Source organism: Bos indicus x Bos taurus, chromosome 3, assembly GCF_003369695.1.
Source record: "Bos indicus x Bos taurus breed Angus x Brahman F1 hybrid chromosome 3, Bos_hybrid_MaternalHap_v2.0, whole genome shotgun sequence".
Lineage (NCBI taxonomy): Eukaryota > Metazoa > Chordata > Mammalia > Artiodactyla > Bovidae > Bos > Bos indicus x Bos taurus.
The window spans coordinates 234,691-306,779 of record NC_040078.1 but is presented as its reverse complement, the minus strand read 5'-3'; the positions used below and the strand labels follow the sequence as shown (position 1 = coordinate 306,779).

Sequence of the window (72,089 nt, the reverse complement as noted above, 5' to 3'; positions counted from 1 at the left end):
GCTTCCATAAGCTGTGTGCAGACTGTTTCAGGAACACTGCACGGCTGCCTTCCAGTTGGGTGGGGATGGGTGATGGGTAGGTGCTACTGAGCTTAGAGCTGAAATTGACCACAATTTATTGTCCAAGCCTTCTCCTCAAAGTTGCAAGCCTTCAACAGACCCCAGAATTCCAAAATAGTTACATCAGACACATTCTGCCAAATGTAGTTGTCTAGGTGGGGAGGCAGATTCCTGGTGCTTTTTACTCTGCCAACCTTCTTAGAATTTTCATTGTCTGTTACTTTCATCGTGTTCATTAAGAAGTCAGTTTTATGATAATCAGTACGTCTTTGAAGGTAATCTATTTTTTCTACCCGCTCTCTGTACTCAGTATTTTACTATGACATTCTTAGATGTTCATTTCTTTTTATGTTTTTAGAATTTTTAGGGCTTCATGAACTGTTAGCTCAATGTCTTTCATTAGTTTTGGAAAAATATTAGCTTTTATCTCTTCCATTATTTTTCTCCTTTCCTTCTGGGACTGTAATCAATGTGATAGTTTCACTTTATGTCTCTTACCCTGTTTTCTGTGTGCTTTTAGTTCTTTTGTTTCTTCACATTTAATTCTAGATATTATCTTATGACTTCTTCCAGTTCATTTGCTCTTCAGCTCTCCTATGTTGAACTTATCTACACTGAATTCTTAATTTCAGTTGTATTTTTAGTTTTAAAGTTTCTATTTAGTACTTAAATAGTTTCCAGTTTTCTGCTGAAAAATCCCCATACTATCTTTTATCTCCCTGAAAATGATCAGCATGTATCTGTTGAATCCGTGCATCTATTATTTGAAGGTCCCGATAGTTCCCTTTCTAGTGTCTTGGGTTTTATGGGTTTTGTTCATGTCATCGCGTTTCCCTTATTTGCCTGACTATTGCATGCTAGGAAGAGCTTTACAGAAAGCTCTGTGGAAATAATTTGAAGCCTATATCTTCCAGAGGTAATTTATATTCGCTTCTGTCGAGTAGCTGGGAATACTAGCACTCAGGGTAATTTCAAGGTGATTGATAGATAAGTTACTCCTGGTTTACTCTGTTTCCCAGTGCACAGATCTTCAAGGCCAAACCCAAGAAAAGGAGGATCTCTTCCCTGTGTCCTAGTCTCCCTGCCCTGACCTAGATTCAGGAAGCCTTCAGAAGTGTTTGCTAGACCCCTTTGGAATCAGCAAAACCTTCCTAGAAAAAGCACCCCAAACAGTTATATCACTTTTCCAGTCTCTGTCTTCTTTCCTATCTTGACTTTATAAATCCTTACCATTTTGTTGGCTCTCTAATGCTTTCAAGTAGATAATTACATTTTGTTCAGATTTTCTATTTGTCCTCAGGATGAAGGCTAGTTCAGATTATTTGGTTTGCTATGAATGGAAGCAAAAAGGTCTTCCTATTAACTTTTGTGATTCTATCATAGTCACAAATGACCTTTTCATGCTTTTTATGGTGCTTAAGCTTTTGACTAATAAGAATAATGACCTTATTTAGCTTCCTTCCCTGTGTTTTTTTGTTGTTGTTGACTTTTTTGCTCACCCTCAATGTTTATTTTTTCATTTGGCATCTTTTCTCAAGTTATTTCAAAGCTGCATGCAACAACAACAAAAAACTTGTGTGTTGTGAATATATCCTTATATGCAAGGTAAAATTTGTTTTCATTCTTCCTCATAAAAAGAGTAGTTGTTGGGCCTTAGAATTCTTTTGCTTGGGAATTTAGTATTAGAAGATACCATAATATTTAGTAACTTAGATAAAATGCTTGAACTATACATTTTAAAAACATCTTTTAGTTATATATATATATATATATGTGTGTGTATATAAATTTAAAATTCTCATTAGACATATATATACACATAAATGGGTAATTAATAAAAACCTACTTTTAATTTATTTTCTTCTGAACTATTTCATGGAAGTCATACTTCTGTTTTCTGGAGTATACTTATCCTAAACCTAATTTAGGAAAAAGGGAGAGAATGTTGGCCTCTAGATAGAACATCAAAGAACTTGATTTAGGGGGTAGATAAGCTAACCAACTGATAGAGGATACTTCCAAAAACCACTCATAGGTTTCTATATAGAAATGTTTTATTTTCCAAACAAGCAAGTAAAACTCTTCTGTTATAAATTATCATTGTATTTTGGGAATTAAAGTAAGAAATAAGGGAATATGTCAAATAATGAGGTCCATTGAGGATCAAAGTTGAGGTTGCTTCTATTTTAGTATTCTCTTAAATATTCCTCAAGAGTGATTACATATAAAATTAAGAAATTTATAGATGAGGTAAAGTTCACCTAAAAAGTAAAGTTCTGAGCTGATATAAAGTGCAGGAAAATCCAACCAGATCTTAAGAATGGTCAGAAAAGTGGTAGAAGACTAAGCACAGAGTATAAAGCAACTCAAATTGTGTTTATGATCATGGGCTTCAACTTGCCTATTGCAACCTTGAGAGGAACTTTGGAGTCCTTATGGGTATTGGTGGGAAGGTATTATAAACAAAACAGAGAAAGTCTTCCCATGGATTTTTTTTGTACCAAAACACTGGATACAGTTCTATCAGCACACTTCACAAAAGCTGTGATACAGCTGGAAATGGTTCACAAAATCTTGGGTTTCCGAATAAGGTGAGAATAAAAACATGTGAGGTCCTTAGGGTAGAAAAATGAAGCTAGCTAACTGGCTATAAATGGAGATTCTATAATTATAGAAAGAATGGGAAAAAAAAAAAAAAAGAATGGTAGTCATTGAAGAAAACACAGGTTGGTGTCACAAATCCTTAAGTCCCAGAACTGGAGGTACTCCTTGAAAATTAAAGGAGACCATTTTAGATTCAAATCATTACTATATAGCAGGGGAGTGAGAGCTGGATGATAAAAAAGGCTGAGCACTGAAGAAGTGATGTCTTTGAACTGTAGTGCTGGAGAAGATGCTTCAGAGTCCCTTGGACAGCAAGCAGATAAAACCAGTCAATCCTAAAGGAAATCAACCCTGAATATTTATTGGAAAGACTGATGCTGAAGCTGAAGCTCCAATACTATGGCCACCTGATGCAAAGAGCTGACTCATTGGAAAAGACTGATTCTGGGAAAGTTTGAAGGCAGGAGGAGAAGGGGACGACAGAGGATGAGATGGTTGAATGGCATCACCAACTCAATGGACATGAGTTTGAGCAAAGTCTGGGAGATGGTGAAGGACAGGGAGGCCTGGCATGTTACAGTCCATGGGGTCACAAACAGAAATGACTGTGGCAGGGGAGTAAATGTGATGTTTGTGATTCTGAGAAATAATACACATAGTCCAAGTTAGTGGTGGTTTAGTCGCTAAGTTGTATCCAACTCTTGTGACTGACTCATGGACTGTAGCCTGCCAGGCTCCTTTGTCCATGGAATTCTCCAGGCAAGAATACCAGAGTGGGTTACTATGCCCTCCTCCAGGGGATCTTCCCAACCCAGGAATTGAACCCGGGTCTCCTGCATTGCAGGCAGATTCTTTACAGACTGAGCTGTGAAGGAAGCCCTCAGTTACTAATGGAGCTGTCTACTAATTCGTCTGTTCACATCTATTCTAGCATTCTTCTAATAGTCTCTTTATTGTAACCAGAGTGATTTTTAAAAAAAAAAATTTTTATTGGGATATAGTTGTTTTACAATGTTGTGTTAGTTTCTACTGTACAACAGAGTGAATCAGCTATACATATATTCCCTCTGATTTAGACTTCCTTCCCATTCAGGTCACCATGGTGCATGAAAGAGTTTCCTGTGCTATACAGTATGTTCTTATTAGTTATCTATTGTACACATAGTATCAATAGTGCAGAATGGTCTTTCAAAAGGGCATTTTCCCATTGTTTTTAGGATTACTGAATACTTCATATTTTGACCTATAAGACTGTATATTGTCCTGTATGGTCTGGCTTCTATCTACCATTTCATCTTCATTTTGCCTCCATTTGTTTCTCTTTTTGTCATGTTCTCTCTTGTCATGTGGTCTTTGCACATGCTGTTTCATCTGCCTGTGTTCCTCCTGTTAGCCAAGTTATTTCTTCCTTACCTTCTGTATTTCAGAGCAAGCTTTGCTTTCCAAGGGTGCTCTGCCCTGACCTCCTTGACTCAGTGCCATTGTCCTTAGCAGACCGTAACACTTCCACAAGAGCATGGGCTGTGTTTCTTTTAGCTGCCCTTTCTCTAGCACTTAGCATACCACCTAACAGAGAATAGACACTTAAGATATTTGCTGAAGGAATGAAAGTATAAATAAGCATATATGGTCACAAGTGGGTCACTTTGGCTTATAGATGTATTTTGTTTATTCCCACACTATGTTTAAAATGTCTTTTGATGCCTCTGGATTGACATGTGCATTTCCATTTCCCTAGTCTCTGATGTGCCTGTCCTTCATTCATGTTAAGAGTGTTTATGTTCCTTGGTTTGGCTGCATGAGGGCATGGCAGATGCACAGTGGGTATCTATGGGGAAGTCAAGGGTCTTTTTACTTTGTCCACATGGAGAACAGTCATATTCCTATCCCAGTGCTGTTCCTTCTCATTATTGTTAGAAACTCAACTGAGAATTTAGAATGACATTCTCATGGACACCTAAAAACTCAGGACCCAATTAATTTTTGAGTGAAGTTTTCAGTGAAAAATCAGATATGTAGGGGTCTGACAAATAGGTTGTTAGTGACTTTATAAAATCTAACCTTTCACACATGGAAAAGGATGAGCTGTTGTTATGGAAAGGTATCTTAAAAGGCTCTTATGATTGATTTGGAAATGACTTCAGACATTAATGAAAGAGTAATCTTCCTTAAATCACCCAAAAGCTAGTAATCCCTAGGGCTGCATGTTGGTGATTAAAAAAGAAAAGTAGGAGCAGCTGTCTTTTTGTTCAGTTTAATTATGACCCAATATCTGGGGGAGTGTTAATTTCCTGGTGGCACTGGAGGTGGGTGGAGAAAGGTGTTAGGTTTCTGTACACTGCAGGGACTGAATGTGCAGACATGGATTCTACCTGGTTTGTGCCCAAGGATGCTGACAATGTTCAGGGGAGCTCATGCTCATGTGCTCAGATTGCATGGCATTCAATTCCTGCCCTTTATGTCTGAGACATGAACCTCTGTGTGCCAGAGGACACAAGAGTGCTATCGGATGTCAGTTAGACTACACACCTTAATTAATAGCCCCTCACCTCCAGCAAGCCATCTGCTGCACCTGTGAGATAGAACTCCTTTATGTCATCAGGAAGAAGAGGAACATTTAGCCCTCTTAATTCCTTCGGCAGCATTTAAGGCTGGAAGTCACTGAACTGGGCATCTTCTTTCCCAAGTTCCGAGTTTTGAATATTCAAGTTGGTGTCTGAGTGTGTATTCACAAACAGTCTGTGAACTGCTGGCTGTTCTTGAAAATTAACACCCTGCTAGTGGTGAACATGAACACCATTCCTCCCAACTTTTCTCCTTTTGTATTTGATATATTGAGAATGGCCCTGTCATCTGCCCAGTCATCCAGCCAGATGCTTGGTATCATGTGCCTTCTAAATAGCTATCACATCTACTGTGTCCTCTCCTCCATGGCACCTACCCTGTTCTCCTTCACCACCCAACCTGAGATTTCTGCAGCATTCTCCCTGCCTGCCTGAAATCCCATCACTTTCCTGTCCAGCTTCCACATGACTACTAAAGCACTCTTCCAGAAGTGTCAATCTCAGGTTGTGTAACCTGCTTAAAGTTACAGAGTGGCTCCTAGTCACATGCAGCAGCTTTTGCTAATCGTCAATCTTCTTACCACCTTTGTAATGTTCAAGTTTTACCTTCACTATTTCTTTATTAGTATTTTAGTTTAAACCACACCACTCCTTTTAGTCTTACTTGTCCTAGGAATGGCCTGGGTTTCACATGCTAGTTAAAGTTCTTTGCTGTAACTAATATAATAATTGATGTTAGTCCATTTGCCATCTAAAATTGTTTCCTTGTGGGAAATACTTAACATCAAAAGCCCTTTGTCATTTCCTCTCTAGTCTAATGTTTCACAGGTTTGACTCCTTGATATTACTTGAGTATACAACCTGCCAAGACTGAGCCAAGAAGAAACCATTTGAACAGACTGATCACTATTAGTAGAATTGAATTTGTAATAAAAACTCTAAGGAAACAAAAGTCCAGGGCTGGACGGTTTCATTGCGGAATAATACCAAACATATAAAGAACTAATACCTATTCTTCTCAAACTATTCCAAAAATTTGAAGAGAAGGGAACACTCCCAAATTCATTCTGTGAGAACACCATTACTATAATATCAAAACCAGACAAACACCCTACAAAAAAAATTATAGGTCAATATCTTTGATAAATATAGATGTAAAAATACTCAAGAAGATATTAGTAGGGACTTCCCTGGTGGCTCAGTGGTAGGAATCCAGCTGCCAATGAAGGGGACGACGGGTTTGATCCCTGGTGTGGGAAGATTCCGCATGCTATGGAGTGACTAAGCCCCTGTACCACAGGGGCTGAGCCCGTGCTCTAGAGCCTGCAAGCCACAGCTACTGAAGCACCCATGCTACAACTACTGAAGCCTGTGCTCCGGAATAAGAAGCCACCACGGTGAGAAGCCCATGTACCACAATGAAGAGTAATCAGTGCTAGCCACAGCTGATGTAAGCCTGTGCAAAATCAACGAAGACCCAGCACAGCTCTCCCCTACCCACCCCCTGCCCCCCAAAAAAGATATTAACAAACCAAATTCAACAATATATAAAAAGAGTCATATACCATGATCAAATTGGATCTATTTCAGGGACACAAGGATGATTCAACATTCACAAATCAATCAATGTTACGCATCACATTGGGCTTCCCAGGTGGCTCAGTGATAAAGAATCTGCCTGCTGGTGCAGGAGACACAGGAGATGTGGGTTCGACCCCTGGGTTGGGAAGATCCCTTAGAGGAGGAAATGGCAACCCACTCCAGTATTCTCACCTAGAAATTTTCATGGACAGAGGACCCTGGTGGGCTATAGTCCATGGGGCTGCAGGGAGTTGAATACAACTGAACTACTAACTACACACACATGTACCACATTAACAAAAAGAAGAATAAAAATCACATGATCATTTCAATTGACACAGAGAAAGCATTTGACAAGATTCAACATCCACGATAAAAACTCTCCAGAAAGTGAATATAAAAGGAAAATTGTTGTTGTTGTTTAGTCACTGAGTTGTGTCTGACTTTTTGTATCTCCATGGACTGTAAACCTTCAGGCTCCTCTGTCCAGGCAGAAATATTTGGAGTGGGTTGCTGTATCTCAACATAATAAAGGCCATTTGTGACAAACCCACAGCTAACATCGTGTTCAGTGGTGAAAAGCTGAAAGCCTTTTCTCTAAATTCAGGAACAAGACAAGGATGCCTACTCTCACCAATTCTATTTAACATAGTATTGGAAGTCCTAGTTACAGTACTAAAGAAAAAGAAGGAAAAGACATCCAAATTGAAAAGGAAGAAGTAAAACTGTTGCTTTTGCAGTAGACTTGATACTTTATATAGAAAACCCCAAAATCCACACCCCAAAACTATTAGAACTAATAAACGAATTCAGCAAAATTTCAGGATACTGGATTTATATACAGATTTATATACTGCTTTTCTATTCACTGATAATGAGCCATCAGAGAATAGATTTTTAAATCTCATTTAAAATCACATCAGAAAGACTGAAATACCCAGGAATAAACTTAACCAGGGACTTCCTTAGCTCAGATGGTAAAGAATCTGACTGCAATGCAGGAGACCTGGGTTTGATCCCTGGGTTAGGAAGATTCCCTGGAGAAGGAAATGGCAATCCACTCCAGTATTCTTGCCTGGAGAATCCCATGGACAGAGGAGCCTGGTGGGCTATAGTCCATGGGGTCACAAAAAGTCAAACACGGCTAAGCAACTAACACACAAACTTAACCAAAGAAGTAAAAGACCTATATTCTAAAAACCATAAAAAATTGATGAAATAAATTGAAGATACAAATTAATGGAAAAATACCTCATGCTCTTGGACTGAAAGAATTAATATTGTTAAGATGGCCATACTTACCCAAAGCAATCTACAGACAATGCAATCCCTATCAAAATACCCCATGACATTTTTCATAGAAGTAGAACAAATAATCCTAAAATTCTGTGGAACCCCAAACTGAAAAAGACTAAATTGTCCAAGGAATCTTGAGAAAAAAAGAATAAAGCTGGAGGTATAAGCCTCCCAGACATCAGATTATATCACAAAGTTATGGGAATCAAAACACCATGGTACTGGAGCAAAAACAGACACATATATCAATGGAACAGAATAGAGAACCCAGGAACAAACCCATGTACCTATGGTCAATTAATCTATAACAAAGGGAGCAAGAATATACAATGGAAAAAAGACAGTCTCTTCAATAAGTGGTGCTGGGAAAATTAGAAAGCAACATCTAAAACAATGAGTTTATAGTATTTCCTTATGTGCTGTCACCCCATGGACTGTTTGTGACCCCATGGACTGTAGACCACCAGGCTCCTTTCTCCATGGGCATTCTCTGGGCAAGAATACTGGAGTGGGTTGCCATGCCCTCCTCTAGGGGATCTTCCCAACCCAGGGATTAAACTGGGGTCTCCTGCATTGCAGGTGGATTCTTTACCAGCTGAGGTACCAGGGAAGCCCAGTATTTCCTTATATAATATACAAAAATAAACTCAAAGTGGATTAAAGACCTAAATGTAAGACCTTAAACCATAAAACTCATAGAAAAGAACAAAGAACACTCTTCAACATAGCAATATTGTAGCAATATTTTGGGGGAACTGTCTTCAAGGCAAAGTAAACAAATGTGACTTAATTAAACATAAAAGCTTCTGCACAGCAAAGGAAGCCGTCAACAAAACAAAAAGACAACCTACAGAATGGGAGAAAATATTTGCAAAATATATAAACAGCTCATATAACTCCACATCAAAAAGATTACCACCCCCCCCCCCAAAATGGCAGAAGATCTGAGCAGACATTTTTCTAAAGAAGACATGGCCAATAGGCACATGAAAAGATCATCAACATTGTGAATAATCAGAGAACAGCAAATCAAAATAGGATACCGCCTCACACCTGTCAGAATGTCTGTTATAAAAAAGTCTATAAATAAATGTTGACAAGGATGTGGACCAAAGGGGACACTTGTATACTATTAGTGAGACTATAAACTGGTGCAGCATTATGGAAAAAAGTATGAGAGTTTCTAAAAAACTGAAAATTGAATTACCATATGATCCAGCAATTCCATACTGGTTATATATACAGAAAAAAAGGAAACACTAATTTGAAAGGAAATATGCACCTCAATATTCATAGCATCTCTGTTTACTATAGCCAAAATATAGAAGTAAACCAACTGTCCATCAACAGATGAATGAATAGAGATATTAATATATAAAGATAACACACACACACACATATACATACATATGTACACATAGTGGAATATTACTCATCCATAAAAAGAATGAAATCCTGCCATTTGCAGTACTGTGGATGGACCCAGAGAATATTATGTTGCTATTATTGTTTAGTCGCTAAGTTGTGTCTAACTCTTTGCAACCCCATGGGCTCTAGCCTGCCTGGCTCCTCTTCCCATGGGATTTCCCAGACAAGAGTACTGGAGTGGATTGTCATTCCTTTTCTAGGGGATTTTCCTGACTCAGGGATCAAAGCTGTGTCTATTGCATTGCAGGTGGATTCTTTACTGCTGAGCCACCAGAGAAGCCCAGAGAATATTATACTAGTGAAATAAATCAGAGAAAGACACATATTGCAGGATATCATTTATATATGGAATCTAAAAAATAATAGAAATGAATGTATAGAAAAACAAATAAAACAGATATAAAAAACAAGCTAGTGATGAACACAAGATCGTGGAGGTGTAGGTGGATGTGGAATACATCTCTCTCCATGGATAATCAGGAATACACCTTCAGAAACAAAAGAGTTTGCAGAATACCTGCTGAGAGCAGGCAGGAGTACCTGATCACCAGAAAAGAATATATAGAACCACACAAAACTTGGTAGAATGAAGGAAGTAGGGGGAAAAAGAGGAGAGTTAGTAGGACTGGACCTGCCCTTGGCAGATAGGGGAACTGAAGCAGAGTCTGATCCCCCCATTGGGGCAATTGTTTGGGACAGAGGAGAAACATTTGAGGCTGAGAGTGAAGCAGGTGAGCTGCAACAATCCTAATGGAATGAGAATCACACAGACAATCCTTGCCACCACCAGACATACCATGGACAGGGACACGGGTCCCCTAGAAGGCACAGTGGCTGGGAGCTGGAGTGTAGGGATTGTGGAAGAATCCCAGGATGAGGTCTGCTGCTGACTGTGAGGAGATGGCCCAAGGGACTATGAGAGAGGGGACTGTGGTGGGCAATGCCTGTGGAGGAAAACCAGGCAGCCACGGAAGCAAGGCGATACTGCTGAGGCATGTGTAGGGGATGGAGTCATCACTGCAACCTCTCTCTCCCCACATGCCAGCACTGATAGCTGAACAATAGAGAGGCTGGCCCTTTAAGCACCTGACCTCCAAGCAACAGAGTAGGACCCCAGCCAGGGGCCTCTTTAAGTGCCTGATGTACTGAGCAACAGAGAAGGACCAGCCAAAAAGGCCTTCTGATCTCCAGCTGCCAGAGGCTAGAAAGATTCTGTTAGGGCTATAGCTCCTGCAGCTGAGGTAGTTGGTGTCCCTGCACATGTGGCACTGCCAGAGTCTCCACGACCCAAGCAGCTGCACCACCTTCATGTTTAACCCTCACTGGGGCAGAGCTGCACAGGCTAGAAAAAGCCCTAATAGCACCATATATCCTGTGACAATAGTCACCGGCACTCCTGTGTAGCTGGTGTTGCCAGAGTCTGTGATCCAAGTAACCACACCACTTCTATGCATGATCCCCAGAGGGACAGAGCTGCCAGAGGCTAGAAAAAATCCTGCACTTGTGCGTGTAGTGTTGCTTCAGGCATTTCTGACCCTTTGTGACCCTGTGGACTGTGGCCTGCCAGGCTTCTCTGTGCATGGGATTCTCCAGGCAAGAATAGCGGAGTGGGTTGCTGTACCCTTCTAGAGCACCATATTTCCCGCTGCCCTTGCCACCAGCTCCCCTGAATACCTGGTGCTGCCAGGGCTTCTGCGACCCAGGCAGCTGTGGCACTTCCACACCTGGCCCTCACTGGGGTGCACACCCAAGGCCTCCAGGGCAGCCTCGGGAACAAATCCCTGTGGATGACTCACAGAAGAGGAGATAAAACCACAGTTGAAACCTAGGGGCAGTATGCTTAAGGAAGAGTACCCAAAACCTTCCCGACCAGCTGTACAAGCTACAGATTAAATCCACATAATCAATTAGGCAGACTCTGTGTCTATGGAATATATTAAAGGACAATGAGAGTTCCCACAAAAGAAAATGCACTAGTTCTGACAGTGTGGACCTTGGAGGCAAGAACACCCAAGAGTAGGACCAGATTGGAGTCTGAGCTGCCCCCACAGCAGGTCCAGAGACCAGCCCAGTGTTGGAGGGTATCCTAGGGAAGCGAGGTAAACTGTGACTCCCAGCGAGGGGAAGGATGCTGACAGCAGAGACTCAAGAAAGACGTTTATTATTATTATATTTTGACATGTTCTATAGTTGCCTCTGGATTTTTTTCTTTTTCTTTCCCTCCTCCCCCTTTTCCCTCTATGTTGTTGCAGTTGTTGATTTTATTAGTACTATTAAATATATTTAAGTTTTTGAGAATTTTTAAAAAAAATCACACCTTCTGTTTCTTTTATATACTTCTGTCTCTATGTTGGGCCTTTTGTGGTTCTGTGGGGTTTTCCTTCCTTTTTTTCTTCTTCTTTTTTTTTAAATTTTAATTTTTGCATTTTAAAAATCTATTACTTTTTCTACATTTATTTTTTGTTTGCTTTTCCTTCTGTTCTTTTTCCATTGTAATTAATCTTTAATGTATGTATATCTTCTTTATATACCTCTATTTAACTTTGTGTTTCTATTCTTTCTTTTTTCTCTTTTCCTCACCGTGTTTGTTAGTTTGTTTTGTTTTCATTGCTTTATCCCCCAGGTCGCATCTTGCTTTAGTTTTGTTTTCCAATTTGTGCTGTAGTTAGTTTTGTTTTTAACTGGTGGACATCATTTTTGGTTTCCTTTGTTCACCAGGTCAATCTATTGTATGTTATTATTATTTTTTTGTCTGTTTTGGTTTGGTTTATGGGTGTATATGTATATGTGTATAGTCCATTATTTTAGTTATTATTGGCCTGATTCTGTAATTGCCATTTGTCTGGGGTGCGTCATTTGTTTCTCATATTTGTGTATTTGTTTTAATACCATAAAAAAACCACCTGTGGAATCTCCATTCTCTGGCCAGAGAGCAATCCCTGAGGCTTTGGTGTGGGAGCCCTGACTCCAAGACCCTAGGCTACCAGAGAACTCCTAAACCCTAGGGAGAATCAATAGAAGACAAGTCCCATAAAGGCAACCACTTGTACACAAGACCTGGCATCATCCAACTGCCAGCAGCACCATGTGCAGGACGCCTCATCCAAACAACAAACAAGACAAAATAAACCCAATCATCAGAAGACAGGATTACCACCTCACAGAGCCCTGCCCATCAGAGGAAAAAAGAAAAACAAAAACCAAAAACAAACTCACCTTTTCCCATCAGATCTCAAGCACAAGTCACACCTATACAGCTTACACAATACACTGGACCAAATTTATGAGGGCAGAAGCCAAAAGGAAGAAATAATTCAACCTCAAAGCCTTAGAGTGAAGTGAAAAGTGAAGTGAAAGTTGCTCAGTTGTGTCCGACTCTTTGTGACCCAATGGACTATACAGTCCATGAAATTCTCTAGGCCAGAATACTGGAGTGGTTAGCTGTTCCCTTCTCCAGGGGATCTCCCTAACCAGACCAGGGATTGAACACAGGTCTCTCACGTTACAGATGGATTCTTTATCAACTGAGCTATCAGGGAAGCCCTGGAATAGAAGACCTCAAACACAATAAGTTAAAAAGAAAATGAAAAGTCATGGAAATACTGCACAAGTGAAGGAACAATCTAGAAACAGATAAATCCAAGTAAATGAAGATGACATAGGCAAACTACCTGAAAAAGAATTCAGAATAATGATAATAAAGATGATTCAAAACTTCAAAACTAGAATGGAGAAAATACAAGAGTCAATTAACAAAGTCCTAGAAGACATAAAGAACAAACAAACAGAGACAAGGCAATTACTGAAATTAAAAATATTCTAGAAGGAATCAATAGCAGAATCTGAGGCAGAAGAATGGATAAGCGAGCTGGAAGCTAGATGGTGGAAATAACTTCTGAAGAGCAGAATAAAAGAAAAAGAATGGAAAGAACTGAGGATAGTCTCAAGGATATCTGGGACAGTATTAAACACAACAACATCAAATTATAGGGGTCCCAGAAGAAGAAGAAAAAAAGAAAAGGTGTGAGAAATTTTTTGAAGAGATTATTGTTGAAAATTTCCCCTACATGGGAAAAGAAATAGTCAATCAACCCTAAAAGAACAGAGAGTCCCATAAAGGATCAACCCAAGGAGAAACGTGCCATGACGCATGCTAATCAAACAGTCTCTCAGTTGTGTCTGATCTTTGCAACCCCATGAATTGCAGCACACCAGGCCTCCCTGTCCATCACCAACTCCCAGAGTTCACTCAAACTCACGTCCGTCGAGTCGGTGATGCCATCCAGCCATCTCATCCTCTGTCGTCCCCTTCTCCTCCTGCACCCAATCCCTCCCAGCATCAGGGTCTTTTCCAATGAGTCAACTCTTTGCATGAGGTGGCCAGAGTACTGGAGTTTCAGCTTTAGCATCATTCCTTCCAAAGAACACCCAGGACTGATCTCATTTAGAATGGACTGGTTGGATCTCCTTGCAGTCCAAGGAACACTCAAGAGTCTTCTCCAACACCATAGTTCAAAAGCATCAATTCTTCGATTTGGCGCTCAGCTTTCTTCACAGTCCAACTCTCACATCCATACATGACCACTGGAAAAACCATAACCTTGACTAGATGAAACTTTATTGGCAAAGTAATGTCTCTGCTTTTGAATATACCATCTAGGTTGGTCATAACTTTCCTTCCAAGGAGTAAGCGTCTTTTAATTTCATGGCTGCAATCACCATCCGCAGTGATTTTGGAGCCCCCCCCCCCCCCCCCGCCCAAATAAAATCTGACACTATTTCCACTGTTTCCCCATCTATTTCCCATGAAGTGATGGGGCCAGATGCCATGATCTTAGTTTTCTGAATGTTGAGCTTTAAGCCAACTTCTTACTCTCCTCTTTCACTTTCATCAAGAGGCTTTTTAGTTCCTCTTCACTTTCTGCCATAAGGGTGGTGTCATTTGCATATCTGAGGTTATTGTTACTTCTCCTGGCAATCTTAATTCCAGCTTGTGCTTCTTCCAGCCCAGCGTTTCTCATGATGTACTCTGCATGTAAGTTAAATGAATAGGGTGACAATATACAGCCTTGGTGTACTCCTTTTCCTATTTGGAACCAGTCTGTTGTTCCATGTCCAGTTCTAACTATCGCCTCCTCACCTGCATATAGGTTTCTCAAGAAGCAGGTCAGGTGGTCTGGTATTCCCATCTCTTTCAGAATTTTCTAGTTTATTGTGATCCACACAGTCAAAGGTTTTGGCATAGTCAATAAAGCAGAAATAGGTGTATTTCTGGAACTCTGTTGCTTTTTCGATGATCCAGCAGATGTTGGCAATTTGATCTCTGGTTCCTCTGCCTTTTCTAAAATCAGTTTGAACAAAGATTAAACACAAAGAAAGAATATTAAAAGCAGGAAGGGAAAAGCAACAAGTAACATATAAGGAAAACCCCATATATTTAACAGCTGATCTTTCAGCAGAAACTCTGCAGGCCAGAAGTGAATGACAGGATATATTTAAAATACTGAAGGGGAACAATCTACAACCAAGATTACTATACCCAGCAAAGATCTCCTTCAAAATTGATGGAGAAATCAAAAGCTTTACAGACAAGCAAAAGTTAAGAGAATTTAGTACCACCAAACCAGCTTTACAACAAATGTTAAAGGGACTTATGTAGTCAGGAAATGCAATAGGAAAAAAGCCTACAGAAACAAACCCCAAACAATTAAGAAAATGGCACTGATGTATAGAACAGTCTTTTGGACTCTGTGGGAGAGGGAGAGGGTGGGATGATTTGGGAGAATGGCATTGAAATATGCATAATATCATATATGAAACGAGTCGCCAGTCCAGGTTCAATGCACAATACTGGATGCTTGGGGCTGGTGCACTGGGACGACCTGAGGGGATGGTATGGGGAGGGAGGAGGGTTCAGGATGGGGAACACATGTATACCTGTGGCAGATTCATTTTGCTATATGGCAAAACCAATACAATATTGTAAAGTTAAATAAAATAAAATAAAATTAAAAAAGAAAATGGCAATAGTAAGATTTATATCAATCATTACTTTAAATGTAAATGGATTAAATGCTCCAATAGACTGGCTAAATGGATACAAAAACAAGACCCAAATATATGCTGTCTATAAGATACCCACTTCAGGGGGATGGGAAGATGGCAGAGAATTAGGTCAGGGATACCACTTTCTCCTCCACAGATTCATCGAAAGAACATTTGAACGCTGAGCAAACTCCACAAAACAACTTCTGAACGCTGGCAGAGGACATCAGGCACTGAGAAAAGCAGCCCATTGTCTTCAAAAGGAGGTCACCTCTATCTCCTCCCTCTCCCTTCTCTTCTCAACCCAACTCTGTGAATCTCTGTGGGTGTTCTGGGCTGTGGAGATCACTTAAGAAACAGCACTGCCTAGATCTATCTCTACCCTTTTGATTCCCCCTCTTCTCCTCCTGGTCACCTCTATCTCCCTCCTCCCTTTTCTCTTCTACATGTAAAACCTCTTCTCTGTGAACCTCTCAGGGTGTCCCTCATTGTGGAGAATCTTTTCACCATTAACTTAGAAGTTTTATTATCAGTGCTGTATGGATGGAGAAGTCTTGAGGCTACTGTAAGAATAAGACTGAAAACCAGAGGCATGAGGCTTAAGCCCCAAACCTGAGAACACCAGAGAACTCCTGACTTCAGGGAACATTAATTGATAAGAGATCATCCAAAAGCCTCCATACCTACACTGAAACCAAGCACCACCCAAGAGCCAATAAGTTCCAGAGAAAGACATACCACTCAAATTCTCCAGCAATGATAGCCCTGAGCTTCAATATACAGGCTGCCCTTCAATATACAGGCTGCTCTTCAATATACAGGCTGTCTATATATAGACATCTCAAAACTCACTACTGGACACTTCATTGCACTCCAGAGAGAAGAAATCCAGCTCCACCCACCAACACAAGCTTCCCTAACCAGAAAACCTTGACACTCGTCCCACCCCACACACAGGAAGGAACCTCCACAATAAAGAGGAACCACAAACTGCCAGAATACAGAAAGGCCACCCCAAACATAGCAATCTAAACAAGACAAAAAGGGAGAGAAATACTCAGCAGGTAAAGGAACAAGATAAATGCCAACCAAACCAAACAAAAGAGGAAGAGATAGAGAGTCTACCTGAAAAATAATTTAGAATAATGATAATAAAAATGATCCAAAATCTTCAAAACAAATGAGTTACAGATAAATAGCCTGGAGACAAGGATTGAGAAGATGCAAGAAATGTTTAACAAGGACCTAGAAGAAATAAAAAAGAGTCAATTAATAATGAATAATGCAATAAATGAGATCAAAAACACTCTGAAGGGAACCAACAGTAGAATAACGGAGGCAGAAGATAGGATAAGTGAGGTAGAAGATAGAATGGTAGAAATAAATGAAGCAGAGAGCAAAAAAAAAAAAAAAAAAAAAAAAAGAAAAGAAAAGAAAAAGAAAAAGAAAAAAGAATTAAAAGAAATGAGGACAACCTCAGGGACCTCTGGGACAATGTGAAATACCCCAACATTCAAATCATAGGAGTCCCAGAAGAAGAAGACAAAAAGAAAGGCCATGAGAAAATACTCGAGGAGATAATAGTTGAAAACGTCCCTAAAATGGGGAAGGAAATAGTCACACAAGTCCAAGAAACCCAGAGAGTCCCAAACAGGATAAACCCAAGTAGAAACACCCTAAGGCACATATTAATCAAATTAACAAAAATCAAACACGAAGAACAAATATTAAGAGCAGCAAGGGGAAAACAACAAATAACCCACAAGGGAATTCCCATAAGGATAACAGCTTATCTTTCAATAGAAACTCTTCAGGCCAGAAGGGAATGGCAGGACATACTTAAAGTGATAAAAGAGAAAAACCTACAACCCAGATTACTGTACCCAGCAAGGATCCCATTCAGATATGAAGGATAATTCAAAAGATTTACAGACAAGCAAAAGCTGAGAGAATTCAGCACCACCAAACCAGCTCTTCAACAAATACTGAAGGATCTTCTCTAGACAGGAAACACAGAAAGAGTGTATAAACTTGAACTCAAAACAACAAAGTAAATGGCAACGGGACCATACTTATCAATAATTACTTTAAATGTAAATAGGTTGAATGCCCCAACCAAAAGACAAAGACTGGCTGAATGGATACAAAAACAAGACCCCTATATATGCTGTCTACAAGAGACTCACCTCAAAACAGGGGACACACACAGACTGAAAGTGAAGGGCTGGAAAAAGATATTTCAGGCAAATGGAGACCAAGAAAAAGCAGGAGTAGCAATACTCATATCAGATAAAATAGACTTTAAAATAAAGTCTGTGAAAAGAGACAAAGAAGGATATTACATAATGATCAAAGGATCAGTCCAAGAAGAAGATATAACAATTATAAATATATATGCACCCAACATAGGAGCACCACAATATGTAAGGCAAATGCTAATAAGTATGAAAAGGAAAATTAATAATAATACAATAATAGTGGGAGACTTTAATACCCCACTCACACCTATGGATAGATCAACTAAACAGAAAATTAACAAGGAAACACAAACTTTAAATGACACAATGGACCAGCTAGACCTAATTGATATCTATAGGACATTTCACCCCCAAATAATGAATTTCACCTTTTTCTCAAGTGCACACGGAACCTTCTCCAGGATAGATCACATCCTGGGCCATAAATCTAGCCTTAGTAAACTCAAAAATATTGAAATTATTCCAATCATCTATTCTGACCACAATACAGTAAGATTAGATCTAAGTTACAGGAAAAGAACTATTAAAAATTCCAACATATGGAGGCTAAACAACACGCTTCTGAATAACCAACAAATCACAGAAGAAATCAAAAAAGAAATAAAAATATGCATAGAAATGAATGAAAATGAAAACACAACAACCCAAAACCTATGAGACACTGTAAAAGCAGTGGTAAGGGGAAGGTTCATAGCAATACAGGCTTACCCCAAGAAACAAGAAAAAAGTCAAATAAATAACCTAACTCTACACCTAAAGCAACTAGAAAAGGAAGAAATGAAGAAGCCCATGGTTAGTAGAAGGAAAGAAATCTTACAAATTAGGGCAGAAATAAATGCAAAGGAAACAAAAGAGACCATATCAAAAATCAACAAAGCCAAAAACTGGTTCTTTGAGAAGATAAATAAAATTGACAAACCATTGGCCAGACTCATCAAGAAAAAAGAGAGAAGAATCAAATCAACAAAATTAGAAATGAAAATGGAGAAATCACAACAGATAACACAGAAATATAAAGGATCATAAGAGACTACTATCAGCAATTATATGCCAATAAAATGGACAACTTGGAAGAAACAGACAAATTCTTAGAACAGTATAACTTTCCAAAACTGAACCAGGAAGAAATAGAAAATCTTAACAGACCCATCACAAGCATGGAAATTGAAACTGTAATCAGAAATCTTCCAGCAAACAAAAGTCAAGGACCAGATGGCTTCACAGCTGAATTCTACCAAAAATTTAGGCAAGAGCTAACACCTATCCTACTCAAACTCTTTGAGAAAATTGCAGAGGAAGGTAAACTTCTATACTTATTCTATGAGGCCACCATCACCCTCATACCAAAACCAGACAAAGATGCCATAAAAAAAGAAAACTACAGGCCAATATCACTGATGAAGAGAGATGCAAAAATCCTTAACAAAATTCTAGCAAGCAGAATCCAACAACATACTAAAAAGATCACACATCATGACCAAGTGGGCTTTATCCCAGGGATGCAAGGATTCTTCAATATCCACAAATCAATCAAACTATACACCACATTAACAAATTAAAGATAAAAAACATATGATTATCTCAATAGATGCAGAGAAAGCCTTTGACAAAATTCAACATCCATTTATGATAAAAACCCTCCAGAAAGCAGGAATAGAAGGAACATACCTCAACATAATAAAAGCTATATATGACAAACCCAAAGCAAACATTATCCTCAATGGTGAAAAACTGAAAGCATTTCCCTAAAGTCAGGAACAAGACAAGGGTGCCCACTCTCACCATTACTATTCAACATAGTTTTGGAAGTTTTGGCCACAGCAATCAGAGCAGAAAAAGAAAAGGAATCCAGATTGAAAAGAAGCAGTAAAACTCTCATTGTTTGCAGATGACATTACCCTCTACATAGAAAACACTAAAGACTCCACCAGAAAATTACTAGAACGAATCAATGAATATAGTAAAGTTTCAGGACATAAAATTAACACACAGAAATCCCTTGCATTCCTATACACTAACAATGAGAAAACAGAAAGAGAAATTAAGGAAACAATTCCATTCACCATTGCAATGAAAAGAATAAAATACTTAGGAATATATTTACCTAAAGAAACAAAAGACCTATATATAGAAAACTATAAAACACTGATGAAAGAAATAAAAGAGGACACAAATAGATGGAGAAATATACCATGTTCATGGATTGGAAGAATCAATATAGTGAAAATGAGTATACCACCCAATGCAATCTATAGATTCAATGCAATCACTATCAAGCTACCAATGGTATTTTTCACAGAACTAGAACAAATAATTTCACAATTTGTATGGAAATACAAAAAACCTCGAATAGCCAAAGTAATCTTGAGAAAGAAGAATGGAACTGGAGGAATTAACCTGCCTGACTTCAGGCTCTACTACAAACCCACAGTCATCAAGACTGTATGGTACTGGCACAAAGACAGAAATATAGATAAATGGAACAAAATAGAATGCCCAGAAATAAATCCACACACCTATGGACACCTTATCTTTGACAAAGGAGGCAAGAATATACAATGGAGAAAAGACAATCTCTTTAACAAGTGGTGCTGGGAAAACTGGTCAGTTCAGTTCAGTTCAGTCATTCAGTCGTGTCTGACTCTTTGCGACCCCATGAATCACAGCACACCAGGCCTCCCTGTCCATCACCAACTCCTGGAATTCACTCAAACTCATGTTCATCAAGTCGGTGATGCCATCCAGTCATCTCATCATCTGTTGTCCCCTTCTCCTCCTGCCCCCAATCCCTCCAAGCCTCAGGGTCTTTTCCAATGAGTCAACTCTTTGCATGAGGTGGCCAAAGTATTGGGAGTTTCAGCTTCAGCATCAGTCCTTCCAATGAACACCCAGGACTTATCTCCTTTAGAATGGACTGGTTGGATCTCCTTGCAGGCCAAGGGACTCTCAAGGGTCTTCTCCAACACCACAGTTCAAAACCATCAATTCTTTGGTGCTCAGCTTTCTTCACAGTCCAACTCTTACATCCATACATGACCACTGGAAAAACCATAGTCTTGACTAGACGGACCTTTGTTGGCAAAGTAATAGCTTTGCTTTTCAATATGATATCTAGGTTGGTCATAACTTTTCTTCCAAGGAGTAAGCGTCTTTTAATTTCATGGCTGCAATCACCATCCGCAGTGATTTTGGAGCCCCCCCCCCCCCCCCAAAAAAAAAAAAAAAAATCCGACACTGTTTCCACTATTTCCCCATCTATTTCCCATGAAGTGATGGGACCAGATCCCATGATCTTAATTTTCCGAATGTTGAGCTTTAAGCCAACTTTTTACTCTCCTCTTTCACTTTCATCAAGAGGCTTTTTATTTCTTCTTCACTTTCTGTCATAAGGGTGGCATCATCTGCATATCTGAGGTTATTGAGATTTCTCCTGGCAATCTTGATTCCAGCTTGTGCTTCTTCCAGCCCAGCGTTTCTCATGATGTACTCTGCATAGAAGTTAAATAAGCAGGGTGACAATATACAGCCTTGACGTACTCCTTTTCCTATTTGGAACCAGTCTGTTGTTCCATGTCCTGTTTTAACTGTTGCTTCCTGACCTGCATATAGGTTTCTCAAGAGGCAGGTCAGGTGGTCTGGTATTCCCATCTCTTTCAGAATTTTCCACAGTTTATTGTGATCCACACAGTCAAAGACTTTGGCATAGTCAATAAAGCAGAAATAGATGTGTTTCTGTAAATCTCTTGCTTTTTTGATGATTCAGCGGATGTTGGCAATTTGATCTCTGGTTCCTCTGCCTTTTCTAAAACCAGCTTAAACATCTGGAAGTTCACAGTTCACGTACTGCTGAAGACTGGCTTGGAGAATTTTGAGATTACTTTACTAGCGTGTGAGGGCGGCTGCCAAGAGGAGGTACCCCGCGTCCAGGGAGAGGCGGCTGCATGGGTGCAGGAGGGCCTAGAGGAGCTACTCCACCTTCAAGGTCAGGAGTGGCAGCTGTGAAGAGATACCCATCATCCAAGGTAAGGAGCAGCGGCTGTGCTTTGCTGGAGCAGCCGTGAAGAGATACCCCATGTCCAGGTTAGGAGAAACCCAAGTAAGATGATAGGTGTTGCAAGAGGGCATCAGAGGGCAGACGCACAGAAACCATAATCACAGAAAACTAACCAATCTGATCACACGGATCACAGTCTTGTCTAACTCAATGAAACTAAGCCATGCTGTGTGGGGCCACCCAAGATGGGAGGGTCATGGTGGAGAGGTCTGACAGAATGTGGTCCACTGGAGAAGGGAATGGCAAACCACTTCAGTATTCTTGCCTTGAGAACCCCATGAACAGTATGAAAAGGCAAAGTGATAGGATACTGAAAGGGGAACTCCCAGGGTCAGTAGGTGCCCAATATGCTATTGGAGATCAGTGGAGAAATAACTCCAGAAAGAATGATGGGATGGAGCCAAAGCAAAAACAATCCCCAGTCGTGGATGTGACTGGTGATAGAAGCAAGGTCCAATGCTGTAAAGAGTAATATTGCATAGGAACCTGGAATGTCAGGTCCATGAATCAAGGCAAATTGGAAGTGGTCAAACAGGAGATGGCAAGAGTGAACGTCGGCATTCTAGGAATCAGCGAACTAAAATGGACTGGAATGGGTGAATTTAATTCAGATGACCATTATATCTACTACTGTGGGCAGGAATCCCTTAGAAGAAATGGAGTAGCCATCATGGTCAAAAACAGAGTCCGAAATGCAGTACTTGGAAAAACTGGTCAACCACTTGTAAAAGAATGAAACTAGAACACTTTCTAACACCATACACAAAAATAAACTCAAAATGGATTAAAGATCTAAACATAAGACCAGAAACTGTAAAACTCCTAGAGGAAAACATAGGCAAAACACTCTCTGACATAAATCAAAGCAGGATCCTCTATGACCCACCTCCCAGTGTATTGGAAATAAAAGCAAAAATAAACAAATGGGACCTGATTAAAGTTAAAAGCTTTTGCACAACAATGGAAACTATAAGCAAGGTGAAAAGACAGCCTTCAGAATGGGAGAAAATAATAGCAAACGAAGCAATGGACAAAGAATTAATCTCAAAAATATACAAGCAACTCCTGCAGCTCAATTCCAGAAAAACAAATGACGCAATCAAAAAATGGGCCAAAGAAATAAACAGACAGTTCTCCAAAGGAGACATACAGATGGCTAACAAGCACATGAAAAGATGCTCAACATCACTTATTATCAGAGAAATGCGAATCAAAACCACAATGAAGTTCCATCTCACACAGTCAGAATGGCTGCGATCCAAAAATCTACAAACAACAAATGCTAGAGAGGGTATGGAGAAAACAGAACCCTCTTACACTATTGGTGGGAATGCAAACTAGTACAGCCACTATGCAGAACAGTGTGGAGATTCCTTAAAAAACTGGAAATAGAACTGCCATACGACCCAGCAATCCCACTGCTGGGCATGCACACTGAGGAAACCAGAATTGAAAGAGACACATGTACCCCAATGTTCATCGCAGCACTGTTTACAATAGCCAGGACATGGAAGCAACCTAGATGTCCATCAGTAGGTGAATGGATAAGAAAGCAGTGGTACATATATACAATGGAATATTACTCAGTCATTAAAAAGAACACATTTGAATCAGTTCTAATGAGGTGGATGAAACTGGAGCCTGTTATACAGAGTGAAGTAAGCCAGAAGGAAAAACACCAATACAGTATACTAATGCATATATATGGAATTTAGAAAGATGGTAAAGATAACCCTATATGCGAGACAGCAAAAGAGACACAGATGTATAGAACAGTCTTTTGGACTCTGTGAGAGAAGGCGAGGGTGGCATGATCTGAGAGAATAGCATTGAAACATGTATATTATCATATATGAAACAGATCACCAGTCCAGGTTTGATGCATGGGACAGGGTTCTCAGGGCTGGTGCACTGGGATGACCCAGAGGGATGAGATGGGGAGGGAGGTGGGTGGGGTTTCAGGATGGGGACAGATGTACACCTATGGCTGATTCATGTCAATGTATGGCAAAACCACTACAATATTATAAAATAATTAGCCTCCAACTAAAATTAAAAAAAAAAAAAAAAGGAAACCCACTTCAAACCTAAACACATGTACAGGCTGAAAGTGAGAGGATGGAAAAATATATTCCATGCAAATGGAAAGCAAAAGAAAGCTGGAGTATCAATTCTCAAATCAGACAAAATAGGCCTTAAAGAATATTACAAGAGATAAGGAAGGACACTACATAATGATCAAGGGGATCAATCCAAGGGAAAGACATAGCAATTGTAAATATTTATGTATCCAACACAGAAGTACCTGAATACATAAGACAAACACTTAACATACAGTAAAGGAGAAATTGACAATAACACAATAATAGTAGAGGACTTTTAACACCCCACTTACACCAATGGACAGATCATCAAAACAGAAAATTAATAAGGAACACAAGCCTTAAATGACACAGACCAGATGAATCTCATTGATATTTTCAGGACATTCCATCCTAGTGCAGAAGAATACACGTTTTTCTCAAGTGCACATGGAACGTTCTCCAGGATAGACCACATCTTGGGTCACAAATCAAATCTCGGTAAATTTAAGAAAATTGAAATTGTATCAAGCATCTTTTCTGACTGCAACACTGAGAGACTAGATATCAATTATAAGAAAAAAACTGTAAAAACACAAACACATGGATATTAAACAATCCATTTCTAAATAATGAACAGGTTACTGAAGAAATCAAAAGGGAAAAAAAAATCCTAGAAACAAATGACCATGAAAACATGATAACTCAAAATCTATGGAATGCAGAAAAAGCTGTTCTAAGAGGGAATTATATAGCAATACAATTCTACCTCAAGAAACAAGAAAAACATTGAATAAATAGTCTAACTTTACACCTACTATGACTGGAAAAAGAAGAACAACCCCTCCCCCTCCCTGCCAAAGTTAGCAGAAGCAAAGAATCATAAAAATAAGAGCAGAAATAAATGAAAAAGAAATGAAAGAAACAATAATAAAATGAAAAGCTAGTTCTTTGAAAAGATAAACAAAATTGGCAAACCTTTAGCCAGCCTCATCTAGAAAAAAGAGAGAAGAGTCAAATCATCAAAATTAGAAATGAAAAAAGGAGAGGTTACAACAGACAATGCAGAAATACAAAGATTTGTGTATGTGTGTGTATGTGTGCTTAATTGGTCAGTCGTGCATGACTCTTGTGACCTCATAGACTGTAGCCTGCCAGGCTTCTCTCTCCATGGGATTCTCCAGGCAAGAATACTGGAGTGGGTTGCCATTTCCTTCTCCAGGGGATCTTCCCAACCCAAGAATCAAACCGAGTTCTCCTGCATTGCAGGCAGATTCTTTACTGACTGAACTATGAGGGAAGCCACAAGGATTATAACAGACTATTTTGAGCAACTATACGGGAATAATATGGACAACCTGGAAGAAATGGACAGATTCTTAGAAAAGTTCAACCTCCCATGACTGAACCGTGAAGAAATAGAAATTATGAACAACCCAATTACAAGCACTGAAATTGAGGCTGTGATAAAAAAAATCTCCCCCAAAAAACAAAAGCCTAAGGCCAGGTGGCTTCACAGAAGAATTCTGTCAAACATTTAGTGAAGACCTAATTCCTATCCTTCTAAAACTCTCAAAAAATTGCAGAGGAAGGAATGCTTCCAAACTCATTCTATGAGGCCACCATCATCCTGATACTAAAACCAGGCAAAGACAACACACAAAAAAGGAAAATTACAGACCAATATCCCTGATGAACGTAGTTGCAAAAATCCTCAACAAAATTCTAACAAACAGAATTCAACAACACATTAAAAAAGCTCATACACCATGATTAAATTGGGTTTACCCTAGAGAAGCAAGGATTCTTCAATATATGCAAATCAATCAGTGTGATACACCATATTAACAAATTGAAAACGAAAAACCATATGGTAATCTCTACACATGCAGAAAAAGCCTTTGACAAAATTCAGCATCTATTTATGACAAAAACTCTTCAAAAAATGGACATAGAAGGAACCTACCTTAACATAGTAAAGGCCATATAAGATAAACCCATAGCAAACCTTAGTCTCAATGGTTGAAAACTGAAAGCATTACCTCTAAGATCAGGAACAAGACAAGAGTGCCTACTCTTATCACTGTTATTCAGCACAGTTTTGGAAGTCCTAGCTACGGCAGTCAGAGAAGAAAAAGAAATAAAAGGAATCCAGTTTGGAAAAGAAGTAAAGCTCTCACTGTTTGCAGATGCCATGATACTATATATAGAAAACCCTAAAGATACTATCAGAAAATTACTAGAGCTAATCATTGAATTTAGCTAAGTCGCAGAATACAAAATCAATACACAGAAGTCACTTGCATTCCTATATACTAACAATGAAAAATGAGAAAGAGAGATTAAGGAATCAATTCCATTCACCATTGCAACAAAAAGAATAAAATATCTAGGAATAAACCTACCTAAGGAGACAAAAGAACTGTATGCAGAAAATTATAAGACACTGATGAAAGAAATCAAAGATGACACAAACAGATGGAGAGATATTCTATGTTCTTGGGTTGGAAGAATCAATATTGTGAAAATGACTATACTACCAAATGCAATCTACAAGTTCAATGTGATCCCTATCAAACTGCTGCTGCTGCTGCTGCTGCTAAGTTGCTTCAGTCATGTCTGACTCTGTGCGACCCCATAGACGGCAGCCCACCAGGCTCCTCTGTCCCTGGGATTCTCCAGGCAAGAACACTGGAGCGGGTTGCCATTTCCTTCTCCACCCTATCAAACTACCAGTGGCATTTTTCACAGGACTAGAGTGAAAATTTCACAATTCATATGGAAACACAAAAGACCCCAAATAACCAAAGGAATCTTGAGAAAAAAAGAATGAAGCTGGAGGAATCAATCTTCTTGACTTCAAACTATACTACAGAGCTACAGTCATCAAGACAGCATGGAACTGGCACAAAAACAGAAATATAGACCATTGGAACAAGATAGAAAGCCCAGAGATAAACCCACAAAGCTATGGGTAACTTATTTTTGACAAAGGAGGCAAGAATATACATTGGGGTAAAAATATCCTCTTCAATATAAGTGCTGCTAGGAAAACTGAACAGCTACATGTAAAAGAATGAAATTGGTACACTTTCTAAAACCACACACAATGATAAACTCAAAATTGATTAAAGACCTAAATGTAAGACCCGAAACTATAAAACTTCAGAGGCAAACATAGGCAGAACACTTGATGATATAAATTAAAGCAAGATCCTCTATGACCCACCTCCTAGGGTTATGGAAATAAAAATAAAAATAAACAAGTGGGACCTAATTAAACTTAAAAGCTTTTACACATCAAAGGAAACTGTAAACAAGGTGAAAAAACAACCCTCATAATAGCAAATGAAACAACTGACAAAGGATTAATTTCCAAAATATTCAAGCAGCTCATGCAAGTCAATACCAGAAAAACAAACAATCCAATCAAAAAATGGGGAAAAGACCTATACAGCCATTTTTCCAAAGAAGACATACAGATGGCTAACAAATATATGAAAAGATGCTCAACATCATTCATTATTAGAGAAATGCAAATCAAAACTATGAGATAACACCTTACACCAGACAGAATGGCCATCATCAAAAAGTCTACAAACAAATGGTGGAGAGGGTGTGGAGAAAAGGGAACTCTCTTGCAGTGTTGGTGGGAAGATAAATTCATATAGCCACTATGGAAGACGGTATGGAGTTTCCTTAAAAAACTAGGAATAAAGACACCATTTGACCCAGAAATCCCACTAGACATATACCCTGAGGAAACCAAAATTGAAAGAGACACAGGTACCCCAATGTTCACTGCAGCATTATTTACAATAGCTAGAACATGGAAGAAATCTAGATGTCCATTGACAGATGAGTGGATAAAGAGGCTGTGGTGCATATTTACATGAAATATTACTCAGCCATAAAAAGGAATGCATTTGAGTCAGTTCTAATGAGATGGATGAACCTAGAGCCTATTATATATATATCACGTGAAGTAAGTCAGAAAGAGAAAGATAAATATCGTATGCTAATGCATATATATGGAACCTAGAAAGATGGTACTAATGAAATTATTTGCAGGGCAGCAGTGGAGACATAGACATAGAAAACAGACTTATGGACATGGGATGGTGGGAGGAAGGAGAGGGTGAAATGCATGGAGAGAGTAACATGGAAACTTACAATAGCATATGTAAAACTGCTAACCGATGGGAATTTGCTGTATGACTCAGGGAACACCAAGTGGCTCTGTAACAACTTAGAGGGGTGGGATGGGGCAGGTGATGGGAGGGAGGTTCAAGTAGGAGGAGACATAGGTAAACATATGACTGATTCATGTTGATGTTTTGTAGGAACCAACACAATACTGTAAAGAAATTATCTTTCAATTTAAAAATAGATAAATTAAAAAAACAAACAGGTGGTTTCTATTGGGTGGGGGGGAGGGGGAGAGGCATGTTATGGGGATGGGAGTAAGAAATACAGACTGTGCTGCATGTGCTGTGCTAAGTTGCTTCAGTCGTGTCCGACTTTTTGTGACTCTTTGGACTGCACCCTGCCAGGCTCTTCTGCCCATGGAATTCTCTAGGAAAGGATACTGGAGTGGGTTGCCATGTCCTCCTCCAGAAGATCTCCCCAATGCAAGGACCAAACCTGTATCTCTTATGTCTCTTGCATTAGCAGGCAGGTTCTTTACCACTAGCATCACAAAGATATATTGCATAAAATTGGGAAGTATATCTATTATCTTGCAATAACTCTTAATGGAATACAATCTATAAAAATACTGAATCACTATGCTGTTCACTTGACATTAATAAAATATTTAAAATCAACTACACTTTAATATAATATCTATTTCTGCTTTATTGACTATGCCAAAGCCTTTGACTGTGTGGATCACAATAAACTGGAAAATTATGAAAGAGATGGGAATACCAGACCACCTGACCTGCCTCTTGAGAAACCTGTATGCAGGTCAGGAAGCAACAGTGAGAACTTGACATGGAACAACAGACTGGTTCCAAATAGGAAAAGGAGTATGTCACCTTGCTTATATTGTCACCCTGCTTATTTAAATTCTATGCAGAGTACATCATGCAAAATTCTGGGCTGGATGAAGCACAAGCTGGAATCAAGATTGCTGGGAGAAGTAGCAATAACCTCAGATATGCAGATAACACCACCCTTATGGAAGAAAGGGAAGACGAACTAAAGAGCCTGTTGATGAAAGTGAAAGAGGAAAAGTGAAAAAGTTGGCTTAAAGCTCAATATTCAGAAAACAAAGATCATGGCATCCAGTCCCATCACTTCATGGCAAATAGATGGGGAAACAGTGGAAACAATGTCAGACTTTATTTTCTTGGGCTCCAGAATCACTGCAGATGGTGATTGCAGCCATGAAATTTAAAGATGCTTGCTACTTGGAAGGAAAATTATCATGAACTTAGACAGCATATTAAAAAGCAGAGACATTCCTTTGCCAACCAAAGTCCGTCTAGTCAAAGCTATGATTTTTCCAGTAGTCATGTATGGATGTGAGAGTTGGACTATAAATAAAGCTGAGTGCCAAAGAATTGATGCTTTTGAACTGTGGCATTGGAGAAGACTCTTGAGAGTCCCTTGGACTGCAAGGAGATCCAACCCATCCATTCTAGAGGAAATCAGTTCTGAGTGTTCATTGAAAGGACTGATGTTGAAGCTGAAACTCCAATACTTTTTTTAAAAAATTTTATTTTATTTTTATACTTTACAAAATTGTATTAGTTTTGCAAAATATCAAAATGAATCCACCACAGGTATACATGTGTTCCCCATCCTGAACCTTCCACCCTCCTCCCTCCCCATACCATCCCTCTGGGCCGTCCCAGTGCACTAGCCCCAAGCATCCAGTATCGTGCATCGAACCTGGATACTTTGGCTACCTCATGTGAAGAGCTGACTCATTTGAAAAGATACTGAGGCTGGGGAAGATTGAAGGCAGGAAGAGAAGAGGATGATAGAGGATGAGATGGCTGGATGGCGTCACCAACTCGATGGACATGGGTTTGGGTGAACTCCAGGAGTTGGTGATGGACAAGGAGGCCTGGCGTGCTGCAGTCCCTGGGGTCGCAAAGAGTCGGACATGACTGAGTGACTGAACTGAACTGATACTTTAATAAAAAATATATTGTGATTCCCCTTAAAGTTTGTTATTAAAGAAACACAATGGTTTTTCTTAATAAATATGAATTTTTACCTTATTGCAACCTGACCTTAAGCAATAAATCAAACAGTAAGTATAGAGGATCTACTATGGGCTGGCTACTAACTTTATGGATAAAGGCAGTAAGGACATGATATTGGAGGCAAAACAACTTAGCAATTTAATCCTAAAATGTAGATATGAAGGTCTATTTGAACTATTGAAAATTTGATAGTGAATTACATATTATATAAGATTTAACTCTGTACTTTAGGAAGGCATTGTGCTGTTAAGACAACTGAAGGGAGAATAAAATGAATGATTTGTTTTTTAAGAAGCTTGATTAACATCTCTACTTATAAAATGTGCCAAGGACCCCAATATGAGGCCCTTAGAACATCAGAAAGTGGTAACACACTGCCATGGAAAGTCAGAATAGTATATTATATCTGAGGAAGACAAGATTTCCATGAGGGATTTTTGACCCCCCCCCCTTTTTTTTTAATACATGAACCAATTGGTCCCTTGCTAGTAGGTAAAATAGCAACAATTATAGTAGTACCACCAATATATATCAAAGGAATGCTAGATTGCTAGAGCTGGGAAACACCTTTGGCATCATTTATACCAGGGATTTTGAAATGTATTTTTTTTTAATTTTAAATTTTATTTTATTTTTAAACTTTACAAATTGTGTTATGAGACCATTTTTTCTCACCTTTCTTTAAAACAAGAAGTTCCATGGCAACCCAATGTAGAAAAAGAATTTTTGTGATTGAAGGATGTTCAGTGGAGCAAGGGGAGGGTGAAGTGGGGAATCCTACCTGCTAGTTCCCTGGTAACCTTTCAGCCCAGCAAGGGGATATAGGACCACTCATGAGGTCTTTCTTTCTGGATCCTGAAAAATGCACTTATTTTTGCACTGTATTTTGGGGGTGGGAGGGTCATTTCTTTTCTAACTCTTTCCCTGGTTCATTTCTGATTGGATAAATAATTTTTCCTCCCTTACCGAGTTTTTTCACCTATAATATGGAGATAATTATCATCTCCTGATTTGATCATTAAATTGCTGAATGAATGAATTCCTGGAGATAGATGGGCTAAAATGAAGTCTATCTATTTGGACTATAAATTGTACTCAAAATGAGAATGACCTAGACTGAAATGACTTTTCCATTTACTTATTATGTGACATCGGGAGGATTCATAATCTCTCGGAATTGGAGTACCTGCCTCATTTTAAAAAAAGAGAGTGGCAATGATTCTTTACAAAGTTATGACTATGATATGAATCATGTATATAAAAACATAATACAGTGCCTGGTCCATAATAAACGGTCAGTAAAACATAATGGTTAAGATTATAACCTGTCCTTAGGCTCAAATACTAGCTATACTTCTCATTGGCTATTGTAATATTGCACAACTTAAAGAATTCTGGGGTTACTGGCCCCAAGAGGCGGTTCTTGATACATGCGTAGCACTTTTTCAAATTTAGATGTATCAGTTCAGTTCAGTAGCTCAGTCATGTTCGACTCTTTGTGATCCGATGGATGCCTGGCTTCCCTGTCCATCACCAACTCCTGGAGCTTACTCAAACTCATATCCATGGAGTCGGTGATGCCATCCAACCATCTCATCCTCTGTTGTCCTCTTCTCCTCCTGTCTTCAATCTTTCCCAGCATCAGGGTCTTTTCAAATGAGTCAGTTTTTCGCATCAGGTGGCCAAAGTATCGGAGTTTCAACTCCAGCATCAGTCTTTCCAATGAATATTCAGGACTGTTTTCCTCTAGGATGGACTGGTTGGATCTCCTTGCAGTCCAAGTGACTCTCAAGAGTCTTCTCCAATGCCATAGTACAAAAACATCAATTCTTTGGCCCTCAGCTTTCTTTATAGTTTAACTCTCACATCCATACGTGACTACTGGAAGAAAATATAGATGTATATGTGGGAGCATTTAGTCTTGGGAGCAGGTGTGTCGGCATACTTACTCAAATTCATCAGTCAACAATATGTTTACTGGTGAGGACTTTTTAGGACACAGAAATTTGCATTCTGTGTACCCTGGGGAATGTTGCTGACTTCTCTGCTCTGTGTGTTCACTGCCTTCCATAACTGTTAGGCAAACAAACTTTGATTTATCCAAATGTTCTCAGTTTCTGATCTCTTCATAAAGCCTAGCCTACCACTGACATTTGTCTGTAAATTGTCGTTTGTCTATACACTTATCATTCCAGGGGCTTTCCTTTGTTTTTATCTTGTGTTGGGTCTCCTGTTTCCCAGTTTTCGTATTTTGCTCTCTTTTCTTATTTTACTCTTTTGTTTCACTTAAGGACGTTCTCTAGCAACTTCTGAGAAAAAGTGCATGGTAGGTAAAATTTTAAATACCTTGTAGGTCTGAAATGTCTTTACTCTCAAACCACGTATTTTGAATGGGTATAGAATTCTGAATGAATAGTAATTTTCCATCACAGTCCTTAGAGCATTGTTTAATTTTCTTGTAGCTTTCAGGTTGTTATTGAGAAGGTTGATAGCATTATAATTTGTTATTTATTGTAACAAATTGCTTTTTCTCTAGAAGATTTCGTGATGATGTATGTGTCTTGGAGCAGATAAATATTTTTTATTCATTATTCTGTGCCCTTCATGGACTTTTCAATATGGAAACTTATGTTCTTCAATTCTAAGAACATCTCCTGTATTATTTCTTGAAGAATTTCTGCACTTTTATGTTCACTGTTCTTTCTTTTTGGAATTCATTGTCACTCTTTTACTTTCTTAGAAATTTCACAAACTCTGACTTCCAAGCTCTTATTGAATTTTAAATATACATTTTGATGTCTTTAATTCCCAAGACCTCTATGTTGTCCTCCAGTTCTTCCTTCTCTTCCTTTCTGCATCCCCTTTCTCTTTATTCCTTTGTTTCCTCCTCCCCTCCTCTCTTATTGTGATCCCTATCTCCTTCTTTTCTTCCTTCCTTCCTTCCATTTCCTTGTCTTATTTTATGAATGCAATATTTTATCTTATGTTTAGGTGGAAAATAGTTTTCTTTTGTTATATTTTGCTCCCTACATGGTCTCTGTTTACTCAGAATTCCTTTTTAAATTTACTTTTTGCTTTGATCTCTGACTTCCCTGTCTGATGTCTGATAATCTCTTATTTTGAGGCACATACAGGCACTTAACTTTATTGTGCTTCACAGAAATAGTGTTTTCTACAAATTGAAGGTTTGTGGCAAATCAGCATTGAGGAAGACTATCAGTGCCATTTTTCCAAAAGCATTTGCTCACTTCATGTCTCTGCATTACATTTTGGTCATTCTCATAATATTTCAAGCTTTTACATTATTATTATATTTTTTATGGTGATCTCTGATCAGTGTTCTTTGATGTTGTAACTATCATAAAAGGATTATAACTTTCTGAAGGTTCAGATGATTAGCATTTTCAGCAATAAAATATTATTCAGTTCAGTACAGTTCAGTCGCTCAGTCGTGTCCAACTCTTTGCAACCCCATGAACTGCAGCATGCCAGGCCTCCCTGTCCATCACCAACTCCCGGAGTCCACCCAAACCCATGTCCATCGAGTCAGTGATGCCATCCAACCATCTCATCCTCTGTCGTCCCCTTCTCCTCCTGCCCTCAATGTTTCCCAGCATCAGGGTCTTTTCCAATGAGTCAGCTCTTCACATCAGGTGGCCAAAGTATTGGAGCTTCAGCTTCAACATTAGTCCTTCCAATGAACATCTAGGACTGATCTCCTTTAGGATGGACTGTTTGGATCTCCTTGCAGTCCAAGAGACTCTCAAGACTCTTCTCCAACACCACAGTTCAAAAGCATCAATTCTTCAGCCCTCAGTTTTCTTCACAGTCCAACTCTCACATCCATACATGACCACTGGAAAAACCATAGCCTTGACTAGACGGACCTTTGTTGGCAAATGTCTCTGCTTTTGAATATGCTATCTAGGTTGGTCATAACTTTCCTTCCCAGGAGTAAGTGTCTTTTAATATCATGGCTGCAATCACCATCTGCAGTGATTTTGGAGCCCAGAAAAATAAAGTCAGCCACTGTTTCCCCATCGACTTGCCATGAGGTGATGGGACCAGATGCCATGATCTTTGTTTTCTGAATGTTGAGCTTTAAGCCAACTTTTTCACTCTCCTCTTTCACTTTTATCAAGAAGCTCTTTAGTTCTTCTTCCCTTTCTGCCATAAGTGTGGTGTCATCTGCATATCTCAGGTTATTGATATTTCTCCTGGCAATCTTGATTCCAGTTTGTGTTTCCTCCAGCCCAGCATTTCTCATGATGTACTCTGCATATACGTTAATTAAGGTATGTACATTATGTTTCTAGACACAATGCTGTTGCATACTTAATAGGCTATACTACAGCATAACAATAATTTTCATATGCACTGAGAAACAGAAAACATTTATGTGACTCATTTTATCACAGTATTCATTTTGTTTGGGAGGTTTGGAACTGAACCACTGAAGTATGCCTGTCAATGCTGATGCAATTCCTATGTTCATGGGCAGTTTTGCAAAGTTTGGTTTTCCCATTTGATTGAGGTTGGTGATAATTGAGGATGGGTCATTTCACTGAGGAATCACTAAGTCTATTACCTAAGGAGTGTGTCATAACACTCTGTTTTCAGAATGTTCCTCACCCCTGCCTCCACCAGCAATTGTTGTCTCTGAGTACAAATCCTTCCAAATCCCCTCTCTTCTGAAAGTCATTCTCTTGTTTTCTCCTGCAATGGGGAGGTACAGTTGTCTGGCTGAGAAGTGAAGATCTCAAAAGTTAATGGTTTTTTTTACCACAGATTTCATGTCAACTTACTTCTCAAAGGCCCTTTGCCACCTTTCATGTTAGTCGTTTCTTCATCAAATTTGGGATTGTTGAGCAAATTGTGTACTCCAAGAACAGCTGAAAAACAATAATAATCTGTAAATAAAACTTCAGTTTGAGAAAGCTAAAAAAAAAATTAATGGTTTTTGTAAACAAAATTTCAAGATATTTTCCTATTTGATCCTAGCCAGAAACAGAGTTGGGCCATAAACAAGACCGAGCGCCTTGATGCTTTTGAACTGTGGTGCTAGAGAAGAGTCTTGAGAGTCCCTTGGACTGCAAGGAGATCAAATCAGTCAATCCTAGAGGAAATCAACCCTGAATATTCATTGGAAGGACTGATGCTAAAGCTGAAGCTCTAATACTTTGGCCACCTGATGTAAAGAGCTGATGCACTGGAAAAGATGCTGGGAAAGATTGACAGAGGATGAGGTGGTTGGATGACATCACTGACTCAATGGACATGAGCTTGAGCAAACTCTGGGAGATAGTGAAGGACAGGGAAGGATAGTGAAGGATAGGGAAGGACATGGCTTGCTGTGGTCCATGGGATCACAAAAGGTTGGACATGACTGAGCAACTGAACAACTTCTTTTCAGAGGTGTATGGTGTATCAAATCCCTGAGGCATTTCAGGGTTCTGTGGTACAACTGGCTTGCTTCTTGTCTCTTCCCCTGAAGCTTTTTATATTTCAACTTTCTCTGATCTGCCTCATCAGTAACTCAGCCATTTTTTTCGGCAGTTCCCAAAATCTTGGTGGCATCTCTTTTCTGCTGTTGTTTGCTCTGTTGCACTCCTCAACTTTGTGGGTTTACATTTCATATTACCTTAGTGCCATTTTAGAGCGGTTTGAGGAGCATATATAAAAGAATGTGTTTAATCTGCCATGCTTAATCAAGAGCCTTTAAAAATTCCATTTTAAAAGAAGTATGCATGTATTATAAATAAAAGTGTCTTCATCAAACTTGTTAGCAGAGGTCATCTCTTGGTGCTGCAATTATAGATAGTTTTTCTTTACTTAATTTTTCAAAATTATCTGTAGCAAGATACTTAGTAACTAAAGAAAGATCATTCAAGTAAAATGATATTATTGGGTTGGCCAAAAAGTTCATTTGGATTTTTGCATAAGATGGCATGGGAAAACCCAAACAAACTTTTTGGACAGCCCAATATATAGCTGTTTCAGGGAAAGCATTTTATATTAGTTTCAAATCCAATAATTAGTTGAACTATATGAAACTTTTTTTTTTTCAAATAAAACAAAGGTTGAATAGCAGCAGTTTCATGTGGTTCAATCTAAACTGTCTAATATAACACAGACCTTAGAGGTGATAGTCTGGAAAATGGAGTCATTGTCTAGATAGGCTAGACTCAAAGCCAAGAGAGTGTAAATCATTTTTGACTGCTAGTTTCACCCCATAACCACTGCATGTACTGTTTTCCAAGGATCATTCTTTACTGGGCATACTGGTTGAAGATATTTGTGTGTTAACCTAGTTTTTAGGAGCACACTGATTTGGATGTAATGGATAAGAAAAATAACACTCTTTATTTCTTTTCTTCCTTGTGGGTACACTTCATACATCTCTGTATTGTAATTCCCAGGGCATATGACTGCAGTCATGAAATTAAAAGATGTTTGCTCCTTGGAAGAAAAGCTATGACAAACCTAGACAGCATATTAAAAAGCAGAGACATTCCTTTGCCAACAAAGGTCTGTAATAGTCAAAGCTATGGTTTTTCCAGTAGTCATGTATGGATATGAGAGTTGGATCATAAAGAAGGCCGAGCATCAAAGAATTGATGCTTTCAAACTGTGGTGTTAGAGAAGACTTTTGAGAGTCCCTTGGACTGCAAGGAGATCCACCCAGTCCATCCTAGAGGAAATCAGTCCTGAGTGTTCATTGGAAGGACTGAAGGTGAAGCTGAAACTCCAATACTTTGGCCACCTGATGTGAAGAGCTGACTCATTTGAAAAGATCCTGATGCTGGGAAAGATTGAAGGCAGGAGGAGAAGGGGACGACAGAGGATGAGATGCTGGATGGCATCACCGACTCAATGCACATGAGTTTGGGCAAGCTCCGGGAGATGGTGAAGGACAGGGAAAACTGTATGCTGCAGTCCATGGGGTCAGAAAGAGTTGGACACAATGGGGTGACAGAACAACAACATGCCTTTTCTCTCTTTTAGATTGTTACATACTTTGACGGTAGGGATCCTCATCCTACTGGCATTTATGGACCTTTTGAGGAAACGTTATTCAGCATATCACACAGGGTTTTCTTCTAAAAACTCATAGGAGAAGTTTCCCTTGGGCAAATGGCTTGTTTTTTATTTTAGGAACACAGTGCAATGTATGTCAGATTGTATTTCCCCCTGCTTGTACTGGCTGCTAGGAAGATCAGAGCCACACTTGTGCCATAGTTTTAAACAGTTTCTTCTTGAAATCTTTGCTTAGAAGTCTTGTCATCTTTGAACTAGTTTCTTATTGCTGCTATAACAGTTACCATATACTTAATGACTTAAAGTAACACAAATTTATTATTTACAGTTTTGGAGGTCAGGAGTCTTAAATCAGCTTCACTAGACTAAAATTCAGGTATTGGTGAGAGTTCTTTCTGGAGGCTGTTGGGGAAATGGGGAAAATCCATTTCCTTTTCTTTTTACAACTTGCTTGGCTTGTGACCCTTGCCTCCATTTTCAAAGCCAGCAGCTCAGTAAGATACCCTTCTCTCTGACCTCTGCTTCTGTGCCTACATATTTTTTCTCTGACTCTGATCCTTTTGTCTCCTTCTTATGAAGACCCTTGTGATTACCTTGAACCTACCTAGATAATCCAGGATAATCCCCCCATCTCAAATTTTTAACTGAGTCATATCTGTAAAGCCTCCTCCCCCCACCAATTAGTTTTTAGAACAGTTTTAGGCTTATAGGAATACTGAGCAGAAAGTACTGAGATTTCTCATATACTTTCTAACTTTATACATGCATAGCCTCCCCAGCTGTCAATATTCTGGGCCAGAGTCACACTGATGAACCTATGCTGACAAATCGTTATCACCCAAAGTCCATCATTTACATTCTGGTATTGTACCCTTTTGGTGATGTATGTCCTATGGGTTTGGATAAGTATATAATGACAGGTGTTCATTACTATGAAATCATACAGAGTGTTTTCACTGCTTTAAAATTCCTTTATGAGATGGTAACGATAACCCTGTATGCGAGACAGCAAAAGAGACACAGATGTATAGAACAGTCTTTTGGACTCTGTGGGAGAGGACGAGGGTGGGATGATTTGGAAGAATGGCATTGAAACGTGTATATTATCATATGTGAAATGAATCACCAGTCCAGATTCAATGCAGGATACAGGATGCTCAGGGCTGGTGCACTGGGATGACCCAGAGGGATGGGATGGGGAGGGAGGTGGGAGGTGGGATTTAGGATGGGGAACACGTGTACACCCATGGAGGATTCATGTCAATGTATGGCAAAACCAATACAATATTGTAAAGTTTAAAAAAAAAAGAACTTAAAAAAAATAAAATTCCTCTATGTTCTGTCTATTCATCCCTCTTTCTCCCAGTCCCTGGCAACAACTGTTTTTTTTATTGTCTCCATGCTGCTGCTGCTGCTGCTAAGTCACTTCAGTCGTGTCTGACTCCGTGAGACCCCATAGACGGCAGCCCATCCAGCTCCACTGTCCCTGGGATTCTCCAGGCAAGAACACTGGGGTGGGTTGCCATTTCCTTCTGCAATGCATGAAAATGAAAAGTGAAACTGAAGTCGCTCAGTTGTGTCCGACTCTAGTGACCCCATGGACTGCAGCCTACCAGGCTCCTCCATCCATGGGATTTTCCAGGCAAGAGTACTGGAGTGGGGTGCCATTACCTTCTCCAATTGTCTCCATAGTTCTGTGTTTTTCAGAATGTCATATAGTTGGAATTACACAATATGTAGCCTTTTGGGATTGGCTTTTTTCACTTAACAATATACATTTAAATTTCCTCCATGTATTTTCATGGCTTGATAGCTCATTTCTTTTTAGCGCTGAATAATCATTGTTGGGTGTACCATTTATTAACCCTTTCAATTATAGAACAACTTCCTGGTTGCTTCCAAGTTTTGTCAATTATAAACAAAGCTGCTGTTAACATCTGTGTGCAGGTTTTTTTGTGGACGTAAGTTTTCAACTTATTTGCGTAGCACCATGGATTGTTAGATCATGTGGTAAGAGTATGTCCAGTTTTGTAAGCAACCGTCAAACTGTCTTCTGAAGTGGCTGTATCATTTTGCATACCCACCAGCAATGAACGAGAACTCCTATTGCTCAGCCACCTCATTAGCCTTTGATGTTGTCAGTGTTTTGTTCCTGCTAATGGGCACATAATGGTAACTTGTTATTGGTTTAACCTGCTTTTCCATGATGACATACAATGTTGAGCAGCAAAGTTCTTTTTTATCATATGTGAGGTACCATATTCACAGGTTCTGGGGGTTAGGGCATGGGCATATTATTCAGACTTATTCACAATTATTATTCACAATTTTCTCAATATTAATTACATGAAAATGAAAATTTTGATTCCTCAAACTAAAGCCGTACCACTGCAGACTCCTCTCCCTGCATCCTTCCCCATCTCAGTAAATGGCCCTCTTACCTACTAGCCGTTCACCACAGACACTTGATTCCTCACTCCCTCCCTCCCTCACCCCACATCCAGTCCCTCTGAAGTTCTGCCGTATCTATTTCTAAAATGAATCTAGAGTCCAACCACCTGTCTTTGTGGCCACTGCCACCACCCTAGGATAAGCCACCACCATCTCTTGCCTGAACCACTATAACAACCCTCTAATTTTCCTCTTTTCTTCAGTTCTTGACTTTTACTACTCTATTCTCTATAAGTTGTCCAGATTTAAAAAGAGGACAAAGCAAAACATAGTATCTTCCTGCTTTAATACACACTAATAGTTTTGTATCTCATGTGGAATAAAATCCAAATTCCTTTTTAAGATTTATAAGGCCCCTCTTAAAGCACATCTCACTCTGATCTCTGTACCACCATGTTCTAGCCATACTGGCCTCCCCATGGTTCTTTAACTGGCCCAAGCTCCACTTCTCATATATGCCTCCTCTGCCTGAAACTCTTCCTCCAACTCTTCTCTAACTAAATCCTTGTCATCTTTTTTGTTCTCACCTGAAATGTCTCCTCCTCAGAGGAGACTCTCCATACAACCCCACCTAATTAGGATCCTCCCCACCCTGCCTTATACACATTTTTCTTGACCATCTCACCCCTTTACATAGTCTTCAAATACTTATCACTACTGGTAATTACTCAGTTCAGTTCCGTTCAGTTGCTCAGTCATGTCCAACTCTTTGTGACCCCACAGACTGCAGCACACCAGGCCTCCCTGTCCATTAGCAACTGCCAGAGTTTACTCAAACTCATGTCCATTGAGTTGGTGACGCCATCCAACCATCTCATCCTCTGTTGTCCCCTTCTCTTCCTGCCTTCAATCTTTCCCAGCCTCAGGGTCTTTTCAAATAAGTCAGTTCTTCGCATCAGGTGGCCAAAGTATTGGAGTTTCAGCTTCAGCATCAATCCTTCCAATGAATATTCAGGACTGATTTCCTTTAGGATGGACTGGGTGGATCTCCTTGCACTCCAAGGGACTCTCAAGAGTCTTCTCCAACACTACAATTCAAAAGCATCAATTCTTCAGTGCTCAGCTTTCTTTATATTCCAACTGTCACATCCATACACGACTACTGGAAAAACCACAATCTTGATTATATGGATCTTTGTTGGCAAAGTAATGTCTCTGCTTTTTAATAATCTGTCCAGGTTGGTCATAAATTTTCTGCCAAGGAGTAAATGTCTCAGTTGTTTATATTATTCATCTTCTCTGTCAGACTTTTAATTCCATGAAGGCAGGGCCATTTCTGTTTCATTCATTGTTGGATGTAAGGCTTCATCAGTATCTGGCACTTAGTAGGCACAGCATACTGTTTGAATACCATCCTTACTCTGACTTTATCTTATGTTTTTGCTTTTATTTTTCTTTTATTTTCATTTTCTACAGCTTTCTGTTGTAGCAAGAGGAAAACCCACAAGTGTCAGGATCTACTCGCAGGTGGGGAGGTGGCGCTGTCTCTGCCCTCCCCATGTATACTGTGTGCACTGTGTGTCGTGGGTAAAAGAAATGTTTTCTACCAGTAGTATCTCCTCAAGGAAAGTGAGGATTCACCTCAGAATGCCAGATAGGCCACAAACCATTGAAGGGGAAAGCCAGAATGCCTTTCTGGATTTAAGATTACAACTGCACAATAAGGTAAAAAGCTTATTTTTCAATCACTGGGGACAGAGTGTTTCCTTAGATTAATATGGTGCTAGAAGGATTTTTTCTCCTCCTGGCTAGGATTGGAAATCAGAAATATTCGGGCTGTGGATACTAGGGAGGAGGAGCAAGGTTCAGAGCTCTTCTGCTTGTGGGAGGCAATGAAGGACCTTGAGATGAACAGGAGACTACACCTTGAGAGGTCTGTAGGATCCTTCAGGAGAGAGATGGCCAGTAGGGGATATCCTGGGAGAATGAAGTCCTTAGCTCTTTTCTCCTGATTTCTGACCCTGGAGTGGATGGCACACAGAGCATCTTCCTTTCTTCTGTGGTACAGTTGTCATATTCCTTGGCACAATGCCCTTGGCCTTCCATATATTCTATTCTATTCAGAGCCAGTGGTTTGGTTCTCAACTGTGTCAGGAAATCCTGTATTGGCATCAAGGTTTTCGATCCTTCTTTTTCCCTATAGATACCACAAGCCATGATTTATACACAAATGTGATTTGCCTGATTGTTACAGTCTGGGCCCACAACAATTTTAATTAACTGGAAAATGGTCCTCAATACACCGATTAGACCTCTTCAGGTACAGCAAGATAAAAGCCTGATAATTTGGATGGAGTACCCTTCTTAAATATCTACTCTATACACAGCAGCCAATGGGAAAGCCAGGCTTTCTCCCACCTGATCCTGTGAGTAATCAAGAGAGGGCTTTTTCTTCCCCACCTCTCCCCTCCCACCCACCCCCAACTAAAGCTTAACAGGTTGGTGGTATAATTTGTAGACTTTCAGGGTGTCATGCTAGGAGCTTAGGCAAGAGACTAGGCATCTCTTCCCCAGCTTCCCAGGCACTGTCCAGCTGGATTTGAAAAGCAGGCAAGTGACAGGAGGAAAGAGGTGGAAGCCGGCAAAGTAACTACCGTTTCTCAGCAAAGTTTGAGAGGGGCCTGTGGCCATGAGTGAGTTGGACACTCAGAAGACCTGTGATGGAACTGTTTCTCGTCTGCTCAATGTGGTGGAAAGTGAGCTTCAGGCAGGGAGGGAAAAAGGCGACCCTACAGAGAAGCAACTTCAGATCATTCTGGAGGATGCCCCTCTCTGGCAGAGGTTCAAGGAAGTCACTAACGAAATGATCGTGACCAAGAACGGCAGGTGAGATTATCTGTGGCTCTACTTGGGCTGGCGGGGCTTGGCAAGGGAGGCAAGGCCCCTCGAACATAGAAAAGGTTACAGCTCTTCACTCAGAGGTAGCAGGGTCTGATTAAACACTCCCGAGGACAGTCTCCTACGGCTTTCCCCCAGCCAACTTAATTAATTTCTCTGAGATCGTTAGAGAAGTGGAGGATGAAGCCACCTGTTTTGCCTGCATTTTAAGTGAAGAAATACTTTGAAATTACTGTAAAGGGGGGCATGTCCCGTGGGTTTGGGAAATGCACTCAAATGTCAGAAAATAATGTTAATTTTTGACTGACTGTACATCCTGGAGCAGATAACTATTCTTTGAACCCCAATTCCATTCAGATAAGATAAAATAAAAGGCAACTTTATCTGGAAGCTGGGTGATTTTGTCTGAAGTATAGCAAACTTGCGAGACATTTCTGACAAGCTGAAGATTCAGAGGCTAAAAGGCAAATTTAATCTCACTTCCTATTACTACACTTGCTTCTTCCTGTGTGTTTGTGGTGAGTGTTCATTTGAAACTGTGTGTGTCTGTGACAGTATGAAAGCCATTGCAGTAATAGTTAATGAAACCATAATATACTGACTGAGAAAAGAGAAGATGCCTTCTGTGTTTTCATTGCAACAAATTAGGGATTAACTGAAATGGAGTCTCTGTTGGCATTTCTTGGATTATATTAAATCTATTTCTGCCAAGTGACTGTCTAAGGTAATATTAGGGGTTTCTGTTTAGTAAAGGAGATAAAAATATTTAGAAAGTATTGCTCCCAAGCTTTGCCAAACAGCTCCCAATATTAATGTGATACTGATCTTTCTGTTCACATGGTCAAAAAAGTACATTGAAAGGTATTTTCAATATGGTTAGCTTCAGCACAATCTCAAAGATTGTGACCTTTGAGAGAAATTCTGTTTTCCAATGAGAGAAAAATCCAAGCTAGCTGACATTCTGGCAGGCTTTTGTCCTTGTGAAAAACACTTTCATTCCTGACTTCTCACTTTTCCATTTCTGAATAAAATGCATGGCATAGAGAATGAACCATTCTATCTGGTAAAATTATGAACTAGAGTTTTGTTGTGTGACATTACAGTGCTTTGTAAATAAAAATTGTTCTAGAGATAATGGCCTTTCAATAAATTGTGATTACTAATAGTAGCAGGAATATCAATCTTGCTTGATACTTATATTTTCTCTCTCTAAATGGGTCCCATATTTATTTCATATATAGAATTTGTTATTTTAAATAATTTTAATTATAATTTCACCTATTCTTACTTTTGATCTGTATTGACACATTATATTCTGTAAAAAGAAATAGAAAACATGTTTGTAACTTCAAAGAATTATCCCTAATTCCTAAAACTGGATATACTTTCTTTCCTTTTAAAGATGAGTATGATACAATTTTAAAAGTTTTATGATATCTGATGACAGGTAGACCATTCTGTTTAGTATTCTTTTAGTTACACTAATACTTAGCCTCATACTATTTATTTGGCTGTCAAAGTGGTCATATATGATATTAAAATAAGTATAATAATCAAGTAAAAATACAGTCCATATATTTGAATGAGGAATAAATAAAAATTTTGAAAACCATTATAAAATTCAACTTAATACTATGTCATATTGATATGTTCTTTTACAATTTTAGAAGAGCTTTCTCTTGCTTTTTTGCACCTATATAATTTTCTCCATATTTAAAGTTGAGAAGTCTTCACGTATTTAAACTCATTAACTATGTGAAAATTATTCTCTGTAGAAAAAGTCTAATTATGGTCAATGTGATTATTCTTATTTTCTGTGGAGGTCCTGCTGACATTTTACCTCCTCAGTGACTTAAATCTTTTCTTAGGATCTCTGAACCCCCCGTGGTCAAGATTTTGCCAGGAGATAGTTCCCTTTGTATTTCAGATAAAGAAGGGAAGACAAATCTCTAAGAAATTAATGCAGTTGGTAACGGATGAGTGTGATCTGGAATTACTTGCAGTCTGTTTAGTTTCTCAGAATAAACTGTTAGCAACACTTTCCTGTTCTTGATATAGGCACATCTTTCTTGTTTTGCTGTCTTCTTTATTCTCCTCTTCATCTCTCTGTTCCCTCTTTTTTCTCCTAACCTTGTATCACTGCTTTTGACCTATTTTCCTCTGTCAGTAGACCCAAATGTCTCCTCCAGATGCCCCATCCTTACCTTTCATACCAACTCCTGAGCCTAAGGCAGATGGAACTGTGGCCCTTCCCTGGAAAGAACATTCCTGGTAGTTAATACCTAGTCTTGGCCCTTTTCATTCATGTTACCCTCCTGTCCCTGTAGTCAGTTAACTTTCTGACTTTTCTAAATCTTTGATGGGGTTAATCAGATATCTCCTGTACTCCTGAGCATAATTGTCCTGTGTAATAGCAAGTTTTAAAATAGCATAGATGGGATGATGAATTAAAGGACTCATTTTCAAATGGACATCTATTTATATGCATAAATAGGAGGCTTGCTTCTGACATTGATCAGAAGTAGTAGAGATTTCCCCTGAAAAATAGTGAATTAGCCTCAGAAACTGGGATTATGATGGTTCTTCATTCTCCTTCTCCTGTCCCTTCCTCATGCTGTTTTACCGTTTCTTTTCTCTCTGCTCTCTTTTCTTCCCCTCCTTTTTTATTGAAAATGCTTAGTTATTGATATTCAATAGCCTTTCAGACATAACAATAACAATTATAATACCTCCTTAGAATCATTTGAATCATCTCTAGTGCATCGGCTTGTAAATACTTCTTTTCATCTCCATCCTTTAAGCTAGGAACTTGTATTTTAGGTTGCACAAAAAGATTTATTTCAGATTTCAGTGGCAAATAAGTGAAATCTCTTGTAACTTTTGTTTTCTATACAGTAACATATTTGCCTTAGGGGGAAAAGCTATATTTCATGTGTATTTCCATGAAGTTGAATAATTTGATTTCATTCAGATTAAATTTGCCTTGAGAAGATTTTAATAAATTGGAAGAATTTCTGATGTAATTGGTGTATCCATTTGTTATCATAAAATGTTAGGATCACTAAGTTGAACTTCCCAGTGATTTAGAGATGTTGGTTCGATGAGCTAATGCTCATAGTGGGACGCAATGAGGGCCCTGAAGGTATAGTGGTGCAAGAACAGAGAAAACCAATGTTGTACATCAGGAAAAAATTTTCCATGTCCCTGTAGTCTATGGAGATTTTTCTCTGAAGCTTACAATTGCAGTTTATGAGGATCATATGTTTTTGTGTGATCTGCCTCTAACCATGGAGAAGGCAATTGCAACCCACTCCAGTACTCTTGCCTGGAAAATCCCATGGACGGAGGAGCCTGGTGGGCTGCAGTCCATGGGGTTGCTAAGGGTCAGACACGACTGAGCGACTTCACTCTCACTTTTCACTTTCCTGCATTGGAGAAGGAAATGGCAACCCACTCCAGTGTTCTTGCCTGGAGAATCCCAGGGACGGGGGAGCCTCGTGGGCTGCCGTCTCTAGGGTCGCACAGAGTTGGACACAACTGAAGAGACTTAGCAGCCTCTAACCAGGCTACTTTGATTTCTTGCTCCTTCTCTCATCTTCATATAAGTCTAAACATCCATGCCCCATGTGTCTGCATACACACACGCTCCAAAACGCTGATGAATGCTTTATGATTATTAAAATTCTGTGGTGGGAAAGAGGAGGGGTTTACTTCCTGATTTTTGCCTTTAACCATCTCTGCTGTTTCCCCACCTAGGAAATCTGCCTTGTCTGCCCTCTTTCTTCCGATAGATCTCAGTCCTCACAGCCTCTTTCAGCAGTGCTGGCTCTCAAGATCCCCTGTAACAGAAATAAAAACTGAGAAACTAGCCTCATAGCTAAACAATACAGAGTTCATGGCCAAGCCTAAGCATGTGTGGTTCCTCAAGTATGGTTTTGGGCAGTGCTTGTATTCCCTACTACATTTGCTTCTCTGTCTCTGATATACGGATTGGTTTACATATTTCTCAGCTTCTCAAAGATTCTTGGCCGTCTCTGTGGTTAGCCACAGAGATGGAATAAAAGGGAGAAAAGATTTCCCTTGGAAGAAAAGGGAGAAAAGATCAAAGAAGTGCAGCTCATCCCTGAAAACAGCCTGGTCATGAGTGTTGCCCCCAAGTAAAGAGATAGCACATCCCAGTCCTTGCGAGGCTAGAGAAAGAGGCAGAGGAGAGCAGGAGGTGCTGAACTTGGCTTGGAGGCAGGGTGCTAGTTATAAGACTTTGGGCAAGTTGACATTTATTCACTTTGGTGACATTTATGACATCATTGGTATAAAGAAGATAAAAATACATAGCATCTCAGTTCATTTCTGTAGTGATAAAAAAGAAAAATAATGATAAAATTCTCAGCAAATGAAGTATTAGAGATTAAAGCAACAAATGGTCCTACCATGTTTTACATGTGTTCTTCTAAGAACCAGGATGCTTCTTTACTTCTTTTTCTTTATTTACTTTTTTTGTTAACAGCTTTATTTTGATAATTTACATACTGTACAATCCAAAAAACTTGTTTAAAGTATACCATAATGTCTTCATGTTTCATCTGTGTTGTAGCATTTTTATTGACAAATAGCATTTCACTGTATAAATATACTTCATTTTATTTATTCACTCATATTGGACATGTGGGTTGTTCCCGATTTTCAACTGTAATGAATAATGCCACTATGAATGTCTGTATATAAGTTTTTACATGGGTGTATGTTTTCATTACTCATGCACATAACACCTAGGCATGGAATTACAGGGTCATATGGTAACTCTGTATTTTAATTTGTTAGAGGAATTACAAGACCCACTTTTTTTCCAGAGTGGCTGGTCCATTGTGTATTCCACCAGCAATGTATGAGCGCTCCAATTTCTCTATGCTTGCTGTTATTCACCTTTTATTATTATTATTATTATAGCCATCTAGTGAGTATGAGGAATGATTTCAAATGTAGGTTATAGTTCAGTTTGTTAGGTGTTAACTTGTACTCTTCCTGAATACATGGACTTAAGTTGGTTTACTTAAACTCACCAAGCTTCATTTTCATTATCTCACTCACCCAGCCTCTAGTACTCAAAGGTACTATCTATTTACTATCTATTAAATGCTTGCTAGGAGCCATTCCAGGGTATAAACCTTGGTTGGTGTAAACTCCCCCAGGTTCTTTGTCTTCTGTCATGAGTTTTGAAGTAGTCTCTAAGGCAGGGCATTTAGAAAAGAGCGGCTGCTGAAAACAGATCCCCGTTATTCATACACAGCTGGAGGACTAAGTTGGAATAGGACCCAGCAAAGAGTTGGAAGGAAGTATTGATGAGGTGGATGAGCCAAGGGGAAAAATATCCTGTCTGTCCAGAGTATTCAGGGAGCCCATGCAATTTAAGCTCAGAAGACTGAGGAGCCTGGATGGCTTGAGTCCATCTCTAGATCCAGCCCTTATTATCTGTTGCTCAATTTCTTCACTTTCCATATGTGACAGTTCTTATTGTACGTTATTTCAAAACTAGGCACTACTGGGTACAGGAGGATTCTCTTGGTGACCCTCCAGTCCCTCATCTATACCCATTATGCTTTTAATGTTTCCATACCTGGCATCCTTGGACTCCTTCTTTTAGCAGTGGACATACTCAGTTTTCCCCTTTTTATTCTCTTCCCAACCTTAATAGAAGCACAAATCCTCCAAGTGACTCCCCTTACTCCCTTGGATGTCTCCTTAGTTGCTATCTTAAAAGCTAAAGATACCCTAGACCAGTACATTTTAAGCTTTAAAGTTCTGGTGACTTAACTGGAGATTTTGAAAAGCACAGATTTTGATTGTGTATGTCTGGAGTTAGGTCTGAGCTGCCGCATTTCTGATTACTTCTGCTGCTGAGTCATGAACCACTTTGAGTAGCAAGTTTTTGGACCCTAGTTTGTTAGCTTCTCAACTTGGGGACTCAGATTTTCAAAGATGTATTGACAAAAAAGATAGCTTCTGGGGCAATCAGGAGGTGGTAGGGGTGTCTGTATGGAAACTAGGTCTTTTGAGGAGATTTGAGCAACTTAGAAAGCTTGGTGAAGGAAAAATAAGCTAAAGAGAATCAGAAGCCAGGTAAGATGGCTTCTCCAAATATTTGTGACAGTAAGCTTGCTGGTATTTTCTTAGAGCGTAGGAGCTGCTGCTGCAGCTGTTTAATCTCTACATCGTGTCCGACTCTTTTAGGGCCCTGTGGACTGTAGCCAACTAGGCTCCTCTGGCCATGGGATTTCCCAGGCAAGAATATTGGAGTAGGTTGCCATTTTCTTCTCCAGGGGATCTTCCCAACCCAGGGATCAAACCCACGTCTCCTGCATTGGCAGGCAGATTCTTTACCACTGAACCACCTGGGAACACCCCAGAGGGTGGGAGAAGGACCAAGAAATCCAGATCATCATGTCTTAATGTATACATCTTCCTTTAAAAAGAAATTATTCATTTGTTTTTGGCTGCACTGGGTCTTTGTTGCTGGGTGCACATTTTCTCTAGTTGTGGTGAGTTGGGGCTACTCTCTGCTTGCGGTTTGAGGGCTCTATAGCATGCAGGCTTCAGTAATTGTGGCTCATGGGCCTAGTTGCCCTATAGCATGTAGAATCTTCCCAGACCAGGGACTGAACCCATGTCCCCTGCATTGGCAGGCAGATTCTTAACCACTGGACCACCAGGGAAGTCCTCAAAGTGTATTTCTTGAACACAAATTCCCACAAGATGCTCAGTGAGAAGATGGTTGCCCTGGTACACAAGTGCAGAATGCGGAATCCCTCACCCTTCTCAAAGTGCATGCAGGTGCATTAAAGCCTCTAACAACCCCTGCAGGGAAGGAACTGGTCTAAATATGTAGAGTTAAGGGTCCGCTTCACTGCCTTTACCACAAACCATGTTTTCTGTATTAACACTGTTACTATTATTTAGAACTGTTTTCTGTTACAGAGAAGGTCTGCTCTGTGGCAATAGTGTGAAAACCTGATGTATGCTGAGAAAAAGCCTTTGAAGGAAGCTCTGTGAAGACCTGGCACCCGCCTGTCTATAATACCTCAAGTTTCAGGAGGAATTTCATTCTAGTCGAATGACTAGATCAGTGATTTTCAGACTTGAAAACAGAGCATAACATTTGAAAGTAAAACCTCAATATAAAATACATTGGTAAAAAGAGGCTTGACTGAGTTTGAGGCTGCTGGCCTGGCCCCTCTTTATTTGGCTTCCCCTGTGCATTTTCTGCATCACCAGAGCCGTCCAAGGACAGTCTCCTCTGAGCAGAGAGAGGACTGGACATATTAGAATGTTCCTAACATTCTAATATCCTTCTTTGGCTCAATTTCTGCCTTTTCTTTTAGACGGATGTTCCCAGTCCTAAAGATTAGCATCACAGGGCTGGACCCCAATGCCATGTACTCACTCCTTCTGGACTTTGTCCCAACGGACAGTCATCGCTGGAAGTACGTCAATGGAGAATGGGTGCCTGCAGGCAAGCCAGAGGTCTCCAGCCACAGCTGTGTCTACATCCACCCAGACTCCCCCAACTTCGGTGCCCACTGGATGAAGGCACCCATCTCCTTCAGCAAAGTGAAGCTGACCAATAAGCTCAACGGAGGTGGGCAGGTATGCTCGGTAGCCTGGCCACCCGGCTGCCCCACAACACTCATCAAGAAATATCGAGGGTGCATTTAGGCAATTAGGGGGTCCTCACCGACCTCTTCTCTCACAGAAGCCAATTATTCCCCGGAGTCCAAATGTGAACAGGAATAAACAGCTCTTAATTGGTGCTTTCAGTTTTTAATGGACTTCCTGATGTTAAGAGAGAGTGAGAGAGTGCAGTAGTTTACTTAATCATCAGGGGCCTTTCAGAGTTTTGCCTTGTGTGCGGTGCTTTTTACCAAGCCTGGGAGGGAGATGTTTGTGGGTACCAGGGTTTTGTTATTCCCTCTCCCTTTTTTTTTTCTGGTGTAAGTGGCATCTTGATAAAAAGCTGCTCCTAAATGAAATAATTGCTCCCTCCACTTGGGCATTATGATAATTATCAATAGAATATTGAATCAGCTTTGGGTTTTCAGAAAAAGAATCCAAACAAACCTTAAATAAGGAGGGTTTTATTTAAGGTCTCCAATTAGAGTAAACAAGATTTTGAGGCTTTTTACTCTTTTGTTTTCTCTGGTAGGATTGTGCATACTAGTGTGCTGTGCAAGGTTGTTATTTGCTTTATAAAATGTAGACTGTTTGGGGGGATTAGACACAGTTGGGAGAAGAGGTCTTATTCCCCCAGATTTCACTTTGGTCAGTCTCATAAGCCCTTAGACATTTTACCCCTTCTCTGATCTCTGTGCTAATCCAGCTGGGATGTAGGGGTTCTTGTTTTAAGAATGGTAAGTCATCTTCCTAAGTCTCTGCAATATTCAGAAGTTTCCAGTTCTTTATTGAATCAGGAAATTGAAAAGTAAACTATTATTCTCTCCCAGTTTTCACAACAGGAGACTTTGAATAAACCTTTGATTTGAATCACAAAGAGTGGATGTTAAATAACCAGCAGATGTCAGCTATCATTACTTTTTAGGTAATTCAGCCCTTTGTCAGGATTTTGAGACAATTAGGATTTCTTACTAGGGGGCTTCCCTGGGGGCTCCGATGGTAAAGAATCTGCCTGTGATTCAGAAGACCCAGGTTTGATCCCTGGATCAGGAAGATCCCCTGGAGAAGGGAATGACAACCCTTTCCAGTATTATTGCCTGGAGAATTCCATGGACAGAGGAGGTTGGTGGGCTAGATTGGTTGCAAAGATTCAGACATGACTGAGCTACTAACACTAACACACTTTCTCATAGGAAGAAAAACAGTATGTTTTAACAGAGCAAAATTCATACCGTTGTGCTGAAAATAGGAGGAAAAAAAAAAGGAAGCCAGGATTTTGGCAGAAAACTGAATACTCTTTAGACCAGCTCTTCTCTGGCAACCCACTCTTCACCCTCTTATGTGTGTATGTACTTAGTCACGCTCATATAAGCAGCTCCAAAGTTATTCTCCTTAAGAGTTTCTAAAAAATCTCCCTTCAATAATTTCTCAGAGAGACAGTGGCAGCTCAGATGACTGGGGATCAATGTGTGTGGCCCTAAATGTTAACCTTAGGACTAATCAGAGGTGCTGGGTCATCTGTAACCTGTGATGCCTCAGGCTTTGTGTGTCCTCTCTCTTCTTCCACCTAAACAGATAATGTTGAATTCTCTGCATAAATATGAACCCCAGGTTCACATAGTGCGTGTTGGAGATGCCCATCGAATGGTGATGAACTGCTCCTTCCCTGAAACCCAGTTCATAGCTGTGACTGCCTATCAGAACGAGGAGGTGAGTGTGTGTGTGTATGTATGTGTAAATGTCACCTGGGGGAGTGTAGTGGGACTAGGGAGTGGTGCTTTTATTGCTATGACCAAACTTGGATGAAAGGTAGGTTTGCTAACATTCAGATATACTCAGAAAGACTCGGTAGAGACAAAGTTGAACAGTGTGGTAATCACTTTCCACCTCCTTCTCCCTGCTTGCAAAGCTCCACCAGTGTTTCTTCTCCTGGTGCCAGTAAGGCACAGTGGTGCGTTGTAATAAAACCAGCAGAAATGCAGGATCTTTGTTTCCAGGCCCTTGACCTGACAGAGCTAGGCATCTCTCCTGCTCTAAAGCAAGTCTGTGGGAATTGATCCAATCGTGCACCCTCTTTGGGTTTGTGTTATACTATCTGTCCCACTTGTTAGCTCTTTTGGGGCCATATGTAGATCTTTTCCTGCCTAACTTGGGCCACTCTGATGGGTTACAGCTGAGGAGCCAGCATTTGGCCTCCGTAAACTCTGTGGGAGCAAAATTTTTTTGGTTCATCCACATACTATAGGAGTTTCCAGGACTGCTGGTCACCAGGATACCTGATCGGTTGGATTCTTTTTGCTTAAACTTTGAAAGATTAAAAATTGAAGTATAGTTGATTTACAATGTTTTTATTTTCTGCTGTACAGCAAAGTGATTCAGTTATACATAGATATATACGTATTCTTTTTTTATGGTTTATCTCAGAATATTGAATATAGTTCCCCATTCTATACAGAAGGATCTTGGTGTTTTTCCATTCTATGTATTTAATAGTTTGCATTTAAGCCTAAATTCCCAGTTCATCCCTCCTCCACCCTTAAAAAAAATTTTTTAATGGTAATTATACATGTTTATTTAAAAAAACTTCACATGATAAACAACTAGTATGGAAGTATATACAATGAAATGAAAAGTTAGAGGTAAAAATTTACTCTTTCCCTATTTTGTGAATCCTACACCCCAGGGACACTACAAATAATAGCTTAGAGTGTGCTTTTTTCCCACGCATAGTCTGTTCATTTATAAATATGCACAGTGTATAGATTTCCTCACACAAATTGGCTCATGTTCATATTAGTATGAAATTTCTCCCCACCCCCTGTATTTAAGAGTACATTATGAATATCTTTCTATGTAAATTGGATTAGGATTTATCTCCTTTTCTGAAATTATTGCAGAGGATACACTGTATTTCAGGCAATCAGTTTCCCACCTAAATGATGTTTAGGTCATTTCCAGTTGTTTTATTTTCTATGATAAATAACACTGCAAAGAATATTAAGCACTCAGAAATGGAATTTTTCTGTTAAGGAGAGTGTATGTTTAGAACTGTGATAGACAAAGCCCCATTGCCTCCCTCCAAAGAGCATATCCATTTATAATTCCCACACCAATCTCAACATTGGTGATTACCTACATTTTCAGCTTTGATAATTCAACAGGGTAGAAAAAATGGTATCTTACTGTGGCTTTAATTTGCATTTCTTTATTTGGAAGCTTAAGATTTTTAGGCTCCCATCCAGCTAACTGAGTCAGAATCTCCAGGGAGAATACCCAGAATCTGGTTTTAAGAGCCTTCTTAAAGGATTCTGATGATCATCCAGGTTTGGAAACTACTGCCTTAGTGCCTACAGATGATGTGCAGGGAAATGTAATTTCTTTTCTATAACTAATCTGGCCTCTCAGCCGAGCCCTTTAGCAGGTCAGTGGAAAGAAAAATTAACCAAATATCTGAAAATTTAAACAGGCCCTCAAAAACTGTTCTGTTTTTATAGGCTGATGCATTTTGTTTCTCAGATTGCCTTTCATCCCCTTTTACTCTCTGTAGGATGGCCTCTGGGTTTATGAAGGTTGAGTGGGCTTTTGCAACTTCAGAAAGTGGGGAGGAGTTGGGGGCTACATCCTGACCTCCTCTGTTCTCTGGACAATGTCCCTTATCCACTGACGTGCTGCCTGCTCTCTTAGTCCATGGCAGGTGGAACCTGTCATCTGGTTGCCCTCTCGCTAAGTGCTCAGATTTTCCTGGACACATGCTGGAGGTTTCCCTCTGAACTAGTAGCAAGGCTAAGGCTATGTTTTCAACAGGCTACTAGCCTGATGCTGTAATTCTGGTCTTGGACATGCCCCAAGGGAATCAAACCTGGGAAACTCTAACCTCGGAGCCTCTGTCTCCTGACAACGTATCTCTGCCAATGTAAATTCACCCTGAGAATGGGTACAGGGGTGGATGAGGGAGCCAAAAATCTTCTTTTATTCAGCAAATATTTGTTGGGTATTACTACAGGCTGGATGTTTTCCTACATGCTGGTAATACTGCACTGTACTCAAGGCACTTATATCCCGGTGAGAAGAGATAAAAATGATAAATACATATTTGGTCAGATGGCTCTAAGGAAAATGAAGCAGGCTAAGCCCAGGAGAGATAAAGGGTGACAATAGGTGGAATTGATAGTTTGTGTGTGTGTGTGCGTGTGTGTAAACATGGCCCAAAGGGTAAGTGATTATTTAAGAGGTCAGGGAGTTGATTCTAGTCTGTACTCGAGAGTCTAGAGACAGGTGTTCATCAGTATCCTCTCCTTTGTGTCCCAGTGACAAGAAAAGTAACTGACAGATGGTGGGTGTTCAATTACTGTTGAAAAAAATGAATAATAGAATAAATGCTAGATTTAGCACCTCAGGTTTGTGCAATTTTGTTGCTTTGTCGTTTCTTTGCTCACTTTATACTGCATTTGCCATTTTCACCATATGTGACAATAAAACGTTGCTTGTTGGACAGTGCAATAGTGATTTTGTGCAGAAGGAAGCAAAGAAACATGGAGAGGAGAAAAAAAGAGGAGAATTATTCTGGTTTTACAGAAATTCACGGGTGAAGATAAAGTGTTCTGTTCCCCACGCATATTCTCCTTTCACTAACACTACTTGTCTTTGTAAATGCAAGATAACAGCTCTCAAAATCAAGTACAACCCTTTTGCCAAGGCCTTCTTGGATGCCAAGGAAAGGTGAGTAGAGAAATTTCAGGGAAATCTTATGATCTTTGCAAATATGAAGTTTATAATAATCTTGGAAGGAACTAACTAGTGGCATTTGCATTACCTTTGATAGAAACATGTTTTTAATATTTAATTCAGTGTCCAACAAAATCAGCAAGATAAAACAAATTTATAATTACTTGTCCTTTATAATAGGGGTCCAGGAGAACCTGGGGCTTCCCAGGTGGCTCAGTGTTAAATAATTCGCCTGCCAATGCAGGAAATGTGATTTGATCCCTGAGTCAGGAAGATCCCTTGGAGAAGGAAATGACAACCAACTCCAGTATTCTTGCCTGGGAAATCCCATGCACAGAGGAGCCTCGTGGGCTACAGTCCATGGGGTCACAAGGAGTTGGACACGACTTAGCAGCTAAACAACAGGAGGACCTGGAACTGGCCATGTTTTATCTGCCCTATCTTATGGTAGATTCTTAAAACTAATATAATCATATTAAAAAAAAACTAAGTGATTTAAATTTCAATCTTCCTTTACCACAGTTATCTGAGTAGTACGATTTCAATAAATTTTTTAAAGCTAGATTTCACCTAGGAAAGGTGAGTAATTCATAAAGGTGAGAGGCTCATGTCTTTAAGTCAAAGACTTCTGGGGGTTGTGAATGATTTCCTTTGAAGTGTTGAGATTTTGTTGTTTCTGTTTCAAATCTTTACACTAATTCCTATAACTGTCTAATCTTTCTTTTTCATCATAAAGGCTCTAGACTAATGGACAGGTATTTATAATAGTGTGTCACAGGGATCTGTCCTGTCAATATTTGACTTAATTTTGATGATGTAGAAGAAATACCTTTTTTCAGATAAGAAAAGTCATATAATAAAAATATTTAGGACTTTGAGAGAGAGAGATCCTGGCTTTGAGTCCTAGCTTTACCATTTCCTGACTTGCATAAGTCAATTTGCTTTTCTGGGACCCACTTTCTAAATCTGCGAAAGCATGTAGTAATATTCTATCACAGGATAATTGGTGGACCTAGCATATCACAGATGCGACTGTGCCCTGAAGTCCTATGCAAATCTTAGCTGCTGTAATCATTGCTTGAATTTTAGCAAGCAGAAACACTGACCACAAATCAGTAAGATCAAGCTACATAGTGATAGGTGTAAATAAGGTAAATTGGATTGACTATAAAGTTGCAATTCAAAGAGCAATTGCATAAGAACATAAAGTAGGAGAAGGAGAATGGGGCAAAGATAGTAGTTTGAGGGGAAAAAAGTGTTTGATTTTCTTATTTTGAGAAATTTATTGCTCTCCAAAGACAATCTTGGGTGTACTTGATGCTGGATATGAATGGTAAGCTGGACAGCTATGGTGCACTTTCATTGCTCTTTCAGGAACCACCTCAAGGATATTCCAGAAGCTATGTCTGAGAGCCAGCATGTGACCTATTCTCACTGTGAGTTGGGTGAACCCTGGATAGGAGGGGCCTGGGGCTACACTAGGAGCATCTCCACCACACTCAGACTTTTTACCTGTCATGACTGCTTCAGGCTTGTTCCCAATATTCTATCAAGACCCAACGGTTATTTCTCCCACTCAAGACAAGTATATGCCCTTTCAAGAACTCCCAGAGAGAACCACTGCTCCTGGGGGAGTGTATACAAATCCAAGGCAGGAGACAAAAATGGAAATAGTGAATTTCTTTGACTCCCATTTTTGTGTCAGGGAGGCCAAAGAGCTCATAAAAGTGCATTCTGGCTATAGGTTCTACCCTGACACTCCACTCCTGCTTTGGGGTTTCCTTGTTCTTAGTACTTTCTGGTTTTTGAGTTTATCACCATTGCCACGCCTCAGGAAGGCCACAGCTTTGCACATGAGGAAACTTCTGTATTTGTTGACTGGAAAACTACAGTATTAGTGGAGTCATATACCTGGAATTCTGCAGGTAGACTGGATGTACCTGATAGGGTGCCACCCTCTCCATGTCTCAGAACAGAGAGGAGGCTCCACAGTGGAGCAAGCCCTCTAAAGCTGCAGCAGTAATCCAAGGTCAGTAGCATCAGTGTCTGAGATACCCTTTAATTCAGAGTATAATGGTTTGCTAAGATCCCTTCTACAGTTTTCCAGCTATGAAATTCTTTACTCCCTCCTTCCCCTAAAGTTCGATGCATTTTTCATTGCAGAAGTGGCAGTATAGCCACATAAAGAGAAACAACTCTCAGAAAATAACTTAAAAAAACCCTTTTCTTAGGAGTCTTTTTTTTTCTTTGTCTAGTTACCATCTGTCACCATAAAAAGTTATTACAATATTATTGACTATATTCCCCATACTGCACATTTCATCCTCATGACTCATTTGTGACTGGAATTTTGTACCTCTTAATCTCCCTCACCTATTTATTTCCTCCCCACCGTCTGGTAACTACTTGTTTGTTCTCTATGAGTCTGTTCTGTTTTGTTATATTTGTTCATGTGGCTTGTTTTTTAGATTCCACATATAAGTGAAATCATATGGTATTTATCTTTTTTACCTGACTTATTTCACTTAGTATAATACCCTCTAAGTCCATCCGTGATTTTGAAAATGGCATGATTATTTTTTATGGCTGAATAATATTCCACTGTATGTGTGTGTGTGTGTGTGTGTGTGTGTGTGTGTATATATATATATACACACACACACCTTATTTATTCATTTATCTCTTGGTGGTCACTTGACTTGCTTCATTTCCTTGGCTATTGTAAATCGTGGTGCAATGTTATCTTTTGTTTTGTTTTGTGACTTTCTTTTTGTGGTGCTGTTGTCTGGTTTTGGTATCACGGTGATGCTGGCCTCATGGAATGCATTCAGAAGCATTCCTTCCTCTTCAGTTTTTGGGATAGTTTGAGAAGGATAGATGTTTACTTCTTAAAACATTTGGTAGAATTCAACTTTTGTTTGTTGGGAGTTTTTTGATTACTGATTAAATTTCATTATTGGTAATCAGTTTGTTCATATTTTCTATTTCTTCCTGATTCAGTTGTGGAAGATGGTACATTTCTAACAATTTATCCAAGAAAAGCACTTTTTAACTGACCTGGAATGAAAAGCTATTTTGTATAGGATGGGATCACATGTGGAACCACACTGTTTCAAGTTCATGTGTTGCAACCTTCTCGGTAAACATCCTTATATGTGGCAAACTTCACAACAGAAGTCTAGTTCTGCCTGGCTTTGCTTACTGAGCACCTGAATCTTGATTCTGTCATTCAGATAGTGATCCCTTGAGCCACATGTCTATACAACAAAGAGAAAATGAAGATAACAAAATGATTTATTAAGAATGACTGACCTACGTTTTGTAATATGAATTCTGTATAATTTGTTTACTTATACTTAAGAAGTATTAAGCAAATGGTTTTAATAAAAGTTCTAGTTCCATATCACAAAAGCCCTGGTGACAATCCCTAGTCAATATTCTTAAGGAACATTTCTGGTCCTGTCTGAATCTTTATCTGTGGGCCCCTCAGTTGAGAGCTGGTTGGCGAAAGAATGTGTTTCTTGTTCTACGGCCTCTCTGTCCTTTCCCGTGAATTCACTTGAAGTAAAGCCTTTTCCTCATAATACTAACTACATTTTTTATTGTGGCTTAAAACCACAGTATAAAATGCACCTTCACTAGAGTTGTATGTATAGTACAATATTGTCAAATCACATGCACATTTTGGTGCAAAAGATTCCCAGAACCACCTGCTTGCCCCCTCCACCCCAATTCCTGCATGTTAAAACTACATGTACTCACCAAACTTCATCTCTTCACACCTCCCTCCCAACAAAACCCTTGGCCACCACCGTTCTACTCTATACCTCTATATCCATAGCCTTTAGATACCTAGTATGAGGAATAATGCAATATATATATATATATATTTTATGACTGGCTGCTTCTGTTTATCCTAATGTTCCTCAAGGCTCACCCATATAGTACCATACGATAGGATTTCCTTCTTTTTAAGGCTGAAATAATATTCACTTGCATGTATATACCAAATTTGCCTATCCCATAATCTGCTGATGGTCATTTAGCTTACTTACACCTCTTGGCAACTGTGAATAATGCTGCAATGAATATGAATCTGCAAATGTCTTTAATTCTCCTGGGTATATAGCCAGAAATGGAATTGGTGGATCATGCAGTACTTCTATTTTTAATTTTTTAAGGAAACTCCATAGTGTTTTCCATGCCAATTGCACCATTTTACATCCCCATGAACAGTTCACAAGGGTTCTAATTTCTCCACATTCTTGCCAACACTTATTATTTCCTAATCTTTTTTGGATAATGGCCATCCTAATAGTACGAGGTGATATCTTGTTTCGATTTGTGTTTTGCATTTTGCTAATGAATAATGATGTGGAACATCTTTTCATATACATATTGGCTTTTTGTATATCTTTGAAGAAATGTCTGTTCAAGTCCTTTGCTTGTTTTAATTAGGATTTTTGTTGTTTTATTGTTGAGTTATAAGAGATCTTTACATATTCTAGATGCTAATCCCTTTTATAGTTTTATAGTTTGCCAATATTCTCTTCCATCCTATAGATTTCCCTTTCACTCTGTTAGTTGTTTCTTTTGCTGTGCAGAAGTTTTAAAGTTTGAAATAGTTTGTCTATTTTTGCTTTTGTTGTCCATGCTTTTGGTGTCATATCTAAGAAATCATCGCCAAATCCAATTTCATGAAGTTTTCCCCTGCATTTCTTCTAGGAGTTTTATAGGTCTTACATTTATTCATTTAAAGTTAAAATTTTTATATGGTGTAATATGAGTTTAATTTATTGCTTTTGCATGTGGATATCCAGTTTTCCTAATACTGTTCGTTGAAGAGACTATCCTTTCTTGGCACCCTTGTTGAAGATTATTTGACTATATAAGTGGTGTTTATCTATAGGCTCTCTTTTCTTCCATTGGTCTATATGTCTTTATACCAGCACCATACTAATTAGGGGGCTTCCCAGGTAGTTCAGTGGTAAGCTATCTGCCTGCCAGTGCAGGAGACACAGGAGACTGGGTTCGATCCCTGGTCAGGAAGATCCCCTGAAGTAGGAAATGGCAACTGACTCCAGTATTCTTGCCTGGAAAATTCCATGGACAGAGGAGCCTGGCAGGCTACAGTCCATGGGGTTGCAAAGAATCAGACACAAATGGGCAACTGAGCACATACTATTTACAGTATTGTAGGTTTGTAATGTGTTTTGAAATCAGGAACTGTGAGGCCTCCAGCTTTATTTTTATTTCTCAAGATTGTTCTATTTGGAGTTCTTTGAGAATCTATATGAATTTTAGTATTGCTTTACGTTTCTGACAGAAGTGTCTTATGGATTTTGATAGAGATTTCTTTTGGTAGTATGAACATTTTAATAATATTAAGCCTTTCAATCCATGAACATAGGATGTCTTTCCATTTATTTATATCTTCTTTAATTTCTTTCATCTATATTTTATAGTTTTCAGTGTACGAGTCTTTTCCCTGTAGGTATATTTTGTTCCAAAGTGCTTTATTAATTGTGGTGCTATTCTAAATTGGATTGTTTTCTTAGTTACTTTTTGGATTGTTCATTGTTAGTGTATAGAAATGCAACTGATTTTTGTGTGTTGATTTTGTATCCTGCAACTGCTGAATTTGTTTATTATAAAAGTTTTTTGTGGAATATTTAGAATTTTATACATATAAGATTGTGTCATCTATGAACAGAGATAATTTTCTTTGTTTCCAATTTGGATGCCTTTTCTTTGTTTCTTTTTCTTTATTCCTAATTGCTCTGACTAGGACTTCTAGTACGATGCTGAATGGAAATGGTAAGAGTGGATATTCTTGTTCTGCTCATGATCTTGGAGGAAAAGCTTTCAGTTTTTTACCATTGAGTATGGTGGTGAAATGGCAACCCACTCCAGGGTTCTTGCCTGGAGAATCCCAGGGATAGGGGAGTCTGGTGGGCTGCCATCTATGGGGTCACACAGAGTCAGACAGGACTGAAGCGACTTAGCAGCAGCAGCAGCAGCAGCAGCATGGTGTTAACTGTGGGCTTGTTCTATATGGCCTTTATTATGTTGAGGCAATTTTCCTGTATTCTTTATTGAACGCTTTTATTATGATAGGGTGTTAAATTTTGTCATATGGTTTTTCTGCATCAATTGAGATGGTCTTTCACAAACACATTTCTGTGAAATATTTTGCAGTTTTCCAAAATGTTTTGCAAGATTCTTATCAAGTTGTGCTAGCCATCTCCCTCTCTCTTTGCCTTCAGAATCCTCTTTGTTGGGTGGTGATGGGAGGCATCATGTCTCCTCTTGCTTGGAGTGAGAACTAAAGATAATTTATCATTTGGCAGAAACAGGGAGGGCTCCATTCTTTCTGGGTAACCAAATTAAACATTCCCTAGTAGCTATTAATCAATGATTAATATATCATCTGACATCTCCTTCGTGGACTGACTTTTAATCCAATTAAGTCAGAAGCAACTTAACTTTTGTATTTTCTATTAACTTATACATTCAAATAATATTTTATATAGCTGTGATTCCAGCATTTCTTAAGAGATTTTCCAAACTTGATAGGACCTGTCATCCATCTCCAAAGAAGCCAACTTTGCTGCTAACATGGAAGGGAAGTAGCAACGGAGGTGGTAGTATCTAACTCCACACAGGTAGACATTGCCATTCACTCAGAAATATAACTATGCGAAGTGGCTGGTAACCTGATTTTCGGTGTGGAAGTTCACAGAGTCTTCCTCTGTGTCTTCCTCTTATCTCTTCCAGTGGGAGGCTGGATCTTTTCCAATCCGGATGGAGTGTGCACAGCAGGAAACACCAATTACCAGTATACTACTCCTTTGCCTCTGTCTGCTCCCCACACCCACCATGGCTGTGAGCACTATCCTGGCATCCGAGGACACCACCGGCAGGCTCCCTACCCTTCTGCATACATGCATAGAAATCATTCTCCCTCAGGTGTGTGATTCTGCTAACAATACCCTTGGGGGTGTGGATGGTGGTAAGAAGTAGATAAACAACTAGTAGAAGTAAATATCTGAAGATAGAATCCATTTTATCTAATATATGTAATATTGTTATATATTAAAATTTTGATGTTTTATATACTAATAGTTGACTATATCATTATAGCATTATTAGTGTTTTATAATTATTTCAAATAATTATGAAAGCTGGGAGACAACCAGTCTCCCAATTTCTAATGGGTGTGAAAGTCCTCCTCCCAGGGCACTGGTGTACTAAGCAGTTTCAGGCTGCACTCTAAAAGCCAAGTTAAGTCATGGAGTTCTAAGACGCTCAGCTCATTGCCCTCACATGACTCTTTTCTACAGTTGTAGTACATGGCTCAGTCCAGAAAATATTGGGCCCAGTATTGGAGAGCCATTAGGAAGTTTTGGGAAGCTAGCTCACCCTACATCCAGGCTTTGGTCTGATTTGGCAAATATTTATCAAGGGTTGACTTTGTGCTAGGTTTTGTCCATGAACAAAATAGATTACAGAACCAATCATCTCACAGAGATTCTATTCTCATATGGGTACACTAACACTAAAGGAAACAAGTAAAGTTCATGGTATGGGAGATAGAGGAGTGTGTTAGGATACCAGCCTCAGGGACATCCTGAGCTCTGTACCTGCAGATGACTTTGCTGATCATCAGCTACCTGTCCCTGTGCCCCATAGCTGGCTACTCCCAGGAACCTTGAAGCAAGCTGCTTCCAGGAAGGGAGAAAATGGAGCTTAATGATATCATAAACTGAGCAGGGTTCTCATTTACTTCTTGATTCTTTCCTGGGGTCAGCACACAAAACACATCTGAGTATTTGCTATGCACCAGGCACTCTTCTAAGCAGGGGGGTAAGGAAGGTGATTAAGGTTTAATTTATTCCCTGGAGGATCTTAGGGTTATGCAAATATATATAATTAATCCTAATACAGTATAGTGAGAACTTTAATGTGGTCCTCAGACCTGTAGCATTCCCTAGGAACTTGTTAGAAATGTAGACTCTCAGGTTCTCCTTCTGAAAGAGTTTGCAGTTTAACAAAATCCCCAGGTGATTCTTATGCACATTAAAGTTAGAGAAACATTCTATAAAGCACACAAGCCACGGTGCTATGGGAATGAAAGAAAAGGGCAGCTAGATTTACCAGAGGGCTTAATGCTTAAGTTGAGATTTGAAGAATGAATAGAAAAGGATAAAGGTTGGAGTGGGCAGGGGTGAAAGATGGATGACATGGGATACAGGCAGAAATGAAGGGCATTCCATGTGAGAGAGTGGTATGAGCAAAGGTACAGAAGGAGGAGAGAACCTAGGTTACCTGGGAATGGTTTGGGAAGAGTGGAGAAGGAGGGAGGCAATATGGTGGATGCAGGAGTTGAGGCTGAAGGCCACACCATGAAAAGGAGTGACTTGGCCAGGGATGTACATGAAATCCTCTTCCTATCTTTCCCCTCCTTCCTTCCCATCTTCTTTCCCTTCTTCCTCTCTATTATATATGCACTATTTGTGCAAATGAAGATTCAAAACATAGAAGACACTATTCCTGAAATGTTTAAATCTCCCTGGGGTTGCTGAGAAAAATAGGTCCTGATCCTCAGAATTTCATCTGAAGCACTGGTGGCCTTAGGCTTGTTTTGAGGGGATGATGACATGGCCCATTTTAAAGGGGATGTAAGCATGGTGACCTGAGTTAGATCTGTGTCAAAAAGGGAAAATCATTCCACTTGTCTGAGCCTCATCTATAAAATGGAGGTGAGAAGTTGTTATAAAGATTGAAAGATGAACAGTACATGACCCAGCTGGTAAAGAATCTGCCTGCAATACAGGAGACCTGAGTTTGACCCCTGGGTTGGGAAGATCCCCTGGAGAAGGGAAACACTAGCCACTCCAGTATTTTGGCCTGGAGAATTCCATGGACTGTATAGTTCATTGGGTCGCAAAGAGTTGGACATGACTGAGAAACTTTCACTTTCAGTACATGACATATGGTTGACGTTCAATAAACTTCAATAAACCTAAGTTCCTCCCTCGTGTTTCCTTCAGAAAGTATCAACACACTGTTGGCACATGTGGCACAAGCCATGGTTGTATTTTGACCTAGGATAATGTCATTGGTCACCATCTTTATATTTTCCATGCTTCATAAATTGAACTGTTGTTATTTCCCCAAAGTGAATTTGATAGAAAGCTCCAGCAATAATCTGCAAGTTTTCTCTGGAGCTGACAATTGGACTTCCTTATCCTCCACACCCCACGCCAGCATCCTGTCTGTACCCCACACCAGCGGACCAGTCAATCCAGGGCCTAGGTAAGACCAACACAATCAACTTGCTCATTGTCCTTGAAGGTTTACTTTTTGGCATGGGACCTCGAATTCATATATTTTTCCTGGAATGCCTTGGTCTAAGCTTTTGTCCTGACTTCTAAGCCACTAAGAAGTGAAAATAACAAGGTCAACTCTTCGCCCCTGGAAAAAGTGTGATGAGAAAGCACCTACTCAGTCCTGTACTCTTTTCATTTGTAACTTTGGTATTTTTTTAAGAGGGAAAAGATATTGTGGCCTGGGATTGTTTGTCTCAATCAGGAAGAAGTACTGTGAACAATGGTGGTAGCATCAGGGAATTTAAAGGGAAAAGTGTAAATATGCACTGAAACCTCAAGACCCTTGATTGTCTATATCCTCACAAGCTACTCATTCTAACAGGTAGACAGATTTTGGGCCCCCCGGCCTCAACCCAGGCAATAGGGCTGAGAGGATCTTGTAGGACCCATGGCATAACTCTTATACCAGAGACCAGCATTCAGTTCTGACTGTTGGAAATCGGTGTGATGAGTAGAAAGGAAAGGGGCCTGGAATCTGACAAATGTGGCCTTCAGTCCCGGTTTCACTTCTTATTGACTCTGTGACTTTAGGAAATTTTCTTAGCCTCACTAAGCTTAAACTTTCTTATCTGTAACATGGCAATAATATGAGCTACTCTGTAGAGTTATGGTGAACACCAAAATTAAAAAGAGCATAATATGTACTGTAAGCAATAACATTGTATCAATATATATATGTCTTGTTAAGTTCAACATAATTAGGCAGACTTTTGAGAAGGTCCAAAAAGCAATTCAAAATTAAAAGATGTCCTATCTTTTTTGGGGGTAGATGTTAGATGACTTATGAGTTGCAGATCTAAAAAAGTTTGAGGGTCATAGAACGTTGATTCACATCAATGCTGCTCACTCTTTAATGTGCATTAGAATCACCTGGGATGTTGCTCAAATGCACAATCTGATTAATAGGTCTGGGTTAGGGCCCAAGATTCTGCATTTTTAACAAGCTTCCAGGTGTTGCTGATGTTGCTGTAAACTGTGATCTTGATTTTGATGTTGATGTTGCTATGGCCCTTGAGGATCTAGTGCTGTGCTCTTAAGGCAACAGCCCCAAACTGCTTTGGCTCCTGGACTCTTGCAATGCAACTGGTCCAAACTAGATGGGCTGTAACACACAGAATGTTAAAGACAGTAGATAATAAAGAATAAATTCTTAATAATTTTTTATACTGATGCATGTAAAAATGATAATATTTTAAATATTTTCGGTTACATAAAATAGTATTAATAATAAGTTCATTTGTTTCTTTTTATTCTTTCCTCAAGTGTGGCTTCTTGAAAATTTAGCCTCGTATTTGTGGCTCACATTTTATTTCTGTTGGCAGTGCTTGAGTAGAGGACCTCAGGGAAATGCATTTATTGGTGCTGTATTGGAAGTGAGGGAAAGAGTGTCCTTGAAGCTATTAGACAAATTACTATGTGCCAAGTTCTGTACTAGATCCTTTATGTAAGTCATTTATAGGATTCAAAGACATCCATGAGGCTGCTTTTGAAATTCCTATTTTCCTGATGGAGAAACTAAATCTCAGAGGCATTAAGAACTGCCTGAAGCTAAGACAGTAAATAAAGTAACTCAGAGCCCATGGTTTTTTAATCAGCCCAGGAAGCCTCAGAAAGGGGCTCTGACTGTTACTGTAGAAGAATTTCTTTTGAAAACTGGGGAATTGGGGTCAGAATCCCAGCAAGCTGAGCTGGCTAAAAAAACCAACAACCCCCATGGCCTATCTAGGTTTCTGCAGGCTTCATATGGTCCAATGAGGTCTGTGGAATCTGAAATATGGCAGAGTGCATTTCTACCTCTAGTTTCATCGGTGGCATGTTTAACTCATTGCTGACTAAATATTTTGCTAGAGAAAAGCAAAATGTGTTCAGTACTGTCATTGGGTAATGAGCCTATTATCAAGCAAAGTAGGGACTCTGAAAACTGATGATGAAAATACTGGAAGTTATTTTGCCTGTTGACTGCTGTCATTTTAATCCAGGTTCTATGTTAAGGTGCAAAATTGGCTTCACATCACAGTCAATAGGAAAGCTTTAAAAAATTCTGATACTTCATGCCAGACTAATTACATCAGATCTCTTGGGGTAGAACCCAAGTGTCAGAAATGTTTTTAATTTGCTAAGTGATTTCAATGTACAGTCAAGTTCGTGACCCAGTGATGTAGGATAGAAAAGTCTAAGAAAGTGGTCCAGTTCCCCGCCTTTCTACCAGGGACCAGAATTGACAGGTAGAAACCTGGAATGGAAGAATTAATTATACAACCACCATTTACTGAGTGCTATATTTTGGATTTCATGTAGTCATTTTCTTATTCAATCCTCATAAAAATATTTAGTAAGATATGTTTAATTATCACTCCAAATCTTGAAGATAAGGAAACTGAGGCTTATCTATTAAATAATTTGTTTACAGTCACAGAGCTAATAAGCTGTAATGCTAGGATTTAAACCTAGATTTCTGTCCTGGTTATTAGGCCACATCACTTCTCTTGGCCAGTGAGAGATCTTACTCACAGATGATACTGCCCAAATATCCTTTCAACTCCCCTGCCCATTTACACAGACGGCAAAGGAAGCCTAGAGAAATAAAATGCTGTGTTAAAACTGAACAACTTGCTAGAGGCAGGGCCAGCATCAAAATGCAGGTCTCAGGACACCTAATTGTATGCTTATTCTACTACATCTTGCTGCTTCTCTGCGGAAATGGGACCAGTGTGTGTCAGAGCTGGAAATAAAGCCCTGATTAGATCCTCTGTTTCTAACTCGCGTCGCTCTCAGACTGCACTCCTGTCTAGGAGTATCATCACCATTCTCTCTCTCTCTCTCTCTCTCTCTCTCTGTTTCTGCAGCCCACACCCATACCTGTGGACCATCAACAACAGTGGCGGGGGACCTGCCGGGTCGGGCTCAGAGGTGCATGCCAACTCCCCGGGAGCGTTTCTCCTGGGTAACCCAGCTGTGACTTCACCTGTCTCCACCCAGACACCCACTTCGGTTAGTGTGGAGGTTCTGGGGGAGCCCTCGCTGACCAGCATCGCCATGTCCACCTGGACAGCAGTGGCTTCACATTCCTTTACAGGCTGGGGTAGCCCAGGTAGGGGTGGGCACCATTCTCCCTCCTCACTGCATAGTTAAGCAGGATCCTAGTGAAGGTGTCAGTAGAGAATCTGCTAGATGTAGAGCTCTTAGAAGAACCACCTACTGATCCCAGTGAGCCAGACTGCAGAGTCTCCCCACCCAATGAAGTGGGTTGTAGCAGAAGCCTCCTAGGAAACGGTTTGGTTTAGATGACACTAATTTTGTCACCTGCATCTCTCTACCATTTTCTCTTTGTGCTCCCATTTTTTTCCGCAGCTTATCCATGCCATGCTTAGGCAACAAAAGTTCGTTGAGTACCTTCCTTGTGCCCTGACCCTTACTCTCAAATGATTCTAGAAGGCTGCCCCTCCTGTTCTGTGGACATAGTGTAAAGCTGGTAAGTGAGCTAAAAATTTACCTAGCCTAAGGCTACTGCATCATAACCTTGTACAGTCCTAAAGGTATGTGTAGCCACAGAGCTTCTGCTTTGAGATCAAGAGAGGGTGTAAGGCCATGGAGTGAAGTTAACAGAAGTAGAGTTAATTACATGTTATAGCACTGAGAATTGAGGAAATGAAATCATGTTGCTCCTTGGCTCAGAAACCTTGGGTGACTTACCATCACCTACAGATCAAAGTTGATCTCCTCTGCCATCTGCCCTCAAAACATTTCTCCAGCTTTAGCTCCCTGTTACCCCATTAGTATCCTCTATTTCAGTCAAGGCATACATTCTTCCTCTATCTTTTAAACATTCAGTGTTCTTTCCCACCTCTGTACCTTCTCTCCTGCCTGAAATTTCCTTCTCTGCTCAGTTCCACCTGTGCGAATCCTGCTTATCTCCCATGGACTGACCAGAGCATCACCTGCTGCACCAAGCATTTGATCTGCCTGGGTTCCCTGCCTTCCCACTGGTTTTGCCTCTGTTACAGAGTTCATCTCATGCTCCCTTGTATTTTCAGTACCTGTGTCTCTTCCACTAGACTGTGAGCCCCTTGAGGGTGAGGCCCAGCCTTCTCTTCTCTGTTCCCCACAGCAGCACCTGGTTCTGTGCCTATCCTATAGGAAGCGCCCAATAAACACTGGCTGAACTGAATGGATGTGAAGTGCATATGTGAAAAGGACAGCTATGGAGCTCACGGAGGGCAGAGCTCAGAGATATATGTCCCATAATGGGCAGCAGGTCAAAGCGGGAGATCGGGGACACTCTGGGTGTTACATTTGCAGTGCAGCCCTTTCTCAGTGATTGGTTGTATAAGGAGATGGTGTGGGCTAGGGTGATTGTTCCCAGACACTGGTCCTTGGAGCCCCTCCTCTGAACCACATGGAACACTGAGAAATAAATTCTTTGGCACACTCCACAACTCTTGAATCAGAATCTTTGGAGGTGGAGTCCAGGAATCTGCATTTCATACAAGTGTTCCAGACAATGGTCTCAGAGCCAAATTTGAAAATGACTTGCCTGGAACAGAGAAACAGAATGATGAATACTCCCGGGATCTCATCAGATAAGGGTTTCAACCTCTGCACCATTCTAGACCGTTGCCATAGCCAATGAGCAGAATCATGTTTCATTGGTTTTCCTTTTCTACCCACTACTGGATGTGCTGATCACTACAGGAGTGAGGTCTCCAGACCTGGATGAAAGGTGGCTCTCCCAGCATCGATAGCATGCTGCATGGACTGGGCAGCTTTCTTGGGTCATTCCTGAGGGACTCTGAGAGTCCATTTGGAACCTGGCCATGGCTCAGCTGTTCCCACTGAGGCAGGAGACAGGCATTTATAACTGGTCTCCTGTTTACATTTCTTGAGGCAAGAAAAAGATGGGCTTAAGGCCAGACACTTACAGCTAGCCACCAGTTTGCATTTCTCGAAATAGACAATAGGTGGGCTCCAGGTTAGATATCTACAACCAGCCTCCTGTTTGCTCTTCTAAATGGAATTAACAACTGAAACAGGATAAAAAGCCAAGTTTTGTCTCCTGTGGACACCCTAAGGTAACAGTTATGGCAGGAACATAGAGGAGCTAAACCTGTTTGAGTAAAAAATCAAGAGGTTATATATTTACCATCCTTGGGGCAAGAGAGACATTTCACATGTGCAGAAAGGCTCCTTGGGGTCAAAAAGAATGGTGTGCTGCTGCTGCTAAGTCGCTTCAGTCATGTCCGACTCTGTGCAACCCCAGAGACGGCAGCCCACCAGGCTCCCCCGTCCCTGGGATTCTCCAGGCAAGAACACTGGAGTGGGTTGCCATTTCCTTCTCCAATGCATGAAAGTGAAAAGTGAAAGTGAAGTCACTCAATCGTGTCCGACTCTTACTGACCCCATGGACTGCAGCCTACCAGGCTCTTCCATCCATGGGATTTTCCAGGCAAGAGTACTGGAGTGGGGTGCCATTGCCTTCTCCAAAAGAATGGTGTACTGCCCCATAATATGTGATGTTAATATGTGATTCCATAGGCCTCTCAACTGGAAATCCATCTTGGAAAACAGTTGTGTGTGCATGTTGGGAAGGGTTCTGGGGTAGGTCAGGTGTGGAAAAAGAAGCCAGATAATTGGCAGAAGATAAACAAAGATCTGAAGAACTGTCATATATAAATGATTTAACCACTTCTTTATTGTGCTCCCCCTCTCTAGGGGGTACACCTATACCCTTTCTCTTTGAGTATGCATTTCTCCCTTGCTTCCACCTTAAGAAACCATTCCTCTGTGTGCTGCCCCACTTGTTGTTGTGCTGTGCCTCTAATAATAAACTTTGAACCTGCATTTACAGTTTTTGCCTCCATAATAAATGCATTTTTCACTGGAGGAAAGAGCCCAGAAAAATAGCTTCTAGCCTCTAGCCCTTGCTGATCTGGTGGCTCAGTCTTCTAGTTTTCACCCAGGCTATCCAGGTTCAATTCCTGGGCAGGAAATTAAGTTCTCACTTCATGTCACCACTCACTGCTGGGTACCAAGATCACTCCCACAGTTCCATCAGTAGAGCCCATAAAAACCCACCCATGCCAACTCTTAGCCTGGGGCATCCAAACACAGCACTGTGAGTCCTTGGCTCTTTCTACAGAGAAGGATCTTTTAACATGTTGTAGTTAGCCTGTTTTCTGGTGCCATTCCATTTTTGGACCTGGATCTCTGGCAGTGATGCCACTCCAAACACGTGGTGACCTTCAGTCAGTTCAGTTCAGTCGCTCAGTTGTGTCCGACTCTTTGTGACCCCATGAACCGCAGCACGCCAGGCCTCCCTGTCCATCGCCAACTCCATTGAGTCAGTGATGCCATCCAACCATCTCATCCTCTGTCATCCCCTTCTCCTCCTGCCCTCAATGTTTCCCAGCATCAGGATCTTTTCCAATGAGTCAGCTCTTCACAACAGGTGGCCAAAGTATTGGAGTTTCAGCTTCAACATCAGTCCTTCCAATGAACACTCAGGACTGATCTCCTTTAGGATGGACTGGTTGGATCTCCTTGTAGTCCAAGGGACTCTCAAGAGTCTTCTCCAACACCACAGTTCAAAAGCATCACTTCTTCAGTGCTCAGCTTTCTATATATACATGACCACTGGAAAAACCATAGCCTTGACTAGACGAACCTTTGTTGGCAAAGTAATGTCTCTGCTTTTTAATACGCTATCTAGGTTGGTCATAACTTTCCTTCCAAGGTGTAAGCGTCTTTTAATTTCATGGCTGCAATTACCAACTTCAGTGATTTTGGAGCCCCCCAAAATAAAGTCTCTCACTGTTTCCACTGTTCCCATCTATTCACCATGAGGTGATGGGACTGGATACCATGATCTTCGTTTTCTGAATGTTGAGCTTTAAGCCAACTTTTTCACTCTCCTCTTTCACTTTCATCAAGAGGCTCATTAGTTCTTCTTCCCTTTCTGCCATAAGTGTGGTGTTGTCTGCATACCTGAGGTTATTGATATTTCTCCCGGCAATCTTGATTCTAGCTTGTGCTATATCCAGCCTGGCATTTCACATGATGTACTCTGCATGTAAGTTAAATAAGCAGGGTGACAATATACAGCTTTGATGTAGTCCTTTCCCAGTTGGGAACCAGTCTGTTGTTCCATGTCCAGTTCTAACTATTGCTTCCTGACCTGCATACAGGTTTCTCAAGAGGCAGGTCAGGTGGTCTGGTATTCCCATTTCTTTCAGAATTTTCCACAGTTTATTGTGAACCACACAGTCAAAGGCTTTGGCATAGTCAATAAAGCAGAAATAGATGTTTTTCTGGAACTCTCTTGCTTTTTCCATGATCCAGTGGATATTGGCAATTTGATCTCTGGTTCCTCTGCCTTTTGTAAACCCAGCTTGAACATCTGGAAGTTCATGGTTCATGTTATTGCTGAAGCCTGGCTTGAAGAATTTTGAGCATTACTTTACTAGCGTGTGAGATGAGTGCAATTGTGCGGTAGTTTGAGCATTCTTTGGCATTGCCTTTCTTAGGGATTGGAATGAAAACTGACCTTTTTCCAGTCCTGTGGCCACTGCTGAGTTTTCCAAATTTGCTGGCATATTGAGTGCAGCACTTTCACAGCATTGTCTTTTAGGATTTGAAATAGCTCAATTGGAATTCCATCACCTCCACTAGCTTTGTTCATAGTGATGCTTCCTAAGGCCCACTTGATTTCACATTCCAGGATGTCTGGTTCTAGGTGAGTGATCACACCTTCATTATCTGGGTCATGAAGATTTTTTTTGTACAGTTCTGTGTATT

The 72,089-nt window shown here is 39.9% G+C and overlaps 1 protein-coding gene across 6 annotated transcripts; it reads left to right on the top strand.

Moving 5' to 3' along the window:
* The first annotated feature begins 42,103 nt into the window (after positions 1–42,103).
* TBX19 (T-box 19) lies at positions 42,104–68,466 on the top strand. 6 transcript variants are annotated; one of them, XM_027526238.1, is made up of 10 exons: positions 42,104–42,504; positions 49,893–50,157; positions 51,757–51,891; positions 54,839–54,900; positions 56,281–56,342; positions 61,642–61,875; positions 64,089–64,224; positions 67,145–67,289; positions 67,650–67,770; positions 68,186–68,466. In XM_027526238.1, exons 1-9 carry the CDS (start codon positions 42,308–42,310, stop codon positions 67,722–67,724), a joined length of 1,311 nt encoding a protein of 436 aa, XP_027382039.1. In that variant the 5' UTR covers positions 42,104–42,307; the 3' UTR covers positions 67,725–67,770; positions 68,186–68,466. The 6 variants fall into 6 exon arrangements, with proteins under 6 accessions (XP_027382039.1, XP_027382049.1, XP_027382028.1 ...); XM_027526248.1 differs by having other exon boundaries at positions 61,684–61,875; positions 67,650–68,466; XM_027526227.1 differs by having other exon boundaries at positions 67,650–68,466.
* The last annotated feature ends 3,623 nt before the right edge of the window (positions 68,467–72,089 follow it).

What these genes read in the sequence shown, in the direction of transcription:
- TBX19 (XM_027526211.1), top strand. Translation starts at nt 42,308, where the DNA reads ATGAGTGAGTTGGACACTCAGAAGACCTGTGATGGAACTGTTTCTCGT. An exon ending in AGCTCAACGGAGGTGGGCAG is followed by an intron (nt 50,158 to 51,756) that starts GTATGCTCGGTA and finishes CCACCTAAACAG; the next exon opens with ATAATGTTGAATTCTCTGCA. An exon ending in TTCTTGGATGCCAAGGAAAG is followed by an intron (nt 54,901 to 56,280) that starts GTGAGTAGAGAA and finishes TTGCTCTTTCAG; the next exon opens with GAACCACCTCAAGGATATTC.